Here is a 72089-nt window from a genome sequence, read left to right as displayed (position 1 = left end):
CTGCGCGGCCGCATAGGCAATATTCAGAGACTGATCATTTTGCACTTTTGCCCTGCACCGATTCAACATTATCCCTGCAGCACTTCATATACTATCGGCTCAAAAATACTATTCTACAACAGAAAAACAAAGAAAAAGAAAAAGACATGGGTTGCCTCCCATGAAGCGCCTGATTTAACGTCGCGGCACGACCCATGTTACCATCACAGTCATTTCAAATGAATGAGTGCCACCACGTGGCTGTCATCAATCTTGCCCAAATAGTGCTTGACACGATGCCCATTGACCCGGAAAACTTCACCATTCTTATTTTTGAGATCAATGGCACCAAAAGAAGTTACACCAACCACTTCAAATGGGCCGCTCCACTTAGACTTCAGCTTGCCCGGAAATAACCTCAACCGGGAGTTGAAAAGAAGAACCATGTCACCAACTTTGAATTCCTTACCTCGGGCATACTTGTCGTGAAGGTACTTCACCTTGTCCTTATACAAGGACGAGCTGGAGTAAGCATGAAACCTAAACTCATCAAGTTCATTCAATTGCTCAACCCGGAGATTTGCAGCGACATCCCATTCTAAGTTCAACTTTTTCAGGGCCCACATAGCTTTATGTTCCAATTCTACCGGAAGATGACAAGCCTTCCCAAACACCAACCGATACGGCGACATACCAATCGGAGTCTTGAAAGCTGTACGATAAGCCCAAAGAGCATCATCCAATTTCTTCGACCAGTCGGTCCTATTTGCATTGACTGTCTTGGACAAAATACTCTTGATCTCACGGTTGGACACCTCAACTTGGCCACTCGCTTGAGGATGGTAAGGAGTGGTCACCTTGTGATTTACCCCATACTTGGCTAGCAAAAAGTCAAAAGCCCGGTTGCAAAAATGAGAACCCCCGTCACTGATGATATCACGAGGAGTGCCAAACCTCGTGAAGATACTCCTTTTCAAGAACGCCACCACACTTTGAGCTTCATTATTTGGCAAAGCTATGGTCTCAACCCATTTCGACACATAATCAACCGCTACCAAGATGTAGGTGTTGCCACAAGAACTTACGAATGATCCCATAAAGTCTATCCCCCAAACATCAAAAATGTCAACCTCTAGAATCGTGTTAAGGGGCATCTCATCTTTCTTCGAAATCCCTCCGGCACGTTGGTATTCATCACATCTTTTCACAAAGTCACCAGCATCCTTGAACAAAGAAGGCCAATAGAAACCACAACTCAACACTTTAGATGCTGTCCTCGCCCCGTCATGATGGCCACCATAGGGCAAAGAGTGACAAGCTTCCACAATACTCAATTGTTCTTATTCGGGAACACACCGTAGAATTACACCATCGGTGCAAATTTTGAAAAGATACGGCTCATCCCAATAGTAGTCCAAACAATCCCACTTGAGCTTCTTCCTTTGGTTAGAAGAGAGCTCATACGGAACCACACCAGTAACAAGATAATTGGCAATGTAGGCAAACCATGGCATGTCTAGTATTGAAACCGAGAGGAGTTGTTCATCCGAAAAAGCATCATTTATCTCAAGGCCGTCCAAAGGCCTCCCTTCCTCCTCCAATCGAGACAAGTGGTCCGCCACTTGATTTTCACTACCCTTTCTATCAACAATCTCCAAATCAAATTCTTGAAGAAGAAGCACCCATCTCATTAACCTCGCTTTTGAATCTTTCTTCGTCATCAAGTACCTAAGGGCGGCGTGATCGGTATGAATAATCACTTTGGCCCCCATAAGGTATGGGCAAAACTTCTCCATGGCAAAAACAATGGCAAGCAATTCCTTCTCGGTGACCGTGTAGTTCCTTTGAGCTTCATTCATTGTCTTACTTGAGTAGTACACCGGATGGAACATTTTGTTGATTCTTTGGCCCAAGACCGCCCCCACCGCAACATCACTAGCGTCGCACATGAGCTCAAAGGGCAAGCTCCAATTTGGTGTGGTAATGATCGGGGTAGTCGTCAACTTTTGCTTTAGAAGCTCGAAAGCCTCCATACATCTCTCATTGAACACATATTTGGCATCTTTTTCTAGCAATTTACACAACGGTTTAACTACCTTAGAGAAGTCTTTGATGAATCTTCAGTAAAAACCCGCGTGTCCAAGAAAACTCCTCACCCCTTTGACAGAAGTAGGGGGAGGGAGCCTTGAGATAACCTCAATTTTCGCCTTATCAACCTCAATCCCTCTTTTTGAAATTTTGTGACCCAACACAATTCCTTTTTCTACCATAAAATGGCATTTCTCCCAATTGAGATCCAAGTTTGTGTCTTCGCATCGGGCCAACACACGATCCAAGTTTTGCAAGCATTCAAAAAATGAGTCCCCAACCACACTAAAATCATCCATGAAGACCTCCAATATGTCCTCCACCATGTCGGTGAAGATTGCCATCATACATCGTTGGAAGGTCGCTGGTGCATTACATAATCCAAATGGCATTCGAGAGAAGGCGAATGTGCCATAAGGACATGTGAAAGTTGTCTTTTCTTGGTCTTCCGGGGCAATGAGAATTTGGTTATAGCCTTAATACCCATCCAGAAAACAATAGAAAGCCCGACCTGCAAGACGATCAAGCATTTGGTCCAAGAACGACAATGGGAAATGATCCTTTCTAGTCACCTTGTTCAACTTCCGGTAGTCCATGCATACCCTCCAACCCGTCACAGTACGAGTCGGAATAAGTTCTTTGTTGTCATTGGTCACCACCGTCATTCCTCCCTTCTTTGGCACACATTGTACCGGAGAAGTCCACGAACTATCAGAAATTGGATACACCACACCGGCGTCAAGCCACATGATGACTTCCTTTTTGACCACCTCTTGCATGGCCTCATTGAGTCTCCTTTGATGTTCAAGAGACGGCCTAGCACCCTCCTCCAATATTATCTTGTGCATGCAAAACGTGGGGCTAATACCCCGAATATCCGCCAAGGTCCATCCAATCGCCCGCTTGCGCTTTTGAAGAACCGCCAAAGTGGCGTCAACCTACACGTTAGTCAAGCAAGAAGAAAGAGTAACTGGCAAAGTGAAATTAGGACCCAGAAATTCATACCTGAGGTGAGGAGGAAGTGGTTTCAACTCTAATGCCAGTGGCTCCTCAATAGATGGCTTGGTGGGTGGAGTTTTGCGATTTTCAAGATCAAAAGATAACTTCCTCGGTTCATAATAATACGAGCCCATGCCATGTAATGCGTTCACACACTCCACCCTTCCAGCATCATCATCAACATCCATGTTCAATAGCACGACCTCGAGTGGGTCCTCAACATTTTCCATTGCGCTTGTGTCATCCACTATCACCACCGTGGCAATGTCAACAAACGAGCATACCTCGGTGCTATTTGGTTGCCTCATTAATTTGCACACGTGGAACACCACCTTTTCATCTCCAATACGGAAGGTCAATTCTCCCGCTTCCACATCAACCAAGGCCTTCCCCGTAGCTAGGAAGAGCCTTCCAATAATTATAGGCACCTCGAAATCCACTTCGCAATCCAAGATCACGAAATTGGCCGGCAATATGAACTTATCAACACGAACAAGGACATCATCAATAATCCCCAAAGGCTGCTTCATTGACCGGTTCTCCATTTGAAGCCTCATATAAGTTGGACGAGGTTGTCCGATACCCAAAGTCTTGAAGACCGAATATGACATGAGATTGATACTTGCCCCCAAGTCACATAGGGTTTTTTTGAAATCGGCACTTCCAATGGTACATGGTATTGTGAATGCTCCGGGATCCTCTAGCTTTGGAGCCATGGAATGTACAATGGAACTCACTTGGTGTGTCATCTTGATTGTCTCACACTTCATCGATCTCTTTTTAGTAACCAAGTCCTTCATGAACTTTGCATATCCCGACATTTGTTCAAGTGCCTCCACCAAAGGCACATTTATAGTCAAACTCTTCATTATCTCAATGAATTTTTTAAACTGGTTGTCACCTTTTTGCTTGGCCAACCTTTGAGGATATGGCGGAGGAGGTCTAAGTAAGGGTGCCTTAGCTTTTTGGCACCACTAGTTCGGGAATATCAATAACGTGTTTCCTAGATGGGTTCACGGCCTCTTGAGTCTCCTCCTCACCCTCATCAATTTCAATTCTCACAGCATCACTTGCACTTTGTTCAACAACATCCTCAACTACCAACGACATCTCATCATTTTGCAACTCTTCTTCATCAACCACAACTCGATTACCTCTTGAGGCTTGCACATCACCGCCTCTTCCGCTTCTCATGGTCACCGCCATCACATGATTATTATTTCGACCCTTGGGGTTTACTACCGTATCACTTGGTAGAGCACCCTTTGGGCGAGTGTTAAGAGATTGCAAAATTTGCCCGAGTTGTACTTCCAAATTACGGATTGAAGTGTTATGGGAGGCCAATTGAGCATCAGAGTCATGATTCTTTTTCATCATTTGCTCAAACATGTTCTCTATTCGACCCATGTCATTGCCCGACGAACTCGACCCTTGAGATTGAAACGGAGGCGGGTTATTGGGTTGTTGATACATTGGGGACCTTTGAAAGCCTTGCCCCCTATTACCTTGTCCATTATTGTTGTTCCAACCACCTTGAACACCATTGTTGTTGTTCCAATTGTTGTTCCTGTTCCAATTACCTTGATTTCCCGAATTATTGTTCCCCTAATTTCCTCCTTGATTGCTATTGTAATTCCAATTGGCACCTTGTTGATTGCCCCAGTTACCTTGGGGTCTCCATTGTTGATTCCCTTGAATACCTCTATTCCCTTGGTAGTTGTTGACATATTGGACTTCCTCACTTTGGTCATCAAAACCTTCATTCGAATATCCACCACCATCATCATAGTTGTCAAAATTTTCTTGAGGTTGTTGTTGCCCTCTTTGCCTTCTTTTCATCATATTCACTCCCTCCATGGCATTGACTTGGTGTGGATTTTGAACTTGTTAAAGTTGCGCTTTAGCCAATTGGTTCATTGTTGTTGTGAGTTCGGCAATGGCTTGACCGTGATCATGCAACTCCTTATGCAAGTGTATAACATTAGGATCACCTTGAGGAACATTAGCCCGACTTTGCCATGCCGAAGAAGTATCGGCCATTTCATCAAGAACATCATAAGATTCGTTGTATGGAAGCTTCATAAAATTATCATCGGCCAAATGATTGACAATGCACTGGTTTGTTGTGTTTATACCCCGATAGAACGTCTGTTGGATCATAACATCATTCATATCGTTGTTGGGGCACACTTTTACCATCATCTGAAACCTCTCCCATATCTCATGTAAAGGCTCCATCGGATCTTGCTTGAAGGCTAGAATCTCATCTCGAAGATCCGCCATATGACTAGAAGAAAAGAACTTGGCAATAAATTTATCGGCTAACTCATCCCACGTAGTTATGGAATGATTTGGGAGTCTCTCTAGCCAATCCAATGCCTTCCCCCGAAGTGAGAAGGGGAAAAGCCTTAACCTCAGTGCATCTTATGAAACATTTGTCTGTTTGCTCCCCAACAAGTATCCACAAACCCTTTCAAATGCTTGTATGCGTTTTGGTTCGAGGAGCCTGTGAAGTACCCTCGTTGTTCGAGCAAAGTGAGCATGACATTGGTAATTTGGAAGTTCCCCGCCCGGATTTGGGGAGGAACTATTGCACTTGCGTACTCTTAATTGGGTAGAACTCTTGGTGCCACTCTTGGTGGAGGTGGAGGAGGGTCTGGTATGTTGTCATTAACATTAACATTTGCATTAGCATTTCTACCCCGTCTTTGTGCTTGGGGTAAAACCTCCTCTTGTTGTACGTCTTCTACCTCCTCCACTCCCACATTAATAGCATCTTGTGCATTTAAAGCCATTGGTACCTGAGTGAATTAACACAAATAGAGTAAGTAAAAAGAAGGAAAAAGAAGCAAAACACAAAACTAGCTAACAAATAGTCAAACACCGTAAAGCTCCCCGGCAATGGCGCCAAAAAGTGATTGCAGCGGACTCAACCTAAGGAAGAGTGGGCGCTAATACTTTTACCCAATAGTGGTATCGAGGTCAATTTTCCACAGGGAGCTTCAATTTGGAGTTGTCTAGGACTATGTTTTAGCTCCTAATTGATCTTCTAACATTTTTTGTTTTCTTTTGATTATCAACTACAATTTATCAATTAAAAGTTTAAAGCTAAGTTAGGCTAAGAATTTGATTTTAAGTTGTATGCAATATAGAGAAAGGCACTAGGGTCGTGGCATGTACCTAGGTGGTCAACTAACGGGTAGAGATTCCTAATGCAAGAATGATGAATATGGGACTTATGCTATAACCGTTGCACTTTTGCACCCACTCTCACACCTCTCGGTAGAGAGAGTGATTTTGCCCAATTGACTCTCTCGAGACCAATTGGGTAGGCCAATTTGCCCAAGCAACTTATGGTTCAAGTTCGGTAATTACTCTCTCGAGGTTTAACCCGTTAATTGGGACTACCATTCTCATGGGTCCATCTCAATTCCTTGTTGGAATAATCTTGGGGTCATAGACTCTCTTTCTCAAGAAGAGTCAAGACTCACTACACTAGACTTAGTGTTTGCAACCACCAAATCTTAATGAAAACATAAGATTAATCCCAATAACAAATACCCAACATCATTCATGCACTAAACAATCACATCCATTAATTACCCACACTAGGGTTGAGCCACAACCCTAGCTAATGGGTTTAGCTAGCCATAATAGAAATAGAAATTGAAGAAATAGTAGATGAAATTGACATAATAATTAACTACAATGTTAATCTACTCAAATCTACGTTAATACTAGAAGAAATTGCCCAAAATAGGCTAAAACTATGAAGCCTCGAGTTCAGTTGCTATCTGATAAAAACAAAAAAACTCCCTCTCTACAAAGTAAAATGTCCTATTTATACTACACAGAAAAAACCGGACAAAAATACCCCTGAGGGTCTGGCGCAGACCGCGCACAAATGAAGCACGACCGCGTAGGGGTTTGGGTCTTCATATCTTGCTTCTGACACTGGGGACGCGGATCACACAAATGTAACGCGCGGCCGCGTAGGGTGTTTTGGTCCAAATCCACCCTCTCTGAACTTCATTCACGCGGACCGCACTGATTAGGTGTGCGGCCGCTTGGTCTTTTGCCTTGAATGACTAAGTCTCTGACACTCTTGGGCGCGGACCACGTAGAAAGGAGCGCGGACCGCGCATCTTGACTTGGAAATTGCATGGTCTCTAAACGGCCGCGTGGCAAAGCAGTGCGGACCACGCAGGTTGACCTTGAAATAACCCAGCCTCTGAACTCTCCTGTGCGGCCACGTGACACATCAGTGCGGACCGCACATGTCATTTTGTTCCCCACTTCAGTTGTCTTTTGACACTTGGCAGATTTCACTCCTTTTTGGGCCGATCTTTAGTATTTGTCATCTTGTCGCTCAAAATTGCAATCAAGCGCAACTTGTAAGCATTTTGGGACTAATTTATGGCAGTTAATGCACAAAGATTTGGTAAGAATGGGTATAAAACATGTAGAAATCATAGTTATCACCTTATAAAATTGTATTGGGGTTAAAACTCTCCTACTATATAAAGGGGAGGACCATTTTATTTTTTGAGTCATTGTTGGCACGCATATCAAATTAATAAAGTTTACTTTTATCTTTTAGTAATTGTTCAAGTGTTCTTCAGTTGTTCATTCATCTAGTTGTAACTGAGCTCCATTCTGAGGGCTCGATTGGGACTGGTCCTTAACATTCGAATCTAACACCAGACTTAATTATTTCGTCACATTTGGTTCGACCATTTTGTCTCCTTTTAATTCAATTACCTACTGTTCTTTGATCATTCGTGTTAAATTAAACTACGTATCCTTTAAATCGCATATAAATTTAATTGTTATCCTTTTTAAGGCTAAGCAATATGAAAGATAGAGAATAGAATGATTACGTCTGATCTGATCAAGCAATGTAATGACCCGACAGGTCGTTTCATGAGTTACCACTCTGTTTCTCCATTTTTGCTTCTTTATGCCTTATTCAGTTGTATTATATATTATCGTATTGGTTAGTTTGGGTTCGGAGTGGCTTGATAGAGAAATGAGACACTTAGTCTCTTAAGTTGGCCTTTTGTTTCAAAAGTCAATCACACGTTGACTTGTGAGTAAACGATCTCATAATTGGGTTTTTATGATTCGGATAGCTTCATGAGATGATTTCGGTATTAGGAGCATGATCGGAATGTAATTTGGAGATCCGGAATAGATTTAGGCTTGAATTGGCAAAATTGAAATTTTGGTGTTTTCCGGTTGGTAGCAGAGATTTTGATATAGGGGTCGGAATGGAATTCCGGAATTTGCAGTAGGTCTGTTGTGTCATATGTGATATGTGTGCAAAGTTTCAGGTCATTCGGATGAGGTTTGTTAGACTTTTTGATCAAAAGCAGAATTCAGATGTTTTTGGAAACCTTAGGCTTGAATCCAATGTTATTTTGTTGATTTGACGTTGTTTTAGGTATTTCGAAGATTGGTATAAGTTTATATAGTGGTATATGACTTATTCGTACTTTTGGTTGAGGTCCCGGGGGCCTCAGGATGATTTTGGGTGGTTGACGGGTAGTTTGGAGTTGGAAATTTTCAACTGAAACTGCTGAAGTTCCTGTCATAACCGCACCTGCGGCTTGGGGACCGCAGCTGCAGGCCCGCAGAAGTGCAAGGAGGGTCGCAGATGTGGCCAAGGTTGAAGAAGATTGGAATCGTAGATGCGGTGGTTCGAGCGCACCTGCGGCAGTACAGGTGCAGGATTTTAGTTGCAGGTGCGATTCTTGAGTGGTTAAGTGGATTCTGCAGATACGCACCTAGGACCGCAGGTGTGGATCCGCAAGCACGAGTTCTTGACCACAGAAGTGGTTTAGCTGGGGCAGAACATATAAATTAAGTCCTTCACGAATTTTTGAGTTATTCCACCATTTTCATATACGGGTTTGAGCTTGGGAGGGCAAATTGAAGAGGGAATGCAAGAGGGTTTCCTGGAGGTAAGAATTTTGGACCCTAAACTTGTTTCTATGACGGTTTTTAACTGTTTAAACTTGAAATCTATGGAAATTAGTAGCAAAATTGGGGATTTAGGGCTTGGAAATTGGAAACCTAAATTTAGGGATTTTAGGGGTCATTTGTGGTCGGATTTTGGTATTCTTGGTATGTATGGACTCGTGGGAAGATAAGGATTCTATTGGCGTAATTTTTATCGGATTCCTATATGTGGGCTCGAGGGTCGGGTTTGACCAATTTCGAGATTTTTGAGATAATTTGATTACTTTCGCATGGGCTTCGTTCCCTTAGCATATTTTGATGTCATGATTCTGATTTTGGATAGATTCAACGCAAGTTGAGGCCGAGTCGAGGGGCATGGGAATCACAGAGTAGTATTTCATCCGATTTTAGGTAAGTAACCATTGTAAATCTGGATCAGAGGGTATGAAACCCCGGTATTTCGTACTATTTTGATAAATGAGGTGACGCACATGCTAGGTGACGAGCGTCTAGGCGTGCACCGGTAGGGATTGTGACTTGGTCCGTCCCTTAGCGACTATTAAGCCGCGTATTTGATTTGAAATCTTGTGATATCCCATATATTTTTGATTTATACTATATGTTGGGTTGTACGCCGTGTTTGGGGCCTTGTGCCGACCTGTTTAGACCCTTAGGAGTATTTTTACTACTCTCCTTACTCTGTTTGATTTGAAAGCATATCTGCAGTCATGCTTTACCTGTTATTTGTTTAAAACCAGTTTCATCACTCTATTCTTAATATATGAAAATTGTTTGGGCCGGGTTCCCAGATTTTTCACTGATATGTCCGAGTGGCCGTGAGGTTAATGACTGATAGAGGTTTATGACCTAATGGTGAGGATTATATATCTATTATGGATCGGGTTGCATGCCGCAGCGATATTATATATATGGATCGGGCTGCCTGCCGCAACGATATATATATATGGATCGGGCTGCATGTTGCGGCAATATATATTGGATCGGGCTGCGCGTCGCAGCGATATGACGCTTGGGTTGTAGGAACCCTTCCGTAGTCTATACAGCCCTAGTGAGCATAGTCGACTATAAACTATGGATCAGGCTGCACGCCGCAGTGGTTATTATGATTATTACTATTATGAGATATTATCGAGCCGGAGTGCTGAGTGTGAGTACTGTTTGACGAGAGCTTAGTCACAAGTGACTGAGAGGCTTGTCCGAGAGGCTATATTTATGAGTGACACCCTGCCCGAGGGGCTTGTTTATAACTTTTGTTGCTTTCACTCTTCTCTTATACTGAACCTCTGTTGAAAAATGTTGGATAAATGTTTTCAAAGGATTTTTTAATCGAAACTAAAGTTTTACGAGATTACTGGCTTTTAAATTTCAGAATTTGACTTGATATTTCTATTGAGACTTATTATATGATTTTAACTGCTCGTCATTGCACTCAGACCTTATTTACTTTAGTTACTTACTGAGTTAGCGTACTCACGTTACTCCCTGCATCTTGTGTGCATATCCAGGTGCCCGAGCATCAGAGCGAGTGCTTCTAACAACCTCAGAGCTTTACCGGAGATCGCAAGGTAGCTGCACAACGTTCGCAGCCATGCCTTTCTCCTTCCTATTTTTGTATTTTGTTGTTTTGGACTTATTTTGTATTATTCATACAGTGTCTTGGTTGTATTTAGAGGCTCATGACTATTGACACCGGATTGTTGGGCTGTGTTGGTATATTTTGTACTGGTTTCCACATATTTCCGTTGATTTAGATATTTTATATGAGAATTTGAGACTTAATCGGTTTTAGAAAATGATTTTATAAAAAGAATTCAATGTAGTTAAATGTTGGGTTCACTTGCCTAGTACTGTGATAGGCACCATCACGACCAGGGTATTTGGGGTCGCGACAAGTTGGTTTCAGAGCCTAGGTTACATAGGTATCGCGAGCCATGAGCTAGTTTAGTAGAGTCTCGCGGATCGATACAGAGACATCTGTTTTATGCTCGGGAGGCTGCATAACCTTTAGGAAAAACTTCACATTCTTGAAATTCCTGTTGTGCGAATCTATTGATTCTAGTACTAAACATATGTTATTCTATTCTCTCACAGATGGTGAGGACACGTGCTACCGGTCAGGACGGATGACCACCAGTACCACTAGTTGGGGCCACTAGAGGCCGAGGTCGTGGTCGAGGCCGTGGTAGGGGCAAGGGTGTAGCCCGCACAACAGTTAGGGCAGCACCTGTAGATCCACCAGCCGCCTCAATTCAGGATCAGGTCCCAGTTGGGATGCTCCAGCAGCACCAGCTTAGACACTGGCTGTGCCTATTGTGATTCTAGGTCTTCAGGAGGCCCTAGCCAAGATTCTATCAGTGTGCACTAGCCTAGCTCAGGCGGTCTTGGTTACTATGGCCGCAACTACTTCTCAGGCTGGGGGAGGTACTCAGATTCTCGTTGCTCGCACACCTAAGCAGGTTGTGCAGGGACTTCAAACACCGGGGGCACCTCCAGCCCAGCCGGTTGCACTAGCCCAAGATTATGTGGTACTAGTAATGCCTGACGACGAGCAGCGTCAATTAGAGAGGCTTGGTAAACTTCAACCTCCGACTTTCAGTTGTACAAAGGGTGAGGATGCCCAGGGTTTCTTGGACAAGTGTTAGAAGATTCTTCGTACAACGGGTATTCTGGAGACTAACGGTGTAGCATTTACTACCTTTCAGTTTTCTAGGACTGCCTTTACTTGGTGGGAGGATTATAAGAGGCGTAGGCCTGTTGATGCAGTGCCCCTTACCTGACAGCAGTTCTCCGTTCTCTTTTTGGAGAACTATGTACCACAGTCTCGCAAAGAGGAGCTGAGCAGGCAGATCGAGCAGTTGCGTCAGGGAGATATGACTATGGCACAATATGAGATAAGGTTCACGGAGTTAGCTCTGTTACATCTCGCATTTTCGTACGTTAAAAGTTTCGTCTTTGGTTAATTGACGTAGACTCGGGGATGAGATCATCTTGACGTTAACGTACTTACGCTATTTATAACAAACGATAAATAAGTGTTATGAAGGATATAAAGGGGTACACAGATTAAAGAAAATGAGATTCGTTGAAAGTGACCAATTTGGAATAAAATACGGGTCGAGCGATAATACCCGATAATTATGAACTAATACAATGCAAGGTGCCATATGACCACGGTAGTATAATATATAAAGTATATATGTAGTATTTTAAAAATAAATAGAGTTTTAAGTAATTTGTGGTAATTTTTAAATTATGCAGGTAATTGATTAATTACCGGGTAACAGAACATTACCTAGTTAACTAATAAGCCGACAAAACTTAATTAATTATACCCAAAGGAACGTGGCACAAGGCCACTATTCAAGAGAGGTGAGTCATTATGACATGAGTATAGGTGTCTACCTAATATAACCAAGTCATGACTTAACATTAAAGTCATAAGTAAGACTTGTAGAATCTGATCCATAAAGATAATTTGCCTTTAGCTCTATTTTCGTTGCTTTGGCTTGAAACCAAGAGCATTGAAACAGAAATCAATTCATCCAAATCTTTAGCCAACATTTCAATTGAAATTTCAAGAGATTCAAGCAGAAATCTCGTTCAACATATGTCACTGAAGCAGAAGCTTCATCTCATTCGAATAATTCAGGGAATAGGTATGTTAAGGCCATCCCTTCTTTCTTTTGGCATGGTCCAAATTATACTGAAGAAATGAGCAAATACACAGTTTTCATAAATTACTCTATTCATGGAAATAGTGGGGGTATCTATTTTCTTAATTCCCCATGAAAAATATTATTATCTTCTGTTCGTGGGTCTCATAATAATACGCAGTTAAAAAAGTTTATCCGGAAGGAATATTGAGATTATTACGTATTTTTCATGCATTTCACTCATTTATACATGTGCATTGACCCATGACCAGATAGTGTAATATACGCATATATATATATATGTAAATATATGTATATGGGATATAGGAAAAGGTTATGGCGTTATATACGCACCACCACCTGATCAGCTGGTATATGTTGATGATATTGCCCACAATGGCCGAGATGATATGATGGGATGCCCTCAGTGGCTTGATGATATTATGTACACCCATACCTATGCATGGCACGATATTTATATGCACGTGCATGACATTATAAACGTTTCAGAATTTACAAAGTTATTCAGATTTAAAGATGTGTTTCTATATTCCATGTTTCCATCTATGTCATTTATGCACTAATTTTAATACCTTACACACTCAGTACATTTTTCGCACCGGCGCCCTATTTTACGGGGCCTGCGTTTCGTACCCGTAGGTGCTGGTAGGCCAGCTGATAGTCCCCCTTCTTGGGATCCCTGATCAACGAGAGTTGGCATGCTCCATTTGATTCAAGCTGCTTTTGATTTTGGTACGATACGTTTGTATATATACATGTATATAGGTATGATGTGGCTCAGTCCCGTTTTTGTACTGTTGTGTTTCTATTAGCGGTATGTAGACAGTATATCTTGTTGGGTTGCATGTGGCCTTGTCGGCTTTCAGTTTTGGATGTATAGTTGGCTATAGCAGCCTTGGCGGCTCACCCACTGTATTCTGCATGTATACGTACATATGCCTTGATGGCAGGTTTCCTTCACATATGTTAATTTTGTAATGCAATAGATGTTATTCAGGTTCATATCTTAGACGCATGCTTAGAGGTGTTTGACAGGTAAGACTCAGGCACCCATCGCGGCCCATTGGTTTGGGTCATGACATTATCGTCATGCTATTTGGTTGGTTCCTACGAATAGAGAGAGGATTCGGAGGTTCGTTGATGGCCTTACATATCAGCTTTAGATTCTCATGACTAAGGAGAGGGTGTCAGGTACTACTTTTGAGGAGGTTTTTGACATTGCTCGCGAGATTGAGTCAGTTTGTCGCCAGGAGCGAGATGAGAGGAAGGCCAAGAGGCCTCGGGGATCTGGTAGTTTTGGTGTTGCTCCTTCGAGAGGTCAGTTTCAGCATGGTAGAGGTCGTCCATTCAGACATACTCAGTCAGCTTGCCTAGTTCATCGTGGGGCATCATCGGGCCATGGTTCTCACAGCTCACCTCAGGGCCATTCATCACTCAGTGCCCTACAAGCCTAAAGTTCGTCCCATTCTCCTTTGGATCAGGGTTATTCCATGCTAGGTCCTTCTACTAGCCATTCCGGTGCCAGGGGTTCCCTTCAGTCCCCGTTCCCTGCACCAGGGAGTTGTTACGAGTGTGGAGAGTTTGGACATATGAGGAGGCAATGTCCTCGTCTTCTTGAGGGTCTGTCTCAGTAGAGGAGTTAGCCCTAGACTTCAGCTCTAGTTACTTCACCACCCGCTTAGGCAGCTAGGGTGGGGGTCAGTCAGCTAAGGGTCGCCCCAGAGGGAGAGGTCGATCAGGTGGAGGTCAGGCCCGCTTCTATGCACTCCCAGCCAGACCAGATGCTATTGCTTCAGATACTGTGATTACAGGTATAGTCTTAGTTTGCCATAGATATGCCTCTGTATTATTTTATCCTGGTTCCACTTTTTCATATGTGTCATCATACTTTGCTCGTTATTTGGATATTCCTCGTGAATCTCTTGTTTCATCTGTTCGTGTATCTACTTCGGTGGACAATACTATTATTGTGGAACGGGTTTACCCGTCGTGTGTGGTGACTATTAGGGGTCTGGAGACCCGAGTGAATCTATTGTTGTTATGTATGGTGGACTTTGATGTGATATTTGGCATGGATTGGTTATATCTGTGTCATGCTATATTGGACTGTCATGTTAAGACAATGACGTTGGCTATGCCTAGTGTGCCACGGATTGAGTGGCGAGATTCGACGGATTTTGTCCCCAGTAGGGTGATTTCATTTCTAAAGGCCCAGCGGATAGTTGGGAAGGGTTGTCTTTCATACTTAGCCTTTGTGAGGGATGTCAGTGCAGAGACCCCTAGTATTGATTCTGTTCCTGTTGTGAGGCATGCCACCGGACATGGATATTGATTTTGGTATTGATTTGGTGCTGGGCAGTCAGCCCATTTCCATCCCACCATATTGTATGGCACCAGCGGAGTTGAAAGAATTGAAGGAGCAACTTGAGGAACTCTTTGATAAGGGGTTTATTCGGCCTAGTGTGTTGACGTGGTGTGTGAATATTCTATTTGTGAAAAAGAAAGATGGCATGATGAGAATGTGCATTAATTACAGGCAGTTGAACAAAGTTACAATCAAGAACAAGTATATGTTGCCTCGCATTGATGATTTATTTATTTGACCAGCTTCAGAGAGCGAGAATGTTCTCCAAGATTGATATCCGTTCAGGGTATCACCAGTTGAAGATCATGGACCCGGATATCCTTAAGACAACTTTTAGGACCCAATATGGTCACTATGAGTTCCTTGTGATGTCTTTTGGACTGACCAATGCACCATCAACATTCATGCATATGATGAACAATGTGTTTCGGCATTATCTAGAATCGTTTTTGATTGTTTTTATTGATGTTATTTTGGTGTACTCACGTAATCGGGAGGAGCACGTGGAGTATTTGAGAGTTGTGTTGCAGAGATTGAGGGAGGAGAAGATTTATGCAAAGTTCTCCAAGTGTGAGTTTTGGCTCAGTTCAATGGCTTTCTTGGGGAATGTGGTGTCTAGTGAGGGTATTCAGTTTGATCCAAATAAGATAGAGGCGGTTCAGAGTTGGCCCAGACCGTCCTCAGCCATAGAGATTTGTAGTTTTCTTGATTTGGCGGGTTATTACTATCAGTTCGTTCAGGGATTTTTTCATCTATTGCATCACCCTTGACGAAAATTGACTCAGAAGGGTGCTTTATTTAGGTGGTCGAATGAGTGTAAGGCGAGCTTCCAAAAGCTCAAGACTGCCTTGACTATAACTTCAGTATTGGTTTTGCCATCTGCTTCATGTTCATATACAGTGTATTGTGATGCTTTGAGAGTGGGCATTGGGTATGTGTTGATGCAGGAGTGTAGAGTTATTATTTATGCTTCTCGTCAGTTGAAGCCTTATAAGAAGAACTACCCTGTTCATGATCTAGAGTTGGCTGCCATTGTTCACTCGTTGAAGATTTGGAGGCATTATTTGTATGGTGTATCTTGTGAGGTGTTTACTGATATCGTGGCCTCCAACACTTGTTCAAACAGAAGGATTTCAATTTGAGGCAACAAATATGGTTGAAGCTGCTAAAGAATTATGATATTACTTTCTTGTACCATCCGGGAAAGGCCAATGTGGTGGCCGATGCCTTGAGTAGAAAGGCAGTGAGTATGGGGAGTTTGGCATATATTCCTGTTGGAGAGAGACCTCTTGTAGTTGATGTTTAGGCCTTGGCGAATTGGTTTATGAGGTTGGATATTTTGGAGCCCAGTCGGGTATTGGCTTGTGTGATTTCTTGGTCTTCTTTATTTAATCGCATCAGAGAGCGCCAGTATGATGATTCTCATTTGCTTGTTCTCAAGGATAGAGTTCAGCGCAACGATGCTAGAGATGTGACTATTGGTGATGATGGGGTATTGAGGATGCAGGGCCGGATATGTGTGCCTAATGTAGATGGGCTTCGGGAGTTGATTTTGGATGAGGCCCATAGCTCGCGGTATTCCATCCATCTGGGTGCCGCAAAGATGTATCAAGATTTGAGACAGCATTATTGGTGGAGGAGAATGAAGAAGGATATTGTGGGATTTGTATCTCATTGTCTCAATTGCCATCAGGTGAAATATGAGCATCAAAGACCGGGTGGCTTGCTTCAGCAGATGGAGATTCCAGAGTGGAGTGGGAGCGGATCACCATTGACTTTGTAGTTGGGCTCCCACAGACATTGAAGAAGTTCGATGCTATTTGGGTGATTGTAGATCAGCTGACCAAGTCCGCGCACTTCATTCCTGTTTGTACTACCTATTCCTCATAGCAGAGATTTATATCCGAGAGATTGTTCGCCTACATGGGGTTACAGTTTCTATCATTTCAGATAGAGGTACTCAGTTTACTTCACAGTTTTGGAGGGTCGTGCAGCGAGAGTTGGGTACTCAAATTTAGTTGACCACAACTTTTCACCCTCAAATGGATGGGCAGTCCGAGCGTACTATTCAGATATTGGAAGACATGTTGCATGCTTTGGTGATTGACTTCGGTGGTTCATGGGATCAATTTCTACCGCTCGTATAGTTTGCATATAACAACAGTTATCAGTCGAGTATTCAGATAGCTTCATATGAGGCTTTGTATGGTAGACGGTGTAGATCTCCAATTGGTTGGTTTGAGCCGGGTGAGGCAAGGCTATTGGGTACAGACTTGGTGTAGGATGTTTTGCACAAGGTGAAGGTGATTCAGGAGTGGCTTCGTGCAGTGCAGTCGAGACAAAAGAGTTATGCTGATAGGAAGGTTCGTGATGTGTCCTACATGGTTGGGGAGAAGGTTCTATTGAAGGTTTCACCCATGAAGGGTGTTATGAGATTTGGGAAGAATGGTAAATTGAGTCCTCGGTTCATTGGGCCTTTTGAGGTGCTTCAGAGGATTGGAGAGGTGGCTTATGAGCTTGTTTTGCCGCCCAACTTGTCGAGTGTGCATCTGGTATTTCATGTTTCTATGCTCCAGAAGTATATTGGCGATCCGTCTTATGTTTTGGATTTCAATACGGTCCAGTTAGATGGTGATCTGACTTATGATGTGGAGCCAGTGGGTATTTTAGAGCGTCAGGTTCGAAAGTTAAGGTCAAAGGATATAGCTTCAGTGAAAGTGCAGTGGAGAGGTCGCCTTGTGGAGGAGGCTACTTGGGAGACTGAGCGGGAGATGCAGAGCAGATATCCTCACCTATTTGAGGCTTTAGGTATGTTTCTTGACTCGTTCGATAACGAATGTTTGTTTAAAAGGGGGAGGATGTAATGACCCGGCCAATCGTTTTATGATTTACCGCTCTATTTCCCTATTTCTACTTCTTTATGCCTTGTTCAGATGTATTATGTGTTATCGTATTGGTTAGTTTGGGTTCAGAGTGGCTTGGTAGAGAAATGAAACACTTAGTCTCTTAAGTTGGCCTTTTGTTGGAAAAGTCAACCGGAGCTTGACTTGTGAGTAAATGATCCCGGAATCAGCTTTTTATGATTCGGATAGCTTTGCGAGATGAATTGGGAATTAGGAGCGTGATCGTAATGTAATTTGGAGGTCTGGAGTAGATTTAGGCTTGAATTGGCGAAATTGGAATTTTGGCATTTTCCGGTTGGTATTGGAGATTTTGATATAGGGGTTGGAATGGAATTCAAAAAGTAGTAGTAGGTCCGTTGTGTCATATGTGATGTGTGTACAGAATTTTAGGTCATTCGGACGCGGTTTGTTAGACATTTTGATCATAAGCGGAATTCGAAAGTTTTTGGAAACCTTAGGCTTGAATCAAATGTTATTTTGTTGATTTGACATTGTTTTAGGTGTTTCGAAGATTGGTATAAGTTTTGATAGTGGTATATGACTTATCTGTACTTTTGGTTGAGGTCCCGGGGGCCTCGGGATGATTTCGGGTGGTTGACAGGAAGTTTGGAGTTGGAAATTTGTAGCTGAAGCTACTGAAGTTCCTGTCATAACCACACATGCGGCTTAGGGACCGCAGGTGCGGGCCCGCAAAAGCGCAAGGAGTGTCGCAGATGTGGCCAAGGTTGAAGAAGATTGGAACCGCAGATGCAGTGGTTCGAGCGCACCTGCGGCAGCGCAGGTGCAGGATTTTGATCGCATGTGCGATTCTTAAGCGGTTAAGTGGATTCCGCATATGCGTACCTAGGACCACAGGTGCGGATCCGCAGGCATGAGGTTTTGACCGAAGAAGCGGTTTAGCTGGGGCAGAACATATAAATTAAGTCCTTCGCGAATTTTTGGGTTATTCAACTATTTTCATTTACGGGTTTGAGCTTAGGAGAGCAAATTGAAGAGGGAATTCAAGAGGGTATCGTGGAGGTAAGATTTTTGGACCCCAAACTTGTTTCTATGATGGTTTTTAACTGGTTAAACTTGAAATCTATGGAAATTAGTAGCAAAATTGGGGATTTAGGGCTTGGAAATTGGAGACTTAAATTTAGGGATTTGAGGGGTCATTTGTGGTCAGATTTTGGTATTCTTGGTATGTTTGGACTCGTAGGAAGAAAAGGATTCTCTTAGCATGATTTTTATTGGATTCCGATACGTGGGCTTGGGGGACGGGTTTGACCAATTTCGGGATTTTTTTGATAATTTGATTATTTTTGCATGGGCTTCGTTCCCTTAGCATATTTTGACATCATGATTCTGATTTGGATAGATTCAACGCGAGTTGAGGTCGAGTCGAGAGGCAAGGGCATCACGAAGTAGTATTTCATCCAATTTTAGGTAAGTAACCATTGTAAATCCAGATATGAGGGTATGAAATCCCGGTATTTCGTACTGTTTTGATAAATGAGGTGACACACATGCTAGGTGACAAGCGTGTGGGCGTGCACCGGTAGAGAATGTGACTTGGTCCATCCTGTAGCGATTATTAAGCCGCGTATTTGATTTGAAATATTATGATATCCCGTATTTTTGAGATTTATACTATATGTTGGGTTGTACGTTGTGTTTGGGGCCTTGTGCTGATCTGTTTAGACCCTTAGGGGTATTTTTACTACTTTCCTCACTCTTTTTGATTTGAAAGTATATCCTTGGTCATGTTTGACCTGTTATTTGTTTAAAACTGGTTTCATCACTCTATATCTTAATATATGAAAATTGTTTGGGCCAAGTTCCCTGATTTTTCATTGCTGTACCCGAGTGGCCGTGAGGTTAATGACTGAGAGAGGTTTAGGACCTAATCGTGAGGATTAAATATCTATTATGGATCGGGTTGCGCGCCATAGTGCTATTATATATATGGATCGGGTTGCATGCCGCAACGATATACCTATGGATTGGGTTGGACGTCGCAGCGATATATATTGGATCGGGCTGCGCACCGCAGCGATATGATGCTTGGGTTGTAGGAGCCCCTCCGGAGTCTGTACACCCCCAGTGAGCGTAGTCGACTATAAACTATGGATCGGGCTGCACGCTGCAACGGTTATTATGATTATTACTATTATGAGATATTATCGAGCCGGAGGGCTGAGTGTGTGAGTACTGTTTGACGAGAGCTGAGAGAGGCTTGCCCGAGAGGCTATATTTATGAGTGACACCCTACTCAAGGGGCTTGTTTATGACTTTTGTTGCAATCACTCTTCTCTTATACTGAGCCTCTGTTGAAAATTGTTGGATAAATATTTTCAAAGGATTTTTACTCGAAACTGAAGTTTTACGAGATGACTGGCTTTTAAATTGCAGAATTTGACTTGATATTTCTGTTGAGACTTATTATATGATTTTAACTACTCGTCACTGCACTCATACCTTCTTTACTTTAATTACTTACTGAGTTGGCATACTCACGTTCCACTATACCTTGTGTGCAGATCCAGGTACCCGAGCATCAGAGTGAGAGCTTCCAGCACCCTCAGAGCTTTACCTGAGATCGCAAGGTAGCTGCACGATGTTCGCAGCCCTGCCTTCCTCCTTCCTATTTTAGCATTTTGCTGTTTCGGACTTATTTTGTATTATTCATACAGTGTCTTGGTTATATTTAGAGGCTCATGACTAGTGACACCGGATTGTTGGGTTGTGTTGGTATATTTTGTACTGATTTTCACATATTTCCATTGATTTAGATATTTCATATGAGAATTTGAGACTTAATAGGTTTTAGAAATTGATTTTATAAAAATAATTCACTATGGTTAAATGTTGGGTTGACATGCCTAGTACTGTGATAGGCGTCATCACGACCAGGGTATTTGGGGTCGTGACAGTCAATCGGTCTCGAATTACGGCTATGAAAAGAGCCACATTCGGCAAAGATTAGATGTGTTCGAATAAATCATTCGAATATTTTAACAAAGTCTTCATTTTATTTTTATCGGGTCCTCCGAAGCCAAAGCAACTCGAAGTCATTACTTAAACCAGACCCTATTCAGGCTTTGAAAGTTGAACAATTTAAGCAATGTCAAATTCTATGCTAAGGCATCGATGATATATTAAGTATGAGACACAAGTTATATATCCTAAGTCCTAAACATAAGCAAATGCAGAAATGTTAAAGGACACAATATGTAGCTGAAAGGAAATTTTATGTGTGTATATATATATACACACACACACACAAAGGTATTTACAGAGGAACGATAAAACGGCCCTGAAGTACAAAGCATACAACTACAACAAAAGACAAAAATAAGCTAAGGCATTTCCTGCTTAGTCTTCATCAGAGCCCAACTTGCTATCTGAACCATCAGGCTGGCATCTCACTTTGGCCTCGGCTTCTAGTCTCTTGGCCTCTTCGATCTCGGCCACTAAGTCGACCCCCGGTCTTAGATCTCCTCGAGAGTCTCTCTGCAAGATAGCCACTTCACGTACTCAGCCTTCATTATAATACGGTCTTTAGCTATCTCGACATCAGTCTTGTACTGGGTAATAACTTGCATGTAACAACTTGCAACTTTCAATTGATTGGGCAACATTAACTCGTGATCCAAATGCAAAATTAATTCCACCTTACTATATAAGTGACACAATATTTCCATCACCCTTGTTGTTACATCAATATCAGATGGATTTATACAAAAAAGGTATGTATTTTTCTCATGAAAAGTAAGTGCACTTAGGTCCACTGTTGCTTCTGAATCAGACGTTAAAAATCCTACACCTACTGAAGTACTTAGTGCACTTCATTTTAAATGTGTTGCTAAAGCAGTGACCGAAAACTTGGGTTCCTTTGTCCCTTCTAAATAGGGATGACAAAAGGGGCGGAGTGGGGCACGGGACAGGACAAAATCTTAATGGGGCAGGGCAAAGTCTTAATAGGCAGGGCGAGGTGGGGTGGGTCAAATTTTTTGAGTATAGTGGGACCCACTTATTTAATAGTTGAATGTAATTAGTTGTAACTACTCTTAGTTGTTAGTTAGTGTTAGTATAAATAGTGTAGTCAGTTAGTTATACTGTACACAACTATCATTTCCTTTCTTCTCAGTTGTGGAATAACATAGCTTTTTTCTTCATCTTTTTTCCTTCTTCTAGAATCTTCATCTGCCGTGGTTGTAGCTGCTTAACATGGTATCAGAGCCCAGTGCTCGATTTTCTTAAGCTAAATCGTGAGAAAACTTAGATTCCTTAGCTATATCAAATCATCCTCTCATCAATTTGATCGAGCTAGTTTCAATACAAAAATCTCTCCGCTCAATCTAGGGTTGGGGAATTTTGATTTTCTGGTTGAATCAAGGTCAAATTATGTCTAACAGTAAGTAATTTTGGATTTTCTGGTAAAGATCTCGCTGTTGTGACAATGTCGATCAATGAAGATGTAGATGGATCTCCTATTGCTACGTCAGCATCTGCAGAACTTGTCAATCAGAACCTCCTCTCTACATTCATCTATCTGATACTCAAGGTTCTGTTATAATTTCTATTCAACTTCAAGGTTCAGAAAACTATTCTATTTGGAGTAGATCTATAAAAATTGTATTGCATGGTAAAAAACAAGTTGCTCTAGGTACTGTCGCACCTCCTTTTCCGCGCCCGCGAGGGTACAAGGGAGTTTTCTCCAATTAAAGGACAGTCGAAACGGGATTTGTTTGTTTGTTTCAGAGTCGCCACCTGGGAATTTTAAGGCGTCCCAAGTCACCAATTTTAATCCCTGAATCGAGGAGAATATGACTCTGTTTATTATTCTGCGAACCAGAAATCCGGATAAGGAATTCTGTTAACCCGGGAGAAGGTGCTAGGCATTCCCGAGTTCCGTGGTTCTAGCACGGTCGCTCAACTGTTATATTCGGCTTGATTATTTTGATTTGTTAAATACATTTTTATTGCATGATTTTATTGTTACCGCTTCTATTTAGATTGTTTATAATTAAAGACCCTTCTTCGAATCGAATCACGCGTACGTGTATTCGTTTTATATATTATATATTTTTTAGCGTGAAAAATCGTATCACGCGTACGTATACACAATGATATTGATAATATAATAATAATTATTTTTTTTCGAAATTTTTTATTATAAAAAAAGAAGACTTAAGTTCGAAATTGTGCTAAAAATAAAATTAAAAACGTTCGTCGCTCTTGTATAATTAAATATTGAACCGCACATCTCGAGTTATATGAAATTAATATTGATATTCTCCGAAGAGCCCCCTTTTTATTAAATGTTCGTTCGAAGTTGCGCGAACGCATAATCCGAATTGCTTTTAGAAATATAATCAGGTTACGCGAACGCATCCCTAATCACGCAAAAGATTCTTAATAGTAGTATAGATTTTCCATAAATTGTTGAATGTTAACCGCAAATTATATTTTTTGCGTAAGAATTATATTTCTCCAAGCCATTCAAATTTAAAAGGGTAAAAATAAATGTGGGATTAATAATACCATTTTTCCGTAAATACAATATATGCATACCAAAAAAATGAATTGCATATAAAACTAGGAAAGAGAATTAATTTGATAAACAAACGATTCGTTTATAAATCACATGTCCTTCTCATGTATTTGTTTTAGTCCAAAGTTACAATGGTTTGGTTAATGTTTGCAATGGAAGATAAGAGTCAAGTTGATAAGAAAAAGAAATATTACAAACTGATTCAATAAAATTGCTTTATATACAACGTAGTTGTTCGTCGGAACCATTCATAATATTTTAACGTCGTAACAAGCTAATCAATTCGTCGGAACCATTCATAATATTTTAACGTCGTAACAAGCTAATCAATTCACCTTTCTTATGGTTATACATATACCCGTTATCTTACCATATATGAAAAAAATACAATCAACATCATTTTAACCTTATTCAACAACAGAGGTTAGAATGTAGTTTTCTTGATATTTCTATTCTACTTTACATTTAGCTAACAATGTTACGGGATGTAATCAATGGCCCATTTTTATGTCATATTCCCTATTTTGACAGTTCAAATATAACTATACTAATGAGATTTCGAAATGGACAATATTATTACAAAACTTATGCAAACTTTTAAAAAGAAAACGATTAGATAATAGTCTTCATGTCAAGCATACTACTTTGTTAACCAACTGAAACAAACTGAAATTTAAACTAATAAAATTTAAAGGAGTAGAAGACATCCTTATAATTCCAAACTTCATTTACTTGCCATGTTGAAGCTTTTCATGACATAAATTTACAGATATGTACCTGATATTGGAAGCAAAAGAAAATGAAGATGAGAATCAGCAGCAGTAATAACAGTACAACCGCAACAACTGCCCAGCAACAGTAACAACCCAGTAACAGACCGGTGGAGTAGTAATCCCAAAAACAAAAGCCTTAAGCTTTAAATGAAACAACAACCATTAATACTAATTTCAAACAAAGAAAGAAAGCAGTAGATTTTTTAGCTTTTATTTTTATTTTGAAAGCTTAAATATTTTTCGGAATTTTTCTCTCTTCTATTCTCTGTCCGTTTTTTTTCTCTATCTGTGTGTGTATTTTTTCTCGTATCTTTTCTGTTCTCTCTATTTCTGTTCTTGTCTTGTGTTCAAGACTTCATATATATATAATCTCATCCCATAAATCTTTTAATCAATTAAATCAATACTTTTTCTCTACCCAACCCATTATCTTTCCACTCATCCCCATTACATTAAATAAACATATCACACCACCCCATTATATTTTGTCCCCCATGCTTCATTTAAAATAATGCAAGATTCTCCCTTTAAATTAAATCTTGTCCCCCCTTTATATTAAACAACTATATCACAACCCACCCCATTTCATTTTGTCCCCCATGCTTTAAATAAATAATTTCAAAATGTACAATTCCTAAACTACCCCTCACGACCTTACTGAAATTACCAAACTACCCCTGAATGTACTACAAATTTACCAAACTACCCATCAGCTATAACACATCAATTAATCAAACTTAACCAAAATATAGACAATATGATCAATTTCTAACAATGTTCAAACAACAATATGAACACGGATGAACATCATAACAACAATATCACATGAACACGATTTTAACAACATTTCAACAACAAATTACATGAACACAAATTGAACAACAAAGAACAACTAAAATTTGATTGAACAATATTTTAGCAACCAATAATTCTATTTTCGGATTCAACAACAACAACAAACAAAGTATGAAGATTTCTAAATTCAATCATATTGAACTTAAAATCAACTCTAACAATATTACAACCAACAATTCCTATATTAAACTTAAACAACAAGATTATGAGACAAATTCAAGAAATAATCATAAATGATAAACAAGAAATCAAACTATACAAATTTCGGATTCAAGAACAATCAAACAAAGTATGAACATGAATTAAATCTATTTTAAACAACAAACATGATGGATTTAAACGATTAAACCAACATATTTCTCTAACACAACTAAATTCTTTAAACAAATAACAAGATCGATGAAGAAACAATTATGAACTTAAACTTGAACTTAACAATATTAAATTTCTAACAATACATAAACATATGAAACAAATTGAAGAAATAGTTAATTAAATTTCAATTTGAATCTAACAAACATTTAAACTAACAAATTTTTACCTTTTTTACAAAATGAATAAAATTAACATGACATAAACATGAAAAACAACTAATTAAATTTCCATTTGAAATCTGAAAATTAAATCAACAAAACACATGAACAAACAACACAAAAAATCAAATATCTAACGATTTTAGATTCGAGAAATATCAAAACGAAATACGGACAAACATAAAACTCAAAATCTACTAACCGGATCGAACGACATACGTACGGACTGTTTTGACGACCCAAGCATCGAGCGAATGACGATGAACTAGGATGGAAACAATCTGTCCGGAAACGAATCTCGCACCAAGATAACTTGACGCCGAAGATGACCACGAACGGACGACCAAAGAAGGTGGTCGTTTGGCATCGTTTTAAAAACGAAAAATGGAAGTCCGTCACAAGCAGAAGGCAGCAACAGTTCGATTAGTGAAGAAGACGAATGTGAGGCAGCATCGCGGCAACAACAGCTCGGAGGAAGGAGGAGAAGCAGCGGCGACGAAGGAGCTTGGTCAACGAACTATGGTGAAGCAATAGCGTTTGGTCGACGTCGAACAGCAGCAGCAGTGGGGTGTCGAGCAGCAGCAGTGTCGACGCGGACGACTCAGAGGCAGCAAGAAGAAGCAACAAACATGGCGTTATGGCCATGGCGATGGGTCGACGACGAAGACGCAGCCATGGACGAGCCTTTTGAGCTCGACATGGAGAAGATGGGCTTCTTGGTGGTGTGTGCGCTTGTGTCGAAGGAGATGAAGCTGCTGGAGCTTAGCCATGGCAGCCATGGATGTGTGTTTTAGAGTTTGGAGAAGAAAGAAGAAAAGAAGAAGAAGAATGATAGGGGGGCGGATGACTTAGGTCATTTTTAGGGTTTTTGGGTTTTTTTTTTTTTGTGTCTTTGAAATGCAAGATAGGGGTATTGGGTGTTTTGGGTTATGGACTGGGTCGACCCAGTTCGAAATGGACTGGGTCGTAGGGAAGATTGGGCCATTTTTTGGGCCTGTGGCTTGAAATTGAAGAAGAGGCCTAATTCCGACTTTCTTTATATTTTCGCTCTCTTTTCTTCTTTTATTTTTTCTAAAACTAAATTATAAAAATACTTAAACTATTATTAAGAACTAAATTAAGTTATAAAAGCGCAAATTAACTCCCAATAACAATTAACGCACAATTAAGTATTAATTAAGCATAAAATTGTATATTTGGACATTAAATGCTAAAAATGCAAACGATGCTTATTTTTGTAATTTTTAATTTTTGTAAAACAAATTTAATTACTAACAATTGTAGAATTGAATCCTATATGAAAAATGCGACATATTTTTGTATTTTTTATTAATTTAGCAAATAAACATGCACAGATAAATACAAATAATTATTCAAAATATCACAAAATTGCACACCAAGAAAAATTACTTTATTTTTGAATTTTTTGGGAGTAATTCTCATATTGGGCAAAAATCACGTGCTTACAGCTGCCCCTCTTTGCCTGAAGACACGAAGGGTTTTCGTGCAAAGATAAAGCGAGCGATTTTTGCCCATCCGAGTACTCCGTGTGAAGCATTTTTTTTGAAAAAGATTTGACCGAACCTTTGCTTCAAAGGTTTCCTACATATCCTGGGCTAAACAGGAATCAGGTCAATGTAGTTCGGGAAATTTTGGTAGCTGGGACTACCGTTGGACTGCAATGTTACTGTTGTTGCATGCTATTACTACTGCTTAACGATCTCCTTGTTACACCGTGCTTAAAAGAAAACAAGAAGCTAAGCTATACTGCAATTTTTCTTGTTGCCTTGCTTTCTTGTCTGCTTGCATTTTTTTCGGTGCTTTTCTTCTTTTTGACACATGCACTTGAGTTTATGCTGTGACCTCTTGTTGCAACCTTCTGTTTCCCAGTGCCGGGGAATTTTATTGTTTCCTGCTGGGGATTCCTATTGTAACCCTCTGTTTTATTGTCCTCTGACTTGATTTTGAAATGTATGCCTCTGTTATCTGGGCGGGCTCCCAACTTCAATACTTGAAAATTAAAGACTAGAAATGTATGCCTCTGTTATTTGGGCGGGCACCCAACTTCAACAACTGAAATGTAAAGACTGATATGTATGCCTCTGTTATCTGGGCGGGCTCCCAACATCAATAACAACTTTAGAAATAAACGCCATTCCTCTCTTCAGGCGGGCTCCTGACTTCAACCAATACATTGGCATTCCTTTCTTTAGGTTGGCAATATTTCAACAACTTTTTAAAAAAACGCCTTTCCTCTCTTCAGGCGGGCTCCTGACTTCAACAACAACTTTGAAAATAATCGCCATTTCTCTCTTCAGGCGGGCTCCTGACTTCAACCAATACATCGCCATTCCTTTCTTTAGGTTGGCAAGATTTCAACAACTTTTAAAAATGCCTTTCCTCTCTTCAGGCGGGCTCCTGACAACAACTTTGAAAATAATCGCCATTCCTCTCTTCAGGCGGGCTCCTGACTTCAAACCATACATCGCCATTCCTTTCTTTAGGTTGGCAAGATTTCAACAACTTTTAAAAACGCCTTTCCTCTCTTCAGGCGGGCTCCTGACAACAACTTTGAAAATAATCGCCATTCCTCTCTTCAGGCGGGCTCCTGACTTCAAACAATACATCGCCATTCCTTTCTTTAGGTTGGCAAGATTTCAACAACTTTTAAAAATGCCTTTCCTCTCTTCAGGCGGGCTCCTGACAACAACTTTGAAAATAATCGCCATTCCTCTCTTCAGGCGGGCTCCTGACTTCAAACAATACATCGCCATTCCTTTCTTTAGGTTGGCAAGATTTCAACAACTTTTAAAAATGCCTTTCCTCTCTTCAGGCGGGCTCCTGACAACAACTTTGAAAATAATCGCCATTCCTCTCTTCAGGTGGGCTCCTGACTTCAAACCATACATCGCCATTCCTTTCTTTAGGTTGGCAAGATTTCAACAACTTTTTTTTAAAACGCCTTTCCTCTCTTCAGGCGGGCTCCTGACAACAACTTTGAAAATAATCGCCATTCCTCTCTTCAGGCGGGCTCCTGACTTCAAACAATACATCGCCATTCCTTTCTTTAGGTTGGCAAGATTTCAACAACTTTTAAAAATGCCTTTCCTCTCTTCAGGCGGGCTCCTGACAACAACTTTGAAAATAATCGCCATTCCTCTCTTCAGGCGGGCTCCTGACTTCAACCAATATATCGTCATTCTGTTCTTCAGGTGGGCTCCTGACTTCTTCTTAAATTCTTCATCCTCGTTCTCCAGGTGGACGCCTGACTTCTTCTTAAATTCTTCATCCTCATTCTCCAGGTGGACGCCTGACTTCTTCTTTAATTCTTCATCCTCATTCTCCAGGTGGACGCCTGACTTCTTCTTCAATTTTTTTTTCATCCTCATTCTCCAGGTGGACGCCTGACTTCTTCTTCAATTTTTTCATCCTCATTCTCCAGGTGGACGCCTGACTTCTTCTTAAATTCTTCATCCTCATTCTCCAGGTGGACGCCTGACTTCTTCTTAAATTCTTCATCCTCATTCTCCAGGTGGACGCCTGACTTCTTCTTTAATTCTTCATCCTCATTCTCCAGGTGGACGCCTGACTTCTTCTTCAATTTTTTTTCATCCTCATTCTCCAGGTGGACGCCTGACTTCTTCTTCAATTTTTTTTTCATCCTCATTCTCCAGGTGGACGCCTGACTTTTTCTTTTCTTTTTCCTTCGCTCTGCTTTGTTCTTGCTTGCTGGGGATAATACCACTGTGGGAGTCTCCTTTCTTCCCCTCCTTCAAATTCAATTTTTTTTCAGAATTTATTTTCGCTCAACACTGCTAGGGATAAAAGTGTTATCTTCTTGAGATAACGTTGTTGAGGATAATGCTGATGGGGAATTTTATCCCTTCAAATCGATGCTTCATTCTTCGGGAAGCTGCTGAGGATGATAATGGTTTTTGCTTTTCTGAGCACAAATGTCATCCCTTTGTTCTGTCTGCTGGGGAACAACTTCTTTTATTAAAACTTGTTATGCTGGGGGTAAAACTGGTTCAAAGACCACTTCCCTTGAGACTGGTGCTATATTCATTTTACCCTGAATGGGTATCTGACTTCCAGAAAATTTTCCAAATGAAAGGAAAATTTTCTGCCCCAGTTTGACAGTCTCCCTTATGGCCTGCATTTCTGTCATCAATGCCACTTCCTTTACCTGTTTCAATTTAAACAAAATTTGTTAGTTTAAAACGCGGTGGTTGGTTGTGATACTCCCACTGGGATGGTTTTCCCTTTTCTCTTCCTTGCTCTGCGTTCCACAACTTGTTGGGGATGATATTATTTGCTGGGGATAATCCTTTTCTGCTGGGGATATCCCTCTTCTTTCGTGGCATGGCTCGGAAATTTGCATTTTCCCGACCTTTTAGTCTCGCATGAATTTCCCAAATCATGCTTATTGTTTTTCTTGTTTTGTCCACGGGCTCTGGTCTTGAGGTTTAATAACCTTTGATTTTGGCAAGGATATCCCTCTTGACACTCGTTGATCTTTTTGTCAATTCCCTTTTGCTGGGGATATCTTTTTTTTGACACTGGCCTCGCGCTTGTTCCTTGCTGACTATACCATTTGTATGTATTAGTCAGATCTTATCTTGGAAAGCTAATGGCCTATTTTGAAGTCATTTCCCACTGGTTCTGACCAAACAGACTCTACTGGGGAAATTTCTATGAAAGGAAAAGATAAAAGGGAACAGAATAAAAGACAACAGAAAAAGATGTCTCTTTAACAAAAGAAACTATAAATAAAAACCTATCAAACGCAAATACCGACTCTAATGGTCATGACATGCACATGTGGCCTATCCTTCGTCATCAATCGTCTTTCGAGATCTTCCCTTGACTTGGCGATTCCCCATCTGATTCCCAATCTTATTCGACTTGTAGTGCCCGAAGGGTTTTCACTATCAAGCCTCTCTCATTTTGGTTTTTCTCTCAGCTTGCGTCGCCTTATGGTGTCCGTAAAGATTTTCACCGATAAGACTCTCTCATTTGTATCACTTTCCAGCTGGGGATTTGGAGTGTTGCCGGTATGACTCTCTCTGCTGGAGATTAGAGTCCTTTCTGCTGCGGAACAGAATGTTATGTTCGCCGGTAAGACTCTCATTTGTCTGACTTGGCATCTTTTGCAGACTGATCAGAAGGTCTTTCTTTGGACCGTAATGTGGGTTTTTTGGATAGGCTTAGAAATAAAGGGTATTAAAGGCTCAAAAACAAATCAATTTGGGGTTCAAAATTACAACCTTCGAAATCATATTTGTTTATAACAAGCGCAACCCTTGCCCCAGTTTCTTGCTTGGGGATTATTTATTTATTATATATTTTTTAAAATTTTTTGGTTACACTATGCATACTACGTACATTATGCGCACTATGCACCCTATGACCGAGCCGTGAAACGCCTACGTATCCTCTTTGAGGAATCAGGTCAAACGTAGTTCCCAATTCCTCTTTTTTCATTTGACTTTCTTTTGTTTTTTTCCATTTTTCTTTTTCTTTATCGTTTTTTTTTTGATTTTTTCTTTACCTTCCTGACTCGTATTTCCTAGTCGTGGCTATTGATTCCGAACGAGGGGTATGAAAGAAAATAAATAAGGCTCAAAAGGGGTAACGAAGGATAAAGTGTTTAGGTAGCAGAATAAAATGTCTTCGTCATTCCAGTCTTCAAAACATGCCAAGTGCAAACAACACAATTGAACATAGATTTATAGTCTCTTCCGATGGTGCTGGACTTGACAATTATGTTAAACACTTGCTTTTTCATTTGTCATTTCTAAAGCACTGCTGGGCGACACTCTCACTCTCATGCACGACCCTCATGCCAATTTGGCGAATCTTGCATTTAACGGTTTTCTTTATGTTTTACTTGCCCCAGTTCCACATGACTCGGGCTTCAAATAATCTCAAACCGTTCTTATTTCCTTTAAATGCTTTGATCACCTTCCCAGGGTTTTATGATTAACTTTATAGACTAGGCCCAAAGTGTGTGCGCATGTCATGTCCCTAGAATCGGCATTGAACGAAAATAACAAAAGGACTAAATAAAAAGATGACTGGAAATAATAAAAGACCGGCTTTTGTATTAAACTTCAGGCGAAATGGTTAGAAAAACAAACAAAACAACCAGAATAAAATCTTAACACAACATCAACGAGACTTAAACAAACTGATACGACAAAAATGGAAAGATAAGAAGGTTTGACACAAGACAATATTCGGATTACAACCCTAAGAATAATCCGGATAACAGAAATGACAACAAAATAAACCACCAACAGCTTCTCTCTTGCTAACCAAGGAACGGAGCGTCCTCCCATTTTATCAAAATTGGCATCTTAGCCACTAAGCTTTGCATTAGTATTGCCAAGACCATTATCAGCTTCCATATCATCAACCTCCATCAACAAGTTCTCGATAGGGTTCGAGTGCTCCATGTTACTGTTATCGATCACAATCCGCCCTTCTTGGATCATTTTCTCTACTTCCCTTTTCAAATTACGACAACTCTCAATGTTGTGCCCTATGACATTGGAGTGGTACGCGCATCGCGCTGCCGGATCAAAGTTTCTTGCATGTGGATCTGGAGTATATGCGGGGAGCGGCTCAATCAAGCCAGCATGCTTTAGCCTTTCAAACAGACTTGCATAAGATACTCCGATAGGGGTGAGTGCATTTCCTCGTTTCAGCAACCTTTCGTTCCTAAATGCTTGATTGGGCCGGAAACCTGATCCAGGGGGCTTTCGGTAGGCTTGTGAGGGTGGATAAGCCTTCTATGGAGCTGGGTATTTGGAAAGTGAAGCCCGTCTTTGGGAATCTCGTGGAGAGAAGTAGCATTGGGGAGGGGAGTAGCGTGGACGAGTGATGGAGCTACTCGGGTAGCTAGGAAAGCTGTCATAAGTGGGTTGAGATGGAGAGTATGGGGGATGGGTAATGTCAGAGTTTGAAAAGCTTGGCGGTGATGGGGGTGGTGTTTTCCCAGTTATCCATGCCTGATACATGTCTGCCACATGTTGTCTCAGTATTTTCACTTCTTCTACCAATCCGTTGTTCTGTTCGACCAATTGTTGTCGGTCATCAGTACCGACCCACCCTGTTCTGAGGTTCTGTGTCATTTGCTTTGCAGGGAGGAGTTACCACAACCAACCACTTTTCTATATATGAACACAGCAAAGGGAAGCTATCACGTTAGTGTCAGGGCATTTGACAGATAATCATATATTAGAGATGCAATGCACCTAAGTAGTTAAACCGTTCTATTAGAGATGCGATGCACTTGCGCTTTCTTTTATTTTTCTTTCTTCCCTTTTTTTTCTTTTTCAGTGGTGGTCGAATCTTATGCAGATTGCCTACGTATCATGACCCCGCATGAATCAAGACCTTGCGTAGTTCGGACTAATAAAAGATAAACAATACTAATCATTTTTTTTCAATTTTCATATTAAAATAAACTGGGTTTTAAAGGTTTGAAGATGACCCACAAACTCGAAAATCAAACAACCCACATATTTTAATTAAAAGATTTACAAACTCCAAAACAAACGGCCAGCTTCCTTTCTCCGTTTGACAAATGCAATCGAACGGTTATTTTTGCAAACGTGGCCCCTTCAAATTTTGAGGCCAGAGAGGATTATTTTGACACTTTACAAACTTGTCCGTTCTTTTACGAAAATAGCCTTTCGACAACTGAAAGATACTCTAAGTCTATTTCGGCAAGAACGGTTTAAGACGCGGCCGAAGCTGGCTCGGCTTATTTTGACCAAAAAAATTCAAATGGTATTCACCTAACCGCTGACTCTTTGTTTATTTTTCAAATTACAATGAAAACGTGGTGTTGCAAACACGGCCCTTCAGCGCCTCGGGGACGAAGATTTTTAAGGCTGTGGGGGTCAACTGGACCAAAATCCTAAACATGACCCAAAAGGTGGCTGTTTATGCAAAGTCAGCCTTCCGGCGTCCTTTTCGGGAACATTCGGCTATGTCTTGATAAAACAGCGTCACCCGACTTCTTTATGACTAAATTAAAATTTGACATATTTTTTTTTCGGCTATTTTTAGCAAAAGGAGAGGTTAGACACCACTCGACTTATTTATGACAAAATTAAAATTTTGACACGTTTTTATTTATTTATTGATTTTTGGCTATTTTAGCAAAAAGGTGGGGTTGGACCCGATGAGGGTTGCCTACGTATCTCACATCCGGTGAGAATCAAACCCGCGTAGTTCGGGCAGGTCATGAATAAAGTAAGTAAACTAATTTTAAATTATTATTATTTTGAATTTGTAAAAGAACTGCTTTGAAAGAAGAAATGAAGTATATATATATTTTTTGAATTTTTGATTGATTTTCTTTTTGAAAGAAAGACTTCTAAGAATTCCTTTTCTTTTGATTTGAACTTTGAGAATTTCAAAAGTAAAAGGAAGATTTTTTTTTGTTCTTTCTTATTCTAAGAAGAAAGAAAATATTTTTTTGGAATTTTACCTTTAATAAATGAAATGCTTTCTAAAAAAAATATTTTTTTTTTGAATTTTGAATTTTCTTTTCAATTTTTAAAGAAGAAGGAAAATATTTTCGAATTTGTTTTATTTTATTATATATATATATATATATATATATATATATATATATATATATATATTATATATTTTTTTTTAATAATTAAAAAGACTTTCTAAAGAAGTCAATAATGGAAAATATTTTTGGATTTTTTGTTTTGAAAATTGGGAGTCTAAAAAAACTTTTCTAGACTTTTTGGCAGGACAAATATTTTTGCAACAAATAAAGATATATATACATTTTTTGGAAATAAAGAAAAACTTTTTGGATTTTTAAAACCACTTTATATATATATATATATATTTGCAACAAATAATAAAACCACTTTCAACGCGACTCTTTTTATTTTATTATTTTGAATTTTTCAGAAACGAATAAAAAAAACTATTTTAAAAGTAAGACTCTTTTTCATTGTCATTTTCAGGGGAAGACAAACTATTTTCCTTTATATATATATATATATATATATATATATATATATATATATATATATTTATTTTTTTATTTTTTTGAAAAATAAGACAGAACAACGATTTTTTTTTCTTTCTATTTTTTCTTTGGTTTTAATAAAACAAACTAATAAGACATTTTTTTTCATTTTCTCAAAATTTCGGCAGAGTTTTGACAGTATTTGGGCATTGGTTTTTTTTTCAAAAATAAACTGTCAATTCCCTAACCGCTATTTCTTTTTTCAATTTTAAAATATTATTCATGATATTCAAAAGTCAGTCAACACACAAATCCGGATCAAATAAATGCGCAAGTAGCAGCAAGTAAGATGCATCAGGATGATCATTTTTTTTGGTACACCTGTCCTAGACAGACCCAACCCCTGTGTTGAGTCTCCAAAGTCAAATGCACGTGATGCAAACAATCGCTCCTACTAGGGATCCGACATGAAGCTGAGTTATTCTAAGTTAAAAAACCTGAGGCATAATGATCTAGCCCTGGCTTACCCAAACGGACAGTTTGAGCCGAAGCGGGGGCAACGTACCGGGAGCACGAAAGTCTACCCGGCCTAGTTACTTGTCCCAACTTCGTCTTATTTGGTATGACTTTAACAGAAAGGTGGGCCACGCGCACGTGTGCACCATAAATTTAGAAGACTCAGAAAGAAGGGGGTTTCGTAGCAGTTGTATATATTCATAATTCAAATAATATTAAAGCGGTAAAAGTGTCATTTAGCACATTGGGCATATATCATGTAAAAAATCAGATAATAAATAAAGCCAACTATAACAATTATTTTAAGCTCGAATTCTTGAACCCTGAACCAGTGGTTCTGGGTTGTTAAATCCCCAGCAGAGTCGCCAGAGCTGTCGCACCTCCTTTTCCGCGCCCGCGAGGGTACAAGGGAGTTTTCTCCAATTAAAGGACAGTCGAAACGGGATTTGTTTGTTTGTTTCAGAGTCGCCACCTGAGAATTTTAAGGCGTCCCAAGTCACCAATTTTAATCCCTGAATCGAGGAGAATATGACTCTGTTTATTATTCTGCGAACCAGAAATCCGGATAAGGAATTCTGTTAACCCGGGAGAAGGTGCTAGGCATTCCCGAGTTCCGTGGTTCTAGCACGGTCGCTCAACTGTTATATTCGGCTTGATTATTTTGATTTGTTAAATACATTTTTATTGTATGATTTTATTGTTACCGCTTCTATTTAGATTGTTTATAATTAAAGACCCTTCTTCGAATCGAATCACGCGTACGTGTATTCGTTTTATATATTATATATTTTTTAACGTGAAAAATCGTGTCACGCGTACGTATACACAATGATATTGATAATATAATAATTATTATTTTTTTTCGAAATTTTTTATTATAAAAAAAGAAGACTTAAGTTCGAAATTGTGCTAAAAATAAAATTAAGAACGTTCGTCGCTCTTGTATAATTAAATATTGAACCGCACATCTCGAGTTATATGAAATTAATATTGATATTCTCCGAAGAGCCCCCTTTTTATTAAATGTTCGTTCGAAGTTGCGCGAACGCATAATCCGAATTGCTTTTAGAAATATAATCAGGTTACGCGAACGCATCCCTAATCACGCAAAAGATTCTTAATAGTAGTATAGATTTTCCATAAATTGTTGAATGTTAACCGCAAATTATATTTTTTGCGTAAGAATTATATTTCTCCAAGCCATTCAAATTTAAAAGGGTAAAAATAAACGTGGGATTAATAATACCATTTTTCCGTAAATACAATATATGCATACCCAAAAAATGAATTGCATATAAAACTAGGAAAGAGAATTAATTTGATAAACAAACTAATAGTTTTCGAAGAAATTATATCTCCTTCTCATCTACTTGTTTTTAGTCCAAAGTTATAATGGTTTGGTTAATGTTTGCAATGGAAGATAAGAGTCAAGTTGATAAGAAAAAAGAAATATTACAAACTGATTCAATAAAATTGCTTTATATACAACGTAGTTGTTCGTCGGAACCATTCATAATATTTTAACGTCGTAACAAGCTAATCAATTCGTCGGAACCATTCATAATATTTTAACGTCGTAACAAGCTAATCAATTCACCTTTCTTATGGTTATACATATACCCGTTATCTTACCATATATGAAAAAAATACAATCAACATCATTTTAACCTTATTCAACAACAGAGGTTAGAATGTAGTTTTCTTGATATTTCTATTCTACTTTACATTTAGCTAACAATGTTACGGGATGTAATCAATGGCCCATTTTTATGTCATATTCCCTATTTTGACAGTTCAAATATAACTATACTAATGAGATTTCGAAATGGACAATATTATTACAAAACTTATGCAAACTTTTAAAAAGAAAACGATTAGATAATAGTCTTCATGTCAAGCATACTACTTTGTTAACCAACTGAAACAAACTGAAATTTAAACTAATAAAATTTAAATGAGTAGAAGACATCCTTATAATTCCAAACTTCATTTACTTGCCATGTTGAAGCTTTTCATGACATGAATTTACAGATATGTACCTGATATTGGAAGCAAAAGAAAATGAAGATGAGAATCAGCAGCAGTAATAACAGTACAACCGCAACAACTGCCCAGCAACAGTAACAACCCAGTAACAGACCAGTGGAGTAGTAATCCCAAAAACAAAAGCCTTAAGCTTTAAATGAAACAACAACCATTAATACTAATTTCAAACAAAGAAAGAAAGCAGTAGATTTTTTAGCTTTTATTTTTATTTTGAAAGCTTAAATATTTTTCGGAATTTTTCTCTCTTCTATTCTCTGTCCGTTTTTTTCTCTATCTGTGTGTGTATTTTTTCTCGTATCTTTTCTGTTCTCTCTGTATTGTCTTGTGTTCAAGACTTCTTCTTATAACCCATCCCATAAACCTTTCAATTAATTAAAATCAATACTTTTTCTCTACCCAACCCATTATCTTTCCACTCATCCCCATTACATTAAATAAACATATCACACCACCCCATTATATTTTGTCCCCCATGCTTCATTTAAAATAATGCAAGATTCCCCCTTTAAATTAAATCTTGTCCCCCCTTTATATTAAACAACTATATCACAACCCACCCCATTTCATTTTGTCCCCCATGCTTCAAATAAACAATTTCAAAATGTACAATTCCTAAACTACCCCTCACGACCTTACTGAAATTACCAAACTACCCCTGAACGTACTACAAATTTACCAAACTACCCATCAGCTATAACACATCAATTAATCAAACTTAACCAAAATATAGACAATATGATCAATTTCTAACAATGTTCAAACAACAATATGAACACGGATGAACATCATAACAACAATATCACATGAACACGATTTTAACAACATTTCAACAACAAATCACATGAACACAAATTGAACAACAAAGAACAACTAAAATTTGATTGAACAATATTTTAGCAACCAATAATTCTATTTTCGGATTCAACAACAACAACAAACAAAGTATGAAGATTTCTAAATTCAATCATATTGAACTTAAAATCAACTCTAACAATATTACAACCAACAATTCCTATATTAAACTTAAACAACAAGATTATGAGACAAATTCAAGAAATAATCATAAATGATAAAAAAGAAATTAAACTATACAAATTTCGGATTCAAGAACAATCAAACAAAGTATGAACATGAATTAAATCTATTTTAAACAACAAACATGATGGATTTACACGATTAAACCAACATATTTCTCTAACACAACTAAATTCTTTAAACAAATAACAAGATCGACGAAGAAACAATTATGAACTTAAACTTGAACTTAACAATATTAACAATTTCTAACAATACATAAACATATGAAACAAATTGAAGAAATAGTTAATTAAATTTCAATTTGAATCTAACAAACATTTAAACTAACAAATTTTTACCTTTTTTACAAAATGAATAAAATTAACATGACATAAACATGAAAAACAACTAATTAAATTTCCATTTGAAATCTGAAAATTAAATCAACAAAACACATGAACAAACAACACAAAAAATCAAATATCTAACGATTTTAGATTCGAGAAATATCAAAACGAAATACGGACAAACATAAAACTCAAAATCTACTAACCGGATCGAACGACATACGTACGGACTGTTTTGACGACCCAAGCATCGAGCGAATGACGATGAACTTGGATGGAAACAATCTGTTCGGAAACGAATCTCGCACCAAGATAACTTGACGCCGAAGATGACCACGAACGGACGACCAAAGAAGGTGGTCGTTTGGCATCGTTTTAAAAACGAAAAATGGCAGCCCGTCACAAGCAGAAGGCAGCAACAGCTCGATTAGTGAAGAAGACGAATGTGAGGCAGCATAGCGGCAACAACAGCTCGGAGGAAGGAGGAGAAGCAGCGGCGACGAAGGAGCTTGGTCAATGAACTATGGTGAAGCAATAGCGTTTGGTCGACGTCGAACAGCAGCAGCAGTGGGGTGTCGAGCAGCAGCAGTGTCGACGCGGACGACTCAGAGGCAGCAAGAAGAAGCAACAAACATGGCGTTATGGCCATGGCGATGGGTCGACGACGAAGACGCAGCCATGGACGAGCCTTTTGAGCTTGACATGGAGAAGATGGGCTTCTTGGTGGTGTGTGCGCTTGTGTCGAAGGAGATGAAGCTGCTGGAGCTTAGCCATGGCAGCCATGGATGTGTGTTTTAGAGTTTGGAGAAGAAAGAAGAAAAGAAGAAGAAGAATGATCGGGGGGGCGGATGACTTAGGTCATTTTTAGGGTTTTTGGGTTTTTTTTTTTTTGTTTTGTGTCTTTGAAATGCAAGATAGGGGTATTGGGTCTTTTGGGTTATGTACTGGGTCGACCCAGTTCGAAATGGACTGGGTCGTAGGGAAGATTGGGCCATTTTTTGGGCCTGTGGCTTGAAATTGAAGAAGAGGCCTAATTTCGACTTTCTTTATATTTTCGCTCTCTTTTCTTCTTTTAATTTTTTCTAAAACTAAATTATAAAAATACTTAAACTATTATTAAGAACTAAATTAAGTTATAAAAGCGCAAATTAACTCTCAATAACAATTAACGCACAATTAAGTATTAATTAAGCATAAAATTGTATATTTGGACATTAAATGCTAAAAATGCAAACGATGCTTATTTTTGTAATTTTTAATTTTTGTAAAACAAATTTAATTACTAACAATTGTAGAATTGAATCCTATATGCAAAATGCGATATATTTTTGTATTTTTTATTAATTTAGCAAATAAACATGCACAGATAAATACAAATAATTATTCAAAATATCACAAAATATCACAAAATTGCACACCAAGAAAAATTACTTTATTTTTGAATATTTTGGGAGTAATTCTCATATTGGGCAAAAATCACGTGCTTACAGGTACCTGTAGAAAAAGCGGATATGACACTAGTTTACATGAATTGTGGGATAGGTGCAATGCTATTATACTTGCTTGGATAATGAACACAGTTTCACCAAGCTTAATTAGTTCAGTGATCTATGCTTCTGATGCCCACACAGTGTGGGAGGACCTTAAGGAAAGATTTAATAAGGATAATGCATCTAGGGCTTGCTATTTCACAAGGAAATTGCCACATTAACTCAGGGCATATCCTATGTGTATGTATACTACACTAAACTGAGAGAATTGTGGCATGAGTATGAGACTTTGACTCCTCCACCTACTTGTGGTTGCGCTGAATCGAGAAAACGTGTAGAGCACTATCAGATACAAAAGTTATATCAATTTATCACAGGGTAAAATGAGTCCTATGACAATGCAAAGAATCAAGTTCTCATGACTTGACCCTTACTTAATCTGAACCAAACTTATGCTATGATAGTCAATGTTGGAAGCCAGAGAATTAATCGAAAATGTGTATTTGTTGAAGGTAACGAAGCTGCTATGATGACTAATAAGGGGTATTCTAGAGGACATACTAACAATAATCCTAATGGAGGGTTCACATATGGATATAATGGTGGAGGACAGGTGAACACCAATTTCATTGGAGGCTATAGACTTAGAAATTCATTTGGTAAAGGTGTTGTTTGGTGTGACTACGACAAATATAAGGGTCACACTAGAGAGAACTGTTTTAAGCTTCATGGCTATCTTTTTGACTTCAAGATCAAGAGGAAATGAGGGACATCAAATGCTCAAGCTAACAGTGTGACTAGCTCTGGTGTTTCAAACTCAAATATCTAGGGTCAAGGACATCAGACACCAACAACATCTCTAGCTCACTTCTTTACTCAGGAACAATACCAGCAAATTCTGTATTTGTTGAACAAGGATAAGAAAGATGAACCTGTTGCCAATGTTGTCACTACAGCAACAATAGGTAGTATACATGCATGTATGACAAGCCTAATACATAGTAACTGGATTATAGACACATGAGGAACAAATCATAGGTTCATAGCCCGCACTTACTAGAGAAGTATGATGAAATACCAGAAAATGCTAGGAATAAAGTTCATTTACCAACAGGAGAACAAGTGTCTATTACTCATAATGGTATTTGTTCATTCTTCAAAAATACGAAGGTTCAGAATATCCTTCACATTGCAGAATTCAAATATAATCTCTTCTCAGTGTCCAAACTCACAAAGGAGTTGCAGCGTCTATTAGCATTTTACCCTGATTTCTATATCTTTCAGGAACTCTCAAGTGAGAAGGTGTTGGGGATTGGTAAATAAGAGTTGGGTCTATACATTCTCAAGGTAGAAGACATAGCTATAGTCCATCACCAAGGCACTCATTCAAATTCAATTGTACATACCATTCCAGGTGATATCAATAAATGTAGTAATCTAGCAAGTAATAAGACTTGTGATGTATCCTCTTTGTGGCATCAAAGATTAGGACATGCTCCTTTAAAGGTTTTGAGATCTGTATGTGGTTTTCATAATATGCAGCTGAAGGAACATCATTGTACTGTGTGTCTCATAGCTAAGCAATCAAGATTACCTTTCCCTACTAGCTCTTCTTGTTCCAAGTATATTTTTGATATTGTGCATGGTGATGTCTAGGGCCATATAGGGTGCCTACACATGATGGCAAGAGATACTTCTTGACCTTAGTAGATGATTACTCCAGGTTTACCTGGTTATTTCTGCTGCATTCTAAATCAGATACAGTTGAAGTAATCAAAAACTTTATAGCAATGGTCTCAACACAGTTTGATCACAAACTAAAATGTCTAAGAACAGACAATGGAACATAATTCTTTAATGATCAAATGTAGTTATTGCTGAAGACTCAAGATATAGTACATCAAAGATCTTGCACATATACCCCTCAACAAAATGTGGTCGTTGAGAAAAAACACAGGTATATTCTAGACATGGCTAGAGCACTCAGGTTCCAAGCCTTCCTACCTCTCAAGGTTTGGGGAGAATGTGTATCTACAACAACTTATCTTCTCAATCGTTTCCCTACTGTACTGCTACAAGGCAAATCTCCCTTCGAAAAGCTATTTCAAAATGTTCCTTCATTGCATCTGTTGATACCCAATTTTTCCCTATATATTGTTCATATGCAAAATACTTTCAAAATAGCATATGTATTCATATATAAGCATGTCCAAGTGTTTCATTATTTTTAAAAGATTTTTAAAACAATTTATCGCCTTATTTTATTAGAAAAAAAACCAATAATTATTTCCCAAATTATCACTTTTTGGTAACTCCTTTATTTTATTCTCATATTTATACCAGAATATAGCTAAGGTAATTTTTGCACAAATTTATTGAGTATTTTAACATTAAATTGCACATAATTGTAATTTTAGTCTATTTTAAGATTTAATTGCGTTTATAATTACATGATTGATCCTAGTATTTTTAGTTAAATATTTGTGTATTATTAATTAATTTAGTACCTTCAATTTATTTCCTGAAATCATTTTGCTATTTTTTATAAAAATAAAGAGGGAAAAGTGGCTATTTAATACTAGCCCTACCTATTTAAATTTTAGCCAAATCGACCCCGCAATTAACCCCAATTTCAATTTCAAATGGATCGGCCCAATTCCTAAACTACCCGCCCCCCATTAAATCTAGGTCGTTGATCAAAATAATCAACGGCCACAATCCCTCCTTTCCTTTTTTAATCCTCCAACACCCCTTAACCCTAAATCATTTCACCTAACTAGCCGCCTCTTAAACCCTCCCCTCTCTCAAAACGCTCTCGAACCTTCTCTAACCCTAGTCGCCTCCCATCACTTCTACCTTGAAACCCACCGGGATCCATGGCTTCTCAGGCTATGGAAGTCTTATACCCACCTCCTCTTGCTCCCACACGCCTGATACCTGAAGATTCGAGGCCTAACCATGAAGGGTTGAACACAGACTTCTGTCGATTCGAGGTTCCAGGGTCATCTCCGGCCTTGCTCCGGCGTACCAAGGCTATCTGAGTCTGTTTCTGACCTCTACGACTCGGATCAGTGGTCTTTCAAAGCCTTTCTCATTTTTAGGGTTCTTCTGAAACCCTAACCCTTCGAGGTTTTCTCCGATCTCTTTAGATCCGTTGTGTATCTGTGCTCTCTTTGAGTTTTTAAACGATCTCCCTAACTTTTCTTTCGAAAATTACTTTTCAAAGTCTTTCTTTTACGATTTAGGGTTTTCTAAAAATGCTTAAGTGTTTCTCTGACTTTCTTTTCTGTTTATTTTGTGTGTATTTGCCTCTACTGTGCTCCTATGTTTTTTATCTACCACATTCTCGTATGTTCTCCTACTGTGTTCTGTTCTTGTATGTCTTTCTACTGAGTTTTTATACTCCGTTCTTGTATGTTCTTTTTAATGTGTTTTATATATTCCATGCTTGTATGTTCTACTACCATGTTTTCCGTACTGTGTTCTCATATGCTTTTCTATTATGTTCTTGTATTTTTCTTCTACTATGTTCCAACATGTTTCTCCTAATGTACTTTCCTGCTAAGTTCTTAAGTTTCCTTACTTTCCTTCTACTAAGCCATGTTTAAGTTTCTTCTGAAAAACTTCTTAAGCATGTTCACTGTTCCTATTAGTGTTTCTCCTCTATTTTTTCTTTGAGTGATTCTATTGTGTTCTGCCTGTTACCTTGATATCATGCTTTCTCATGAGTTTTGTTGTTGATAGAAGCATGCAAGAGGTTTCAATTCTTCTCTGAAACATCTGAGCCCCCTTCGACCACTTGTTTTCTCATCTCTGTACTTGGTTCAAGGCGGAAACCCTAAAATTTGGGGGTTCTGCCAGGTTTGATCATATATTTGATTGAACTAGGGTTTTATTTTAGAACCCCTAACTCTTCGAGTCTTTTAATTGAGTTTGGACTTCTTTGTTTTCATATGATTCTGACATTTCTTCTAAAACTCTTCTACAATGGTTTTTCTTATTGATTTTACAGTGACATGAAAGTTTTCTTTCAGACTTAAAATGCTCACATGCTCTTTATATATGATGAATTTCCCCCTAAATGGTTTTCAAATTTGCAATTACTTCAAGCTTCCTTCTGAATATAACCTGATTGATTTCTTTCAGTTGTTTACTGATTTTATCTGTGATGCGACCTAAGTGAAACCCTTCTTCATCTTTTCTGACTTGGTTCATTCATACAAAATCTCAGACCCTTTTGATTTACTGGTTGTTAACTGATCTTCTTACCTTATTTGCACAAACCGTGCTTTTTAAAACCCTGTCCTTAAATAACTTTTATGTATTCACCCCTAATTGCCTACTTTGCACAAAGTGTTTGATTAATTTCTTTCCTTAATATGTTTATACCCGTTTAAATCTGAATCCCTTAATTAAGGGAGGTCTTGTGTAATTGATTGACAATCAGTTCTTCAAATATTTTCTTACCTTGTTTCCTCATGACTTTAACACTATAAAAGGCATGACCTTTCTTCACAAACGGACACTTCACAATTCACAATCTCTTCTGAATTCTCACTCTCACATAATAGAATTCTTCCTTCTTGTCTGCATTCTGACTTTCACAAGACTACTGCTTTTCCTTGTTTGTTTCTTTGAAACTGGTATGTCCTAATTTAACTTCATCATCACCACAATGTGTTTACTTACAGCTTTTTGCATCTATGTCTACTTTACTACTTCTGCAGAGTTAAATACTTAAACTAGCATGTTGATTTCGTTTTGTTTGTTTCTGCTATGAATCCCTATTCCCTATTTCCCTTTATGTGCTTTGAGTTACAGTTTAAAACATAGCAATATGAAAGTTATTGTCTATGGTTTGAACTTGATTCCTTAGGGGATCCTAACCTCTAAACAATGTGTTCCAGTAGGCTTATGGGTGTGCCAGCATCTCCCATTGCTGGGTTATGTTTACTAACCTGCTTTTTACCTCTTGCAACTCTTCATTCCCTATATCCCTATGTCTACTATTTCCCTTCCCCTTTCCCCTTTCAGAATTTTGCACTTGCACTCTCTCTTAGTTCCTAAGTTCTGCTCCCCTCTTGTGAGCCTTGCCTTGGGACCTTCAGTTCCCTCTGAACTTGGACACCTGAGGGTTGGCCCTTCCATACTGCACCATGGCTTAATTCGTGATACATTTGGGTATAAGCACTATCCGGAGTTCATATGAGACTCTTAGAGAACTTTGATACACCCCAAATAGGAGAAAGGCTTTGAAATATGATCTCTTGGAGTTGATTTACTTCATACTTCAGACAGGAAGTCCGAATCAGGCTCTCCTTGGTTGTACATTTTAATTTCTGATGTATTTTTCCTTTACTTTACTTTTTCTGGGTTGTAATAATTTTGTAATAAAACTCTCAAGGATGGTTAGTGAAAAAAAGGGGAATAACTATGTATGTAAAAGGGGTAGATATCATGCTCATAGGGAATTTCTGATCTCTGCATACCACATTGATATCCTGCCTATAGGAATTCTGCACTTTCATATGTAGATACTATGCCTATAAGGAATTCTGCACCCATATAGATATCTTGCCTATAGTTTTCAGAAATTCTACATTCATATGGATATCCTGCCTATAGTTAAATTTTTGCATCTCTCATATAGACACCATTCTCGTAGTTAACTGGAAATCCGAATCCTACATACGCATCTGTCACTAGGCAAACCTGTTTATAGGGCTTAAATAACTAACTACATCTAGATATCATGTTCATAGGCTTAAATGAAGTACAACATTTAAATGCCATGCCTATAGGATTTCTGCACTCTCGCTATGTCTGTAAAAGTGTCCAAAATCGACAACATATAGAAAGCATGCCTATAGGAGCTTCAATCGAATCTGAACCGCTTCATTTGCTTATAAGTTTAAAACCAGTCACAAATGACTTGTGCTTTTTTGCTAAAACTCGCCTTTCTTTAATAACAAATGATTTATTTTAAAACCAGTATGTATTCATGTTTACTTCATTGTTTCTGGACTCAGTAGATATCATGCCTATAGGGGTCTTCGTCTAACACTTAGGCAAGCCATAGGGTGAAAATTTATAAACTGAATCATACTTTTTATCAGCTACAACCAGCAGGTAGGCCTCATTCGAACTTCTTATCTGAACTATGTAATAAATCAATCTGCCTCCACCGTTTAAGTTTTAATCAGACCCTAAACAGTACATGCAAGTCATGCTACATTATGTGCTTTCTTTGGTTTAAAGGAGGTCTGTTTGAGCTTTTGTCTGTTTATATGCTTCCTCAAACTTGTTATATGTGTTTTGTTTGTCGCCTTAGTATTTTACCTTTTGAAACCACAAATAAGCCCAATACCTCCTCCATCTAGGATTAGTAGTCCCAAGTGCCTCCAGGGCTGATAGGATTGGGGCGGGTAATAGCATACAATAAGTAAACAAGACCATTTCGTGCTTTAATACCTTAAGGGAGTGGGAAAGGGTAGATATGGATATGATGACTACGCGATAACATCACGTGTAGCCCCTCACTGAGGAGTGATTACCGGATGTTGTGTGGGGTGATCCATATTATTAATAAACCTAGGACCCCCCTTCCCTTTGTTTTCTTTGTTTTAAATCTTCTTAAAACATTTCTTTTAAGAAAATCAACTCCTTTTAGTTCTTTTTTCTTACCTTTGTTTATTTGTAACCATTACATGAAAATCCTCTCTTATTTGAAGTCTTTATTTGCCTATATGTTATTTGTACTTAAGGCACAAAAATAGTTTGGTCGGGAACCACACTAGTGGATCCTGAGGGGTGCCTAACACCTTCCCCTTGGGATAATTTAAAGTCCTTACCCAATCTCTGATTACTCAAAACAAACCCCTCCTAGTGTCCTAATGCACTTTAATCATTAGGTGGCGACTCTTCAATTCAAAACCCAATTCCAGAACGGGAACGAGTTGTCTCCCAAATGTTATAAACCCAATTTCGCGAGAAAAAGGGGGTGCAACAACGTGGAGACTTTGCTGGGGATATCTTTTAGGTTTCTACCATTTCAAGCTATTACTATGACTTTATATTTCTTAGGTGCCTTATTTGTTTAATACCTTTAAGCATTTAATTCCCTCTTCTACTGCAAAAACTAACTTGTCTCTTATTTCTTTCCCTTGTTTCTTTCATTGTTTTCCTTTACTGCACTCCTTTATTACTGTTTTAAATTATTGTAATTATTACTTTACGAACGTGCAAATACGTGACAACTTGTTTTAATCATTGCATATGAATGTTTTCAACATCATATTCCACTCGTGTCAAACAAATACCACAACAACGCTTATAATGAGTGGTTGCGCTCTTCCGATATTATCACCCTTTAAATCCGGCAAAGGCGTATTTGAGGTAAAACCAGTCGATCAACGGTGTAGTCAATGGTTCCGTGCCTTTCCCTCTTGAGTTGTCCACTCAAGGGTACCAGTCTAAAACCCCATAGAAACCTTACTCTATTTAAACTGTGCATTCATCATGGTCAAACCTAGCCAAGTCAGTTATGTTGTCTGCATAATGACTCTTTAAGATAGCCTTGTCCAAAGTCCAATGGGTTTTCCAAAAAACCCAGACGGACACTATCACGTTTTGTGCATTTATTTGGAGAACTAAATGCTTTTATGCCAATTATTGGTATTTAATAGTCGAGTCTGGTGGGGGTAAGGGCCTAACCCTTTTGTCTTGCAGAAACATGAGGCACGAAGTCCCCAGATTCGGCATGGTCACAAATATCCACCCAAGGTTGCTAAGCTGGTGGGATGATCTTCACTCCAGTGATCATACTCTTGTCCGGAAATACCAAGGAAATCTACCTTCCCTCCTCGAGGTCCAACCCAACAACAAAATCATAGAAGCTGCTACTTTGTTCTGGATTGTGATAGGTCTGTGTTTCGCTTCGGAGAGATTGAGATGACACCCCTGCTAGAGGAAATAGGAGGATTGGCCGGTATACCATGGGAGACCCCGGGTTTGTTAATGCCGAAAAATCGCAATGGTAGAGGTTTTCTCAAAATGATGGGCCTAAAGAAGAATCCAGACTTGACATGTTTGAAGGAGTCCTACATTCCCTTTGATTATTTGTACTGAAAGGTACGGTCACAACAAATCCTATCGTGCACATCCAGATGAGTCCGCCCTTACATCGTTGGGGCGTATTCACCGAAGGGTATTTGTCTTCATGTTCTGCTTCTTATGGATGATAGTGTTTCCAATGAAGAAAGCAAGGATCCACACCAGGCTAACATGGTCACCAAAACTTTGATGGAGGGAATTGGTGGCATAGTGCCCATGATCATCGCAGAGATATACCGAGCCTTGGAAAAGAGTTAACAAGGAGCCCCACACTTCGAGGGCTACAATTTGCTATTTTAGCTCTGGCTCATGGAGCATCTTCAAAGGGGTGAATATCGGCAAGAGATTCAGCATAGAGACTAGGACGATCATATAGCCTTCCATTAACCAAGCCGAATGAACTACATGCCCAACATGTTTGCTCAGCCAGAAGATGCCAAGGGGTGGGTGGAGCTATTTGAAAAACTAACTGAGGATCAAATACAATGGATGTTCGAGTGGTTCCCTACTGAAGAGTTTAGCGCCCCATCCAGGGATGTACCATTTCTGATATTGATCAATTTGAGAGGAACCTACCCTTATGTCCCTCTCCGAGTTATGAGACAGGCTGGTAGGAAGCAGGTTATCCAAGGGTCGACAAGATGAGTCACTTTCGGGCTGACTTCCAAGCTGATGAAAGTCCTTATAATTGCCAAGCTCAGCATATGTGGCATTGCAAGATCATCATGGGAAGAGATACTATCGAACCAGACAGATACCATGCTGGCTACACCCCATACTATTCAGGCTGGCTGGAGGATAATCACAATGGTCCGGGTCAACCCGGGTTTGTTCGAGGTCACAGAATCATCGATGAAAGGGCTGAAGCACAGGTCAAATATAACCAACTGCGCAAGAGGATTCAGGAATGTGAAAGCGAGCACCGTGAGATTCAATAAGCCCACCAAAAACTGATTGAAGAGTGGAAAGACATGGCTGTCAGTGCCAATAAGCGATTAGGATTCCTAGAACGAGGTTTAGTAGAGCTGGAAAGGAAGTTTCTCAAGAGGATCAAGGACTGCCAGAATGCTGAAGGAAACGAGGGTGGACACCTGGCCAGAGCCTACCTGCTGTTGGGACTTCGTGAGCTGGTGAAGCTGTTCGATGGAGCCAAAGATGCCGATCTGGGGAAGGTCCTTCTGGAACCAAATAGATAGGAGTTTTCTTTTACTTTATGAAATGTAATAAGGCCAATGGCCACTAGTGACATTTTATTCCTTGTTATTTAGTGTCATTGTGTGATTTGTCTACTTTTTATCAATAAAATGAGGCATTTAGCATTCTAAATTCTCCAAATCAATTTGTCTCTAGGCTTACCTGGGGCACAACGAGGCTCCCAAATTAGTACGCGATTTACATTCTTGCACTATGTGTTTAAATATCGCAACAATTTCTTATAATCCCCACTGACTTGTTACCTTTTTGTTTTTACTTTTTTTTACTCCCCTCCCCAAAGGTTAGTTCATGCACTCTGGTATCGTCATCATATTCCACAAGATCAAAGGGCCCTCTACCCACTCCTTCTTCTAGTCCTATCAGAAGCAGGAACAAAGGAAAGATGGAAGATTTGAACAACACCAGAAAGGAAAACTCAACTGAACGGGTAGAGGTCACTCATGGTGCTCAGGTCTCCAAAGAAAGTGTGTCCCAACTCGAGCAAAAACCGGTGAAATTTCAGGAGGAACTTGATCAGGTTCGGAATCTGGCAAACTTGTCATTTTCCCTCACCACTCCAGATATCAATTTTCCAAGCGCTCAAAACCCCACGCCTCCACAAAACATCCCAAAATCACAAAATCATCCCGCTCCTCACCACCACTACAATACTTGCCACACTCCACTACTCATCCCAGAACCTCTGAATTCCACAAATGACCATTTCCACCATAACACCCCCATCTATGTGGAAACCATGCTACCCTCCACCCAACCTGTCTCAAGCACACCCGAGTCTGATGATAAAGACTCACTCATCAGGAACCTAGCTGCGGAACTCAAGAAATTGACTAGTCGAATTCAGGGTGTCGAAGGAAGTAAGGGGATTGAAGGGTTGAACTACGAAAATCTTTGTATACAACCGGATGTCGAACTGCCCGAGGGGTACAAACCTCCTAAGTTCGAAATGTTTGATGGTACAGGGAATCCGAGAGTCCACTTGAGAACATACTGCGACAAGTTGGTCCGAGTAGGGAAAGACGAAGGGATTTGCATGAAGCTTTTCATGAGGAGTCTGAAGGGAGATGCTTTGTCTTGGTACATTATCCAAGATCCAAAGAAATGGTCGAACTGGGTGAGTGTGGCATCCGACTTTATGGACAGCTTCAAGTTCAACACAGAAAATGCACCAGATATGTTCTACATTCAAAACTTAAAGAAGAAGCCCATGGAAACATTCCGTGACTATGCCACTCACTGGAGATCAGAAGTTGCTAAGGTCAGACCTGCTTTAGAAGAAGAACAAATGAACAAGTTTTTTGTCCGGGCTCAAGACCTGCAATACTATGAAAGGCTAATGCTGATTGAGAGCCAGAAATTTTCCGACATCATCAAGCTAGGGGAAAGGATCGAGGAAGGCATCAAAAGTGGTATGGTTACAAACTTTGAAGCTTTGCAGGATACCAATAATGCTTTACAGTCTGGTGGTATGTCCAAGAAAAGGGACGTAGGTGCCGTAATGGTTGACAAAGAGCCAAATCCCCTATCAAATACCAAGCTTATCCAATACATCCACTCACATATCAGCCTACCCTGAATTACCAAGCACCCTCACCCTCTTACCAAGCTCCATCACCTACTTACCAATCACCCCACCTTCTACATATCAACCTACATCACCCAGATATTCCCAACCCGCACATGTCTACCAAGCCTACAATGCTTAGCCATCCCACTATCAATCACTTCCCACACGTCAAAACTTTCCTAGACCTTGACCAAATTTCGACCGTAGACCCCTCAAACAGTATACCGCCATTGCTGAACCGATTGACCAGCTGTATGAAAGGCTCAAAGCTGCTGGTTATGTCACCCCTATCCCTTCTATAACCCTTGAAAACCCTTCTTAGTGGGTCAATCCAAATAAATCTTGTGCATACCATTCCAGCATGAAGGGACATACCATTGATGAATGCCGCTCTCTGAAAGATAAGATCCGGACTCCGATCGATAACAAGATCATTATAGCAAAGGATCCTACTCCAAATGTCTGCAACAACCCTCTACCGGACCATAAGGGTGGAGGTATTCACATGATTGAAATAGAGGATGATTGGGATCCCAAAGGATCGATCGGTTTAATCACAGAAGGTGACGAACGAAAGAAACCAATAGTCACCCTCAATCCGATTGTAGTCCAGACTCAGCCTTCTGGGGATGCCGAGGTAAACATGTCTGTACCACTTGAGTTTGAAGCACCACCCCCCACAAAGACACCAACACCAATTGAGGTAGAGTTTGGGTCTCCAGCATCCGCACCCGCACCGTTTGAAGTTGCGATTTTACCCTCCAAAATACATGCCCCGTTCGGAGTAAAGGTACCCATCCTAGTAACAATGTCGGCCGTAACACCGTTCCATACAAATTCCATACCTTGGGATTACACAGCCGAGGCGAGAAGGAAAGGGAAAGCTAAATTCAGGGAAAGAGTTGCGGCATAGGGTATGACAAGAACCGGCAGGGTTTATACTCCAGAATATTTAGCTGAGTCAAGTAAGCAAGCCTTTGGTTGGCCGACCATCACTGAAACTGGGCCCGATGATCTTTGGAGAAAGATACAAGCTAAGGAATACTCAATCATTGATTAGCTGAACAAAACACCGGCACAGATTTCTATCCTAGCTTTGCTGCAAAGTTCTGACGTACATAAGAATGCCTTTTTGAAGATGCTGAGTGAGGCATATGTACCAAGAAACATCACCGGAGGAGAAATGGCAAACATGGTAGGGCAGGTATTGGAAAGTCACAAGATCACTTTTCATGAAGATGAGTTGCCACCAGAAGGGTTGAGTCACAATAAAGCGTTGCACATCACGGTGTAATACGAAGAATATTTTATCACTAGGGTCCTGATTGATGGAGGGTCCAGCCTCAATATTTGTTCGTTGGTAACACTCAGAACCTTGGGAAAGGGTCTGCATGAGATCAAGGACGGGGCCATCAACGTCAAAGCTTTCGATGGTTCCCAAAGATCGACCATTGGGGAAATCAGCCTGTGTTTGCAAATGGGACCTACTTGGTTCGATGTTGATTTTCAAGTTATAAACGTGCCGACATCTTACAACTTGCTGTTGGAACGGCCGTGGATTCATGCCGCTGGGGCCGTATCATCGACACTGCATCAGGCGGTGAAATTTGAGTGGAACCACCAAGAGGTGATCATTCATGGCAACGGTAGCAATCCCATATACAGTCGCCAAACCATCCCAGTGATTGGAGGAAAGAGAAGGATAGGTAGGGAAACCCATCACCACATCGAGCGAGTCAAAGCCATCGACAAAGACAAGTGTTGGGGCAATAAAATTGAGAGCATACTAAAGTGGTGCGGATATGAACCTGGCAAGGGACTTGGCAAGAACCTCCAAGGAATCGCCAAGCCTATCAAATTGAAGAAACATGGCACCACTTTTGTTCTGGGATATGAGTATACTTGGGAGGAATTTAACAACTGGTCGCCACCATGGCGCGGTCTATACTACCCGCTGGAGCAGCCAATACCACATTTGGAGCAGACTTTCCAGCCGGCCGATGTTATCTATGGGTCGGAAGAAGAGGAAGCACTGGAAGCAGTAAGGAATTTGTTCTTAAAAGATGATGACATGGATGGTTGTGTCATTTTCAAGGAGAAGGGGGAGGAAGGCCCTTCCATACAGGCCGTAAGCCGAGGAGCACGCCTCAACAATTGGACCAGCAGAACCACCAGAGCTCGGAAAGCCTCAGGATAGCAAGGCTGAACAAAGAATCACGCATTATCTTTTATTTTTACTAGTTGATTTTCCTTTCGTATTTTTGAATTTTCACAATAAGATCTTCCAATGTTCAAAACAGTTATGAAATTTATCAAAGCATTTCGGTTTCCTTACAAATCTTACTCTTATTATTTTCTCTCATTACTTTACTTATACAGCATTACTATTATCTATCTTGATGAACCAATGGTTGTGACATGCAACGAGATAACACAACAAACAGACATAGATTCAGAGGAAGATGATATACCGGAAGAGATTGTTAAAGAGGTTGAAAATTTTGAGAACAGACCTAAGTCCAACCTGGACGAGACCTAGGTTGTTAACCTGGGAGATGCAGAAAATATCAAAGAAAATTGGATCAACGTTCATTTGTCACCGTCAGAAAAGGAAGAATACACAGAATTTCTGAAGGAATATGAGGACATATTCACCTGGTCATATGATGACATGACTGGTTTGAGCACATCTATTGTGGCCCACGAACTACCAACTGATCCGACATGTCCACCGGTAAAATAGAAGCTCAGAAAGTTTATACCCAACATGAGTCTGAAAATCAAGGAAGAAGTCACTAAGCAAGTCAAAGCTAAGGTCCTCAGGGTAGTAGAATATCCAACATGGTTAGCCAATATTGTGCCGGTGCCGAAGAAGGATGGGAAGGTCAGAGTCTGTGTCGACTACCAGGATCTCAATCGGGCCAGTCCAAAGGATGACTTCCCTTTACCGAACATACACATCCTGATCGACAATTATGCCAAGCATGAGTTGTAATCATTTGTAGATTGCTTTGCTGGATATCATCAGATCTGGATGGATGAAGAAGATGCTGATAAAATGACTTTCATTACGCCGTAGGGGATGTACTGCTATAAGATGATGCCATTCGGGTTAAAGAATGTAGGGGCCACCTACATGAGGGCCATGACTATTATCTTCCATGATATGATACACAAGGATATTGAGGTGTGTGTAGATGATGTCATCATAAAGTCCAAGAAAGCCACTGACCACATGGAAGATTTGAGGAAGTTTTTCAACAGACTGAGAAGATACAACCTAAAATTGAATCCCGCGAAATGTGCATTTGGGGTTCCTGTCGGAAAACAACTTGGGTTCATTGTGAGTCGTCGAGGGATAGAACTGGATCCATCTAAGGTTAAAGCTATTCAATAACTACCACCGCCAAAGAACAAGAAGGACGTAATGAGCTTCCTGGGAAGACTTAACTACATCAGCCCGTTCATAGCACAATCTATGGTCATCTGTGAGCCGATCTTTAAAATGTTAAAGAAAGACGCCCCTACCACATGGACTGATAATTGCCAAAAAGCTTTCGACAGAATCAAGGAGTACCTATCAACACCACTAGTCTTAGTTCTGCCTGAGCCGGGTAAACCTCTATTACTCTACCTTGTAGTATTGGATGGAGCGTTTGGTTGTGTTCTGGGGCAGCATGATGAAATAGGGAGGAAGGAGCAGGCCATCTATTACCTCAGTAAGAAGTTCACCCCGTACAAGGCTCGGTATTCTCTGTTAGAGCGCACTTGTTGCGCTTTAACTTGGGTAGCTTAGAAGTTGAGGCACTACTTCTATGCCTATACTACATATCTCATATCAAGAATGGATCCCTTGAAGTACATCTTTAAGAATCCCATGCTCATTGGCAAGCTGGCCAAGTGGCAAATCGTGTTAAGTGAATTTAACATTGTCTATGTGACTAAGAAAGCAATCAAAGGACAGTCACTAGTAGATCACCTTGCTGAAAATCCCGTGGACGGAGAATACGAACCCCTGAAAACATATTTTCCTAATGAAGAGGTATCATTGCAGAATCCTATGACGGTTGGAGAATGTTTTTCGATGGAGAGGCAAATTTCAAAGGAGTTGGCATAGGAGCAGTCCTAGTATCAGAAACCGATCAACGTTATCCATTATCTGCCAAGCTTAGGTTCCTGTACACCAACAACATGGCCGAGTACGAAGCCTGCATCTTAGGGCTCAAGATGGCCATTGACATGAACATCCAAGAATTGCTAGTAATTAGGGATTTAGACTTGCTTAGACATCAGGTCCGAGAAGAATGGGAAACTAAGAATTCCAAAATACTCCCTAATTTGTATCACATACAGGAGTTGAGAAAGAGGTTCACAAAGACAGAGTTCCAGCATGTTCCCAGAGTCCAAAATGAGTTTGCCGATATATTGGTTACCCTATCATCCATGATACAACATCCAAACAAGAATTTCATTGATCCCATTCCGGTAAAGATCTATGATCAGCCCGCTTACTGTGCTCATGTCGAAGAAGAAGCAGATAGAAAGCCTTGGTTTCATGATTTCAAGGAATACTTGGCAAAAGGAGAATACCCAGAGCTCGCAAACGCTATTCAGAAGCGCATGCTTCGGAGGTTATCCAACAATTTCTTTCACAGCGGAGGAATCCTGTATAGGAGGACTCCTGATTTGGGATTATTAAGGTGTGTCGATGCAACGGAAGTATCCAAGCTATTAGAGGAAATTCATGCAGGGACCTGTGATCCACATATGAATGGCTTTGTTTTAGCAAAGAAAATACTCTGAGCTGGTTACTTTTGGATGACTATGGAAACAGACTGCATCCACTATGTCCAAAAGTGCCACCGCTGCTAGATACATGCAGACATGATAAAGGTGCCTCCAAATGAGCTTAATGCAACAAGCTCGTCGTGGCCGTTCGCCGCTTGGAGAATGGATGTTATCGGACCAATTGAACCCGCCGCATCAAACATGCATAGGTTTATCCTAGTAGCGATTGATTATTTCACCAAATGGGTTGAAGTAGCATCTTACAAGGCAGTGACTGAGAAAGTCATGGCGGATTTCATCCGCGACTGTATCATGTGTCGGTTTGGAATTCCAGAGTCAATTATTATTGATAATGGCTCCAACCTCAACAGTGATTTGATAAAATCCATGTATGAAACCTTCAAGATCAAACACAAGAATTCTACAGCCTACAGATCTCAGATGAATGGAGACGTAGAGGCCGCCAACAGAATATCAAGAAGATACTAAGGAAAATGATAGAGAAGCATAAGCAGTGACACGAGAAGCTCTCATTTGCTTTATTGGGATACCACACCACAGTCCGCACATCGACAGGAGCAACCCCCTATATGTTGGTTTATGGTACAGAGGCAGTCATTCCCGCCGAGGTGGAAATTCCCTCATTAAGAATCATACAGGAAGCAAAGCTAGATGATGCAGAATGGGTGAAGAATCGTTACGAGAAGCTAGCTCTTATAAATGGAAAGAGAATGAATGCAGTTTGCCATGGTCAACTTTATCAGAACAGGATGTCCAAAGCCTTCAACGAAAGAGTTAAACCGAGACAGTTCACACCGGGGTAGCTGGTATTAAAGAAAATCTTTCCACATCAAGATGAAGCCAAAGGGAAATTCTCTCCCAACTGGCAGGGTCCGTACATGGTTCCCCGGGTTCTAGCAGGAGGAGCCCTCATACTTGTAGAAATGGACGGAGAAGTCTGGCCAAAGCCGATCAATTCAAACGCAGTCAAGCGATACTATGTGTAACCTTTATGCTTTATTTTATGGTGTAATTTGAACTAAGCCTAACCTGATTCCCGTTTAAGAGGGGATATGTAGGTAGACCTATGGGTTCGGTCACAATTTAATAAAATTTCCATTTCCCCCGCTATTGGAAACTGGGGCAGAATTTTGAGGAGGACCCTCAAAATTCCGAAGTTGATTCTAGCCATTTATCATTAAAAACCGTCAGGAGTAGCAACCCAGTAAACTGGGGCAGAATTTTGAGGAGGACCCTCAAAATTCCGGAGCAAGCAAAGTTGCAATGTCTTGAACCACGTCGCAGTCGTCGGTTCATCTAAAGAAAGTTATTCTTAATTATGCACTTATGTTATGCTTTTACTAAATCATGCATGTTTATTACTAAAATTGCATTGTTTAGCAATGCTACCCCAATGATACGTACAGTATAACCAGATCAAAGCCGAGAAGGTCAAGAAAATCTAGTAGGGATACAAACTAACCTTTCCCCCTTTACAAACTCACGATTTTTCTTTGGATACATGCACTTGAGTTGCAAAATCATCAAATATACTATATGCTCACTCACAAAGTTCAGGAATACAACTCTCTGAACCTTTGCCCTTGGTAGCAACTGCTATCCGCACAACAGTATCCCCAACAGGCACAATATACCCAGCAATGACGATACCGCAATCCGCTATCAGCTAAAAAAACTCTATTGCCATTTGCCATTTTTACTTCCTGCATAAGGCTGTCATTCTACCTTCTGAGGTTAAGTTCTACCTCCATCTGCATTCTCTGCACTGCATAAGGCGACCATTCTGCCTTTCGAGGTTAAGCTCTACCTCCATCTGCATTCTCTGCATTGCATAAGGCTACCATTCTGCCTTCTGAGGTTAAGCTCTACCTCCATCTGCATTCTCTGCATTGCATAAGGCTACCATTCTGCCTTCCGAGGTTAAGCTCTACCTCAATCTGCATTCTCTGCATTGCATAAGGCCACTATTCTGCCTTCCAAGACTAAGCTCTATCTCCATCTGCATTCCCTGCATTGTATAAGACTACCATTCTGCCTTTCGAGGTTAAGCTCTACCTCCATCTTGCATGGCTAAAAGATCACCACTTTATTTACATCTTGCATCGGCTAAAAGATTGCCACTTTATTTACATCTTGCATGGATGAAAGATCGCCACTTCATTTACATCTTGCATGGCTGAAAGATCGCCACTTTATTTACATCTTGCATCGGCTGAAAGATCAACACTTTATTTACATCTTGCATCGGCTGAAAGATCGCCACTCTATTTACATCTTTCATGGATGAAAGATCGCCACTTCATTTACATCTTGCATCGGCTGAAAGATCGCCACTTTATTTACATCTTGCATTGGATGAAAGTTCGCCACCTACTGCATCTCATAGGCTGAAAGATCGCCAAATCATCCGAAGGCGTCATTGTTTGGAGGAACCATTTTCATATCCCGAGAATACCATGCCATGGCCTGAGGACCCCTTTTATCTTTTGCATATCATTATTCAAAGGCTTCATAATTCGGAGGCATCATTCTCATAGCCCGAGAGCATTATTTCATGGCCTGCGAACCCTTTACTATACGCTTCATGGCCCAGGACGTCATGGTCTAAAGACATCATCCTAACCGTCCGAAGACAACATTCATGGTCCGATGGGAACTTACATCATGTTTAAATTTCCGCACAATACATTGTTTATTTGCAGGTAAACCGGAGAGCACGACCTTCTCAGTAGGAGCGATCCCGCTCCAGTTCCCGCAACCCCATTAGGCCTTGACCATCCAGCCCAACCTAAACATTGCGTCCGTTTTTGGAAAACCTCCATCGGCATACTCCGCCGACGGATACTGAACTACATATGGCCTGATTCCTGTAAGATCAGGGATACTAGGCAGCTCAGGAACCAGGGCACGGTCAACCTTTTCAAACCATTTCGTTCGGTAAAAATTGACCATCATATCTTTATCCGACAACTCTTTCATCCTTCCCGGGTAAAGTGGGGCAGCTGTTGATACCCAATTTTTCCCTATATAGTTTTCATATGCAAAATACTTTCAAAATAGCATATGTATGCACATATAAGCATGTCCAAGTGTTTTATTATTTTTTCAATTTTTAAAAGATTTTTAAATCAATTTATCGCCTTATTTTATTAGAAAAAACCAATAATTATTTTCCAAATTATCATTTTTTGGTAACTCCTTTATTGTATTCTCATATTTATATCAAAATATAGCTAAGGTAATTTTTGCACAAATTTATTGAGTATTTAAAATTAAATTGCACATAATTGTAATTTTAGCCTATTTTAAGATTTAATTGCGTTTATAATTACAAGATTGATCTCAGTATTTTTAATTTAATATTTGTATATTATTAATTAATTTAGTACCTTCAATTTGTTTCCCGAAATCATTTTGCTATTTTTTATAAAAATAAAGAGGGAATAAGTGGCTATTTAATACTAGCCCTACCTATTTAAATTGTAGCCCAAATCGACCGCCCAATTAACCCCAATTTCAATTTCAAATGGACCGGCCCAATTCCTAAACTACCCGCCCCTGATCCAATTAAGTTCAACCGGCCCGACCCCCCTTTAAATCCAGACCGTTGATCAAAATGATCAACGGCCACAATCCCTCCTTTCCTTTTTTAATCCACCAACACCCCTTAACCCTAAATCATTTCACCTAACCAGCCCCCTCTGAAACCCTAAATCTCCCTAACTTTTCTTTCGAAAATTACTTTTCAAAGTCTTTCTTTTACGATTTAGGGTTTTCTGAAAATGCTTAAGTGTTTCTCTGACTTTCTTTTCCTTTTCTTTTGTGTGTATTTGCCTCTACTGTGCTCCTATGTTTTTATCTACCACATTCTCGTATATTCTTCTATTGTGTTTTGTTCTTGTATGTTCTTCTACTGAGTTTTTATACTTCGTTCTTGTATGTTCTTTTTACTGTGTTTTATATACTCCATGCTTGTATGTTCTTCTACCATGTTTTCTGTACTGTGTTCTCATATGCTTTTCTATTATGTTCTTGTATTTTTCTTCTACTATGTTCCATCATGTTTCTCCTATTGTACTTTCCTGCTAAGTTCTTAAGCTTCCTTACTTTCCTTCTACTAAGCCCTTTTTAAGTTTCTTCTGAAAAACTTCTTAAGCATGTTCACTGTTCCTATCAGTGTTTCTCCTCTATTTTTTCTTTCAGTTCTTCTCTGAAACCTCTGAGCCTGCTTCGACCACTTGTCTTCTCATCTCTATACTTGATTCAAGGCGGAAACCCTAAAATTTAGGGGTTCTTCCAGGTTTGATCATATATTTGATTGAACTAGGGTTTTATTTTAGAACCCCTAACTCTTCGAGTCTTTGAATTGAGTTTGGACTTCTTTGTTTTCATATAATTTTGACATTTCTACTAAAACTCTTCTACACTGGTTTTTCCTATTGATTTTACAGTGACATGAAAGTTTTCTTTCAAACTTAGCATTTTCACATGATCTTTATATATGATGAATTTCCCCCTAAGTGGTTTTCAAATTTGCAATCAGTTTAAGCTTCCTTCTGAATATAGCCTGATTGATTTCTTTCCATTGTTTACTAATTTTCTCTGTGATGCGACCTAAGTGAAACCCTTCTTCATCTTTTCTGACTTGGTTCATTCATACAAAAGCTCAGACCCTTTTGATTTACTAGTTGTTAACTGATCTTCTTACCTTATTTGCCCAAACCGTGTATTTTAAAACCCTGTCCTTAAATAACTTTTATGTATTCACCCCTAATTGCCTACTTTGCACAAAGTGTTTGATTAATTTCTTTCTTTAATTGGTTTATACCCGTTTGAATCTGAATCTCTTCATTAAGGGAGGTCTTGTGTAATTGATTAACAATCAGTTCTTCAAATATTTTCTTACCTTGTTTCCTCATGACTTTCACCCTATAAAAGGCACGACCTTTCTTCACAAACAGACATTTCATAATTCACAATCTCTTCTGAATTCTCACTCTCACATAATAGAATTCTTCCTTCTTGTCTACATTCTGACTTTCACAAGACTACTGCTTTTCCCTGTTTGTTTCTTTGAAACTGGTATGTCCTAATTTAACTTTAGCATCACCACAATATGTTTACTTACAACTTTCTGCATCTATGTGTACTTTACTACTTCTACAGAGTTAAATACTTAAACTAGCATGTTGATTTCCTTTTGTTTGTTTCTGCTATGAATCCCTATTCCCTATTTCCCTTTATGTGCTTTGAGTTACAGTGTAAAACATGGAAATATGCAAGTTATTGTCTATGGTTTGAACTTGATCCTTTAGGGGATCCTAACCTCTAAACAATGTGTTCCAGTAGGCTTATGGGTGTGCCAGCATCTCCCATTATTGGGTTATGCCCACTAACCTGCTTTTTACCTCTTGCAACTCCCCATTCCCTATATCCCTATGTGTACTGTTTCCCTTTCCCTTTTCATAATTCTGCATTTGCACTCTCTCTTAGTTCCTAAGTTATGCCCCCCTCGTGTGAGCCTTGCCTTGGGACCTTGAGTTCCCTCTAAACTTGGACACCTGAGGGTTGCCCCTTCCACACTACATCATGGCTTAATCCGTGATACATTTGGGTGTAAGCACTGCCCTGAGTTCATATGAGACTATTAGGGAACTCTGACACACCCCAAATAGGAGAAAGGCTTTGAAATATGATCTCTTGGAGTTGATTTACTTCATACTTCAGACAGGACGTCTGAATCAGGCTCTCCTTGGTTGTACTTTTTAATTTCTGATGTATTTTTTCTTTACTTTACTTTTTTGGGGTTGTAATAATTTTGTAATAAAATTCTCAGGGATGGTTAGTGAATAAAAGGGGGAATAACTATGTATTTAAAAGGGATAGATATCCTGCTCATAGGGAATTTCTGATCTCTGCATATCACATAGATATCCTGCCTATAGGAATTCTGCACTTTCATATGTAGATACTATGCCTATAAGGAATTCTGCACCCATATAGATATCCTGCCTATAGGTTTCTGAAATTCTGCATTCATATGGATATCCTGCCTATAGTTAAATTTCTGCATCTCTCATATAGATACCATGCTCATAGTTAACTGGAAATCCGAATCCTGCATATGCATCTGTCATTAGGCAAACCTGTTTATAGGGCTTAAATAACTAACTACATCTAGATATCATGTTCATAGGCTTAAACGAAGTACAACATTTAGATGCCATGCCTATAGGATTTCTGCACTCTTGCTATGTTTGTAAAAGTGTCCAAAATCGACAACACATAGAAAGCATGCCTATAGGAGCTTCAATCGAATCTGAACCACTTCATTTTCTTATAAGTTTAAAACCAGTCACAAATGACTTGTGCTTTTTCGCTAAAACTCGCCTTTCTTTAATAACAAATGATTTTTTTTAAACCAGTATGTATTCATGTTTACTTCATTGTTTCTGGAATCAGTAGATATCATGCTTATAGGGGTCTTCGTCTAACACATAGCCAAGCCATAGGGTGAAAGTTTACAAACTGAATCAGACATTTTATCAGCTACAACCAGCAGACAGGCCTGATTCGGGCTTCTTATCTAAACTATGTAATAAATCAATCTGCCTCCACCGTTTAAGGTTTAATCAGACCCTAAATAGTACATGCAAGTCGTGCTACATTATATGCTTTATTTTGTTTAAAGGAGGTCTGTTTGAGCCCTTTTATTTGTTTATATGCTTCCCCAAACTTGTTATATGTGTTTTGTTTGACTCCTTAGTATTTTACCTTTTGAAACCACAAATAAGCCCAATACCTCCTCCCTCTAGGATTAGTAGTCCTAAGTGACTCCGGGGCTGATAAGATTGGGGCGGGTAATAGCATACAATAAGTAAAAGAGACCATTCCACGCTTTAATACCTTAACGGGGTGGGAAAGGGTAGATATGAATATGATGAGCACGCGATAACATTACGTGTAGATCCTCACCGAGGAGTGATTATCGGATGTTGTGTGGGGTGATCCATATTATTAATAAACCTAAGACCCCCTTCCCTTTGTTTTCTTTGTTTTAAATCTTTTTAAACCATTTCTTTTAAGAAAATCAACTCCTTTTAGTTCCTTTTTATTACCTTTATTTATTTGTAACCATTACGTGAAAATCCCCTCTTATTTGATGTCTTTATTTGCCTATGTGTTATTTACACGTAAGTCACAAAAATAGTTTGGCCGGGAACCACACTAGTGGATCCTGAGGGGTGCCTAACACCTTCCCCTTGGGATAATTTCAAGCCCTTACCCAATCTCTGGTTACTCAAAACAAACCTCTCCTAGTGTCCTAATGCATTTTAATCATTAGGTGGCTACTCTTTAATTCAAAATCCAATTCTAGAACGGGAACGAGTTGTCTCTCAAATGTCATAAACCTGATTTCGCGAGAAAAAGGGGGCGCGACAGTAGCATCTGAAAGTATTTGGCAGTCTGTGTTATGCAACTACCATGAAGAAAGGAGATAAATTTTGTCCCAGTGCAATTCCAGTTGTATACATGGGATATTCCTCAACTCAAAAGGGATATATTCTCTATTATTTGTGTTAAAAAAGGTTCTTTGTTAGCAGGGACACAGTATTCAAAGAAGAAGTGTTTCCTTTTAAGCATATGGCTTCGCATGATTCTTCCTTATTCCATGTCTTAGAGCTAGTAGAACAATCTACTCAGCCAGCAGATGATCTTAATTATGTTGAGTATCCTCAGCTTCTCCTAGCCAATTTCTTGCAATCTCACCCGGCCAACACTCTATAGATGTAGTTAAATCTTCTTCCTTTTTCCCCTATTCTACCTTAATTCCTTCAGACCTTGGCCAGCCTATTCTGTCTACACCAAGCTCTCTACCTCTATCTGCTGGTGCACCTTCTATTCCTTCCTTAGCACTAAGAAAATTATCAAGGAACACCAAACCACCTATGTGGCTAGCTTATTATGTGGTTTCGGCAACTAAGTCAGCATATCCTATTTCAAATTATGTAGCTTATGATAGGTTGTCCTCTGCTTATAGGCATTCTCTTGTTGCATTTTCAGCTATTGTAGGACCTAAATCCTTCTTAGAAGCCAATAGGGATCCCAAGTGGGTTGAAGCCATGAAAGCAAAAATCTCAGCTCTTGAAGAAAACAACACTTGGTCTGTTGTTCCTCTTCCTCCTAGCAAAGTTCCTATAGGGTGTAAGTGGGTGTTTAAAGTCAAATACAAATCATCTGGTGAAGTGGAGAGGTATAAGGTCGGGTTGGTGTCAAAGGTTACAGTCAACAAGAAGGTTTGAACTACATAGAAACTTTCTCTCATGTGGCAAAAATGGTTACTATGAGAACTGTGGTTGCATTAACTGCTACTTCAGGATGGTAGGTGTTTCAAATGGATGTTCACAATGCCTTTATTCAAGGTTATCTTCTTGAAGAGGCATATATGCATGTTCTTGATGGCTTTTCAAGTTAGGGGGAGTGTCAGTATGTGTGCAGATTGCATAAGTCACTCTATGGATTAAAACAAGCTCCTAGACAATGGAATCTAAAACTGACTGAAGCTCTTCTAGATATGGGATTTGCACAAAGACACTATGACTACTCCTTGTTTACTCGGAAGATAGATTCTGAATTGGTACTTATTCCTATCTATGTAGATGATCTTTTAGTGACTAGGAGCAGTCTAAGTCTGATCCAACAAGTCAGGAAGGATTTGCAAGATAGGTTCAAAATGAAAGATCTTGGTGAACTAAAATACTTTCTAGGAATTGAGTTTTCTAGATCCCATGAAGGAATTGTTATGTGCCAAAGGAAGTATACTCTGGAACTAGTCTCTAAACTAGGGCTAGCAGGTGCAAAGCCAGTAGCAACAACTCTGGATTTCAATCACAAGCTTACATCCATTGAGTATGACAAGCAAATAACAGAAGTTGGATCTACAGATGATAGAGAACTTGAAGACAAGGGAGGCTATCAGACACTAGTTGGAAGGTTGTTGTACTTAACCATGACAAGGCCAAATATTACCTTTGTGGTTCAAGTTCTAAGTCAGTATATGCATGCACCTAAGGTGTCCTGCATGGAAGTTGTACAAAGAGTAGTGAGGTACATAAAAACTGCCCCTGGATTTGGGTTGTTTATGTCTACAAAAGCAAGCAAACCCATGTATACATACTGTGACTCTGATTGGGGGGCCTGTGTAGAATATAGGAGATCAGTGACATGCTATGTAATAAAATTTGGTAATTCATTGATATCATGGAAATAAAAAAATAGGGAACTGCATCCACGAGCTCTACTGAAGCTGAATTTAGAAGTATGGCATCTATTGTAGCAGAGGTGGTGTGGATGATCGGACTTTTTATGGAGTTGGGAGTGGAAATAGTTTAGCTTTTACAGTTGCATTGTGACAGTAAGGCTGCAATACAAATGGTAGCTCATCTTATCTTTCATGAACGAACCAAACACATTGACATTGATTGTCATTTTGTGAGAAAGAAACTGGTTCAAGGCCTGATTAAAACTCAATATGTCAGAAAAACTTAGTAGTTGGTAGATCTGTTAAGTAAGAGTCTATGCAAGCCACAACATGAGTATCTACTAAACAAGCTGGGAATGAAAGATGTATTTCATCCCTCAGCTTGAGGGGGAGTGTTGAGTATAGTGGGACCCATCTATTTAATAGTTGAGTGTAATTAGTTGTAACTACTCTTAGCTATTAGTTAGTGCTAGTTCAAATAGTGTAGTCGGTTAGTTATACTGTACACAACTATCTCTTCTCAGTTGTGGAATAACAGAGCTTTCTTCTTCATCTTTTCCTTCTTCTAGAATCTTCATCTGTCATGGCTGTAGCTCCTTAATAAAAATAAATTTTCAAAAAAATAATTAATGGGGCAGGGTACGGATAGGGCAGGGTTAGTTATGTTTTTGCCTGCTATTGATGGAAAACATAAGGTTTATTTCAGAGGTTATATATGGGGCATAGGATCAATGTTATTACTATTAGTGATGCCATTTATTGATTTCCAGAGGATAATTAATAAGCAACTTGATACTATATACTTTCATGCTCTGTTTTGTTAAATTGTACGTACCTACTATCAACCTGCCACCATGTACACAAATCTCATGGTGAAAAAGATAACTAATTTATATTGCACAGTAAATCTAATTTCTGGATGTGTTTTCTGATCCCAAACAAAAATCAAATTTTACTTTCACTATAATTAAAGTTCAGTAATAATTCTTGAGATTAAACTCGACTAGCTTAGTGAAAGTTAACCGAAGAAGTCATGAATATTGTTAACGATCTGCAAACAATATAAGGGGAATTTTAATGTTTGATACATTATATAACATTGATAAAAATTATATTTTATTCAATAAATATGCATAAACAACTAAATAATATTTTGAATATTTCAATAGAAAGTTGAAAAGGTTAAAAACAATTAAAAGCATACTGCAAAATAAAAAATAAAATAGAATCTAAACGGGGTAGGGCCTAATAGGACGGGGGGAGGCAGGGCAAAATTTTGACCGAAGGCTAAATGGTGCAAGGCAGGGCAACTCAAAATTTTAGCGGGTCAAGACTTACCCTGGCCTATTTTCATCCCTACTTCTAAATTAATCCAATATGCAGATTTACGCGGAATGATTTCACCAAAGTTACCTCCAAACTCTATTGGAAATGTTTTGTCTCACTTTTCTACATATATTTCCAATGAGTCAGAAACAAACTTACTAGAAATAGTAAGTCTTATGAGGAAAGAAAATGCATCTCTTTAGGACCAGAGATAATATCAAACAAAATGCATGGGCTTGGAAATACTTGAATTAGCTAAAGGATTGCCAACACAGAAAAAGGAATTTGATGAGTACACTTGTAGCAGTGTGTGTAAATTTCTGTTCTATGATGTCGATTTTTGTTGGGGAAAACCTGTGGAAACTCCATACAATAAATTGTTCAACTTGATGAATTACAGAGATGATGGGATCGAAGATTCGAAGCATTCGTCATGTTGAGTGAACATATCAGTATTAGAGCGGGATGAAGAGTTACTTGAATTTGCTTCTCCATATGCAAATTATTTTTAGAAGTGTATACGGTAAAATTAGGTGCCCCCAATTTTGTGGGCTCGAAGGCTCATATCAAGGAACAGAAGGCTCACGTCGAAGAATAGACTCACTATGGACTGAGTTCGAGCCCAAGGACAGAACACGAGGCTCGAAGATTTAAGTGTTCGAGGAACATCGGAGCCTAGTATGACCAACCCCGAGATAATGTCATTATAGATTTGTAACAGAAGGAGCAAGATCCCTGCCACGTCCCCAAGATCGTGGAATAAATTACAGAATAGATTTGTATGAGTTAGTACTAATCCGTACTAGGCGGTTAGACAGTCGTCCCAATAAAAAATTTTACTGTAAATAGAAATATACCTTATTTAGGGTTCCCCTATTATATAAAGGGACTCCAATCATTTGTAACTGTCATCAATCATTGGCAAAGATTATATTCTCTTACTTTGTTGCTCATATTTCATCAGAATTGTCCTTTAAATTTATTGTTCTTGCTTTATTGTTCTTGACCTACCTCGAGATCACCTTTGCTCTAGGTCGAGACTGGTTTGCATACTGGTTTGGTTTTACTTACTTCTTTCATTTCTATATTATATTTCTTGGTTACTAATTAGTATTGAACTAAATCACATATATTTAAAACCACAAACAAGTTTAAGTGTTACTCGTATTTTTTGAGGTAAATAGTTTGGCGCCCACTGTGGGGCTAAAGATAATAGTGGTTATTTTAGTACTGATTTTGATAACACACATTATTTTCACACTTGTTCTTGTCAAGAATTTTTTGTTCCCAGTATAAAACATGTCAAACTCACAAAAAACGCTTGTACACGGCGATGATGGTCCTGGATTTCATGGGGGAAACGACAATGTAGCTGCTCCGGGAGCAGATGTACCACCGATTAATCCTAGGGAAGTGCCAAATATGGAACTAGTCGATGTTAGTTCACACATTACTTTAAATGCTGATTTAGACGCATATCCCGGGGGAAGTGTACGCAGGGAATTCAGATCTGGTGGCCAAGGAACACAGTGTATAAGAGATGGGGGAGTCATCCTCCAGGTGATATTTGAGATGTTACAGGCTCAACAGATTGCTATCGCTCAGCTTCAAAGTCAACATAAAACTCTGAGTGTATTCGAACCAAAAGTCACTCGCCGAACTAAACCTGTGCCAGAGAGATCGAACGGTAACAGCTCGGGGACTGATCCCACGATTATGAGGATGCTTGAGGAACTCACCAAGAGAAACGAGTCGGGGGAGAAAAAGATTGAGGATAATGACAAAAAAGTGGAGACTTACAATTCCCGTGTTGATCAAATATCGGGGGAACCCCCAGTCTTGAAAGGTTTGGATGCCAAGAAATTCATACAAAAACCATTCCCTTTGAGTGCGGCTCCGAAGCCCTTTCCTAAAATATTTTGTATGCCTGATATACCCAAATACAATGGGACAACCAATATTAATAAACATATTAACTCATACACTTGCGGTATTAAAGGAAACGACTTAATGATGATGAGATCAAGTCAGTATTGTTGAAAAAATTTGGGAATATTTTGTCAAAGGGAGCAATGATTTGGTATCACAACTTGTCACCGAACTATATCTATTCATTTGCTATGTTAGCAGACGCCTTCGTGAAAGCACATGTCGAGGCCATAAAGGTTGCGACAAGGAAATTAGACGTTTTTAAGATAAGACATATGAATGATGAGATGCTAAGGGAGTTCGTTTCCCGATTTCAAATGGAGCAAATGGATTTACCACTGGCCTCGGATGATTGGGCGGTACAAGCTTTTATGCAGGGGTTGAACGAGCGGAGTTCGATCGTGTCATGATAGTTGAAGAAAAATTTGATTGAGTACCCAGCTATGACTTGGTCAGATGTACATAATCGTTAACAATCAAAGATCAGGGTCGAGGACACCAATTGGAAACTCCTTCGGGTTCAGTTCATCCTAATAGATTGGTAGTTAAAGCCTCGAAGGATATGGACAGGGAGCCAAGATCAAATAGGGAACAGTATCAGCCATATGTCGATCGAAGAAACAATGGTTCGGGGCATAATTCTCCTCGGAACGATCGAAGAAATGATCGAGGTCAAAGCTCTCGGGGACTTATGAATAAGAACGGTTTTAATAAACACACCGATCCGGCGGAAGCACCTCAGTTGTCGAAGTATAATTTCAATGTAGATGTATCGGGGATCGTGTCTGCTATCTGAAGAATCAAAGATACTAGGTGAACCAAGCCTATACAAACCGATCCTTCTCAAAGGAATTCAAACTTGATGTGTAAATATCAATGCACACATGGCCATAAGAACGGAGACTGCAGGTAGCTGAGGGAGGAGGTAGCTCAATTGTTCAACAAGGGTCATCTTTGCGAGTTTCTCAGCGATCGAGCTAAGAACCACTTCACGGAAAGAGATGCAAATAGAAAAAATGAGAAGGAAGAACTACAACATGTCATTCATATGATTGTTGGCGGTGTCGATGTTCCACAAGGGCCTATATTCAAATGCACCAAGGTGTCGATCACTAAAGATAAACGGACTCGGTGTTATGTGCCTGAGGGCGTCTTATCATTCAATGACGAGGAAGCGGAAGGCATATCTCAATCGCACAATGACGCCCTAGTGATTTCTAATTTGTTAAATAAAATTCAAGTTAAACGTGTTCTAGTGGATCCAGGTAGCTCAGAAAACATAATCAGATCGAGGGTCGTAGAGCAACTCGGCCTTCAGGACCAAATTGTACCTGCATCTCGAGTCCTAAATAGCTTCAACATGGCAAGCAAAACAACGAAGGGGGAGATAATCATACCAGTGAACGTGGCCAGGACCATCCAAGATACAAAATTCCATCTCATCGAAGGCGACATGAGATATAATGTACTACTTGGGATGACATGGATCCACAACATGAGGGCGGTACCTTCAACCCTTCATCAAATGATGAAATTCCCAACAATGGATGGTGTGAAAATGGTTTACAAAGAACAACACGCTGCAAAAAAAATTTTTCAGTCGATGAGGTGACACCGATATCAGTGCCTTCGACCTCAGAAAAATCGAGCACCAAAGATAAGCAGACAGCCAAATACCAACCACCCACCCCAGCATTGACCGAACCGGAGGAACAGGTAATCGAAGAAGAAGAAGAAGAGGTTTTCCTCACTCCTCGAACTTTCATTGTTCTCGAAGAGTCAGATGCAACCACTTCAATGGTCGAGGAACTGGAACAGGTCATACTGATCGAGTACATGCCCGAGAGAAAGGTATACCTAGGAACGGAGTTAACCCCCGAACTCAGGAAAAAACTCATTCAATTTCTTATCGATAATATGGATTGTTTTGCTTGGTCTCATTTAGACATGATAGGGATCGCACTGGAAATAACAACACACCGGCTAAGCCTCGACCCCAGGTTCAAACCGATAAAGGAAAAGAGGAGGCCCCAGTCCGAGATAAAGCATGCATTCATAAAGGATGAGGTAACTAAACTTCTTTAAATAGGGTCTATTCGGGAGGTAAAATACCCTGAATGGTTAGCCAACGTGGTTGGAGTACCTAAAATGGGAAACAAACTTAGAATGTGCGTAGATTATAAGGATTTGAACAAGGCATGCCCTAAAGACTCTTTTCCACTACCTAACATTGATCGCATGATCGATCCACGACCGACCATGAGATCCTTACCTTTCTCGATGCCTACTCCGGGTATAATCAAATTTAGATGAACCTGGAGGACCAGGAGAAGACACCGTTTATCACTAACTTTGGAACATACTCTTACAATGTAATGCTCTTCGGGCTAAAAAATGAGGGAGCCACGTACAAACGCCTAGTTAATAAAAGGTTCGAGGAATAGATAGGTAAATCAATGGAACTTTATATTGACAATATGTTAGTTAAGTCCTTGCCCGCAAAGGACCATTTAGCTTATTTGCAGGAAACATCCAAAATCTTGAGGAAGTACAACATGAAGCTTAACCTAGAAAATGTGCCTTCGGAGTCGGCTAGGGAAAGTTCCTCGGCCTCATGGTATCCAATCGGGGAATCGAGATCAACCCCGATAAGATCAAGGCCATCGAAGATATCACAATCGTGGATAGTGTGAAAACCGTGCAAAGGTTAACGGGACGAATAGCCTCCTTGGGTCGATTCATTTTGAGGTCATCGGATCGAAGCCACAGGTTTTTTTCCTTGCTCAAAAGGAAAAAAAATTCCGCGTGGACCCTAGAATGCCAACAAGCACTGGAGGAATTAAAGCGATAGTTGTTGAGCCCACCTCTGCTTCGCACTCCGAAGGAAGATGAAAAGCTTTACTTCTATTTGGTTATGTCCGAGATAGCGGTAAGTGAGGTACTAGTTCGGGAAGAGCAAGGTACGCAGTTTCCTATTTATTATGTAAGTCGAACTCTAGAAGATGCTAAAACTAGATATCCGCACTTAGAAAAATTGGCACTTGCATTAATAAGTGCATCTAGAAAGTTAAAGCCATATTTTCAAATGTCATCCCATATGTGTGTTGACCACTTATCCCCTTCGAAATGTTTTGCATAAGACTGAACTATCGGGTCGGTTGGCCAAATGGGACGTCGAACATGGCGGGTACGATATTGAGTATCAACCCCAAATGGCCATCAAGTATCAAATCCTAGCTGACTTCGTGGCCGATTTCGCGTCGACCCTCGTACCTGAAGTAGAGAAAGAACTTCTGCTAAAATTGGGACATCATCGGGGGTATGGACCCTTTTCACGGACAGTGCCTCAAATGTGAAAGGGTCCGGGCTTGGCATTGTTTTGAAGCCACCAACAGGTAATACTATTAGACAATCTATCAAAACTTCTAGGTTGACTAATAATGAGGCCGAGTATGAGGCCATGATCGTAGGTCTCGAGCTAGCAAAAAGCTTGGGGGAAGAAGTCATTAAAGCCAAGTGCAATTCTCTGTTGGTAGTAAACCAAGTAAACAAAAGTTTTGAAGTTCGAGAGGATAGGATGCAAAGGTACTTGGATAAGCTATAGGTAACCTTGCACCACTTCAAGGAAAACCTCTAGATCATGTGCCTCGAGAACAAAATAGTGAGGCTGATGCACTTGCTAACGTAGGGTCATCAGTAGAAGAAGAAGATATTGTCCCGGGGACTATCGTCCAATTATTGAGATCTGTGGTCAAA

General features: G+C 39.6%; 1 pseudogene; it reads left to right on the top strand.

Annotated features, from left to right (window-relative positions):
- Positions 1-21579: 21579 nt before the first annotated feature.
- Positions 21580-66916, top strand: LOC142180598 (acyltransferase Pun1-like; annotated as a pseudogene).
- The last annotated feature ends 5173 nt before the right edge of the window (positions 66917-72089 follow it).

The sequence above is a fragment of the Nicotiana tabacum genome, chromosome 5, assembly GCF_000715075.1.
Source record: "Nicotiana tabacum cultivar K326 chromosome 5, ASM71507v2, whole genome shotgun sequence".
NCBI classification, from domain to species: Eukaryota; Viridiplantae; Streptophyta; class Magnoliopsida; order Solanales; family Solanaceae; genus Nicotiana; species Nicotiana tabacum.
This window is presented reverse-complemented; position numbering and strand designations above follow the sequence as displayed.